This window comes from Sturnira hondurensis, unplaced genomic scaffold (genome assembly GCF_014824575.4).
Source record: "Sturnira hondurensis isolate 20B ecotype Veracruz unplaced genomic scaffold, ASM1482457v3 Scaffold0017254, whole genome shotgun sequence".
NCBI lineage: Eukaryota > Metazoa > Chordata > Mammalia > Chiroptera > Phyllostomidae > Sturnira > Sturnira hondurensis.
Window position 1 is genome coordinate 2,081,793 of NW_028089885.1, and position 67,301 is coordinate 2,149,093.

Below are 67,301 nucleotides of genomic sequence, written 5' to 3' on the forward strand. Positions count from 1 at the left end.
AGCGGGCAGAGCCAATCACGGTGTTTGGGGGCCCATTTGGAGCAATGGTTCTCAATCAGGGGCGATTTGGTGACTCGCTGTTGGGGACAGGGGGCTGCTGTGTATCTAGTGGGTAGAGGTCAGGGACGCTGCCCCACACCCCACAATGTGGGGACAGCCGCTGCGACAAAGAATGTGCCACCCAAAGTGTCAGCAGTGCCAAGGGTGAGAACATGGGCTGTTGGGGCTGGGGCGGGGCTGGGGTCTTAGGTCTGGCTGCACCCAACGCTTTCCCGGCACGCAAGGCAAGACTCAGACAGGACTTGGCCAAGGGCCCCTGGGCCACACCCTTGCCTTTTCCCCAATAAGTGGCCCCCCAGCAGCCACATTTTGGAGCCCCAGCAAGTGATGGGGGTACTGCTTCTATCCAAGGGTGGCCTGGGTGGGCCCAGCTGCCTCTGGGCCGCAGTTTCCCCACTTCTACTGTGGTTGATTGTAAAGGGTTGTAGGAGCCAGTGTGATGCTTTCTGAAGGCCCCTCCCTCACTTCAACCCTGAGTGAGGCTGTGGTCGGCCTCCTCTTTAATCTTGAATTGGAAGATATACAGCTGGGGAGTGGGGTTGGGGGAGGATGGGCCACAGCCTTGGGGGAGAGGCCTGGGGAAGGCTGGAAGGGCCAGGGCAGGGCCACCAGAAGCTCTGAGGGAGGGCTCAGCCCCCATCTGCAGTATCCCCACCTCTTGCTACCCAAGGCTGACTCCCCGGCCTAGGGGCCCAGGTCGTGGCGGAACACTCAGTCTCACAGTCATGGCCATGGCCAGCCTGGGCCACGCACTGATGTCGTGCCAGATGCCAACTCTCAGGAGCAGCCTCCTCAGTAGCCTGCGGCCTCCCCTTCCTTCCTCGGGTCTGCAGCGGCGTACACACAGGCCCCGTCCTGGGACACAGCCTGGACCACGTTCAGGAAAAAGGGCCTGCTGCTCGTGCTCTGGCCCCGGAGCCGGAGCCCCCGCTGCACCTCCTGGAGAGGAAAGAAGGCCGGCTGATTGGTGAGGGCATCTTAGCTCTGTCTTCATAGTGGACGAGGCCCAGGCTGGAACCTGAGAACCCGGACTGAGAAGACAGGACCGGATGGAGTGGGGGCTGAGGATGGGAGTCCGCGGAGTCTACATTTCCCACTCTAAAGGCCCTGAAGGTGCTGGCTGCTGTGGCTCAGTAGATTGAGCACTGGCCTGCAAACAGAAAGGTCACCGGTTCGATTCCCGGTCAGGGCACATGCCTGGGTTGCAGGCCAGGTCCCCAGTGGGGGCTTGTGAGAGGCAACCACACATTGATGTTTCTCTCCCTCTCCTTCTCCTCTCTAATTTATTAAAATTAAATAAATAAAATATTTAAAATAAAAAGGCACCAAAGGAGAAGCATGATGGGGAAGAATCACCCAGTGCGGAAGGCGCGTGAGATGAATGCTCATTTCTGTCCCAACCCAAGGGCACCAGCAGGGCCCGCAGTCCCCGAGACTCCACTCCGCACGGCCCACTGGCCAAGCCCCGGGGCCCTGAGAAACAACGGCTCTCTGGACCTCGGTCCCTGGGACTTTTTGTGAAAGGCCCTTGGAGACTCACAGTCACCACTCGGGGTCTAGGAATCTCTCCATGGAAGGTCCTAGAGTCCAAGGTCCACGGAGGATTGTGTTCCCAGAGTAAGGACAAGGTCAAGGCGAAGAGCCTAAGACAAAGAGCCCTGAGGGAGCACGTGACGTACTTCCTTGGGGAGAACCCTGAACAGGCAGCAAAGGCCTCGGACTCTGAGAGTTTGGGCTTGATGGGTGTAAGCCCTCCGTCTCCTGGCCCGAAGACCAAGCTTCCAGGGCTGACCCACCCCCTTGGGCTCCAGGCCTCTCACTCTGTGGTTAGTGGGGTGTTCTAAGGGCAGGAGCAGCTCCTAAAAGGAAAGGCAGCTTTGAAGATCTTGAACCCTGGCTGGTTGAACTGACCCCGGGCATGAAGCCTGGAGCCCTGAGAAGCTGCCAGTGTTTGAATTAGGGCCTTGCAAAGGGCATCTGCCAGCCCAGAGGGGTTTGGAGAAGGCTTCCCTGGGGGTGCCGGTGGGGTGGAATCAGCCCCCAGACCCGCTCGTGCAGGGGACCGAGAAACAGCGGTGAGGGCAGCCCTGGTGCCTCAGTCCTCTGCAGACTTGCTTGGGAATAATAAATTCTTTTATAAATAAACTTGCGCATAAAAGCTACAGATCATCATGAGGAAGAGTCTGTGAGGCCACTTCCTGGAAAACTAGCTTCTGGAGGGAAAGGCTCAGACAGTGCCAGGGTCAAGGTGCCGAGGTGCTCGGCCTGGGGGAAGCGTGACCACCACCCTGCTCTCTGCCTTGGAGACCAAGAGTCTGGCCTTGTGCCTACCCCACAGTGCCACCCAACTCACAGTGCCACCCACCTCACGGTGCCCAGAACGGATGCGCGCTCGGCTCTGGAGCTGAGACCCGTGGGGGGCTGCGAGCAGCACGCACTGAGATGCCCCGCCTAGAGGTGGCTCGGACCTTGGCCTCACCTGGCTGAATCTGGACTCGTATTCCACCTGACCCTTGTCGTTCACATGCAGGATGGGGGCTGCAATGGCTGCTCCCAGGTCAAAACCAAGCCACAGTTTGTTCACGATGGCCTGGGGGAGAGAAGGAGGACGCAGAGAGGGAGGGCGCAGCAACCACCCCCTTCACCCCTCCCTGCCCACGGGAGAGCAGGACAGCAGGGTTGCCCAGAGAGGGGATGTTCCAGCCAGGAGCCCCCCGACTCACCTGGGCCACAGCAGAGATGATGAGCTCCCCACCAGCCCCTCCGATCACCAGCTTCGACCCCTGTGCTGTGTTGACCAAGATGGAAGGGACCATGGATGATGGGGGCCGCTCACCTGGAACTGGAGCCCAGATGGACGTCACCGGCGGCCAGCGTCCTCCAGGGCCGCCCCTCCATCTCCATCTCCACGCGCCACCTCATGAACCTCGGCCAGGTGACGTGGGGTGGCTGCTCCAGGAGCCTCCGTGCTGCACGCACCCCGCTCCCCAGCGGGGCCCGCACTCACCAGGTGGCGGGGCCACCCCGGAGCCAGGCCGGCGCCTCCAGCAGAGGTCCAGGAGTTCATTGTTGAGGAGGATGCCCGTGCGCGGCGAGTACACCATCGCTCCGAAGCTGTGGAGGGGGACGCGGAGCCCAGGCTCAGGCTGCAGGCTCCCGTTGCCCATGCCTGGTGTGGCGGCCGCGCTCCCCAGCCTTCCGGGAGCCCCTCACTTAGTGGCGGCCCTCCAGCATGCCATGGCTGCCGTTTTCTCCCTGGCACCGCCCCGAAGACCCACCCAGTGCCCCAATCAGGCCATCCTCTGGGTAAAGCCCATCATTTGGTGCGTCCTGGCTCAGGGCCACCCATGGCCGGCCTTGTCAGCAGAGCTATGAGGGGTGTAGATCCCCTTCAACAGAGAGAAAAAAAAAAAACAGCAGGAAAAGCCAGATGCTGCCCCATGGAGACAACCAAGGAGAGGCCAAGGGTTGGGAGACCAGGTGGGGGCCAGGGACGGGAGTGGGAGGGGGTCTCAGGTCTAGGAGGCAAAGGAGTGGGTGGAGCCTGCCAGCCTGTGGGGCACATGCACGCACGGGGTGTTGATGGTGCTGGTGGCAGCCACGGCGCTGCCGTCCTCCCCCAGCACAGACACGTGGGCTGTGCCCGTTCCGTGGCTCTGGGTCCCACCCAGGTTGTAGTGGCTGAGCTGGTGGTCACCCCGGGCGTCGATCTTCTGGCGGATGTGCTGGGCCAGAGCCTCCCCCAGCAGCTCCCAGGAGCTGTTCTGGGGTGGGTGGGTAGTTGGCAAGGTAAACGGGGGGATGGGTGGACCCTCTCCAGTCTGTTCTCCCTTGAGCCCAGAAGACACTCGCCCACCTTCTAGGTCCTCTGAGACTTGGTGCCACCTCCCACGTCTGCCTCTTCCAGTGCCCAGACCCGCAGACCCCTCCCTGCCCTGGGCTGTCCTGTTCTAGAACCAAGCGCATACACAGCCCTCCAACCTCACCCGGCCAGGCTCTTGGGCTCACGGACCCAGTCGCCACTGGACAACCCTCCTTCATGCTGAGCCCTGGGCTGCCCGGGCCTTTTCACCTGGACTTCCGGGTGGCTTCGAGGGTCCCACAGCCGCCACCTCAGCCCTCTGGCAAACTTGAGCGTTTCCACGAGGTGATGGTACAAGTCCACACTCCTCTCAGAACTGGCCACTGACTTGGCAGAAAAGTTAAACCCTGCAGGGGGGGCAGGCACAGGTGGGGGTCACCCTGGGGAGTGGGTTGAGTGTTCGACCCACCCCCCCAAAAAGATTTGTCCATGTCTTAGTCCCTAGAACCTGTGAATACTGACTGCCACATATGGCAAAAGAGTGAATATTACCTTCTACGGCAAAATGTGTGATTAAATTAAGGCTCTTAAGAGGAGCGATTATCCTGGCTATAACTGGGCGGGCTCTAAACGTGATCACGTGCAACCTTCCAAGCTGGACACACAGAGGAGGGGAGGAGGCCCTGTGACCCCAGAGGCAGAGACAGGAGCCATGCAGCCTTGGGCCTGGGGGCCCCGGTCGGCACAGAAGCTGGAAGAAGCAGACAAAGGGGCCTCGGAGCCCCCAGAGCTCCCAGAGGAGACATGGCCTGGCTGGCCCCTGGTTTTGAACTTCTGGCCTCCAGAACTATGTGAGATCACGTGTCTGTCGTTTGAAGCCCCTTGGTTTGGGGTCCTCGGTTGCTGCAGCCCCAGGGAACAAACAGCCTTGGGCAGCCCAGCCCCTGACACTGCCTGGACCCCCCACTACCCTACAGGCTTCCGTAGGCCAGGCCAGACCACAGGATGCGCACACTAGATGGGCAGCTCTCCACCTGTGGAGCCTGCACTACCTGCTACCTGCTACCTGCTGCTGGACCCTGGGCTCACCACCTGTGGGAAGGACTCCCAGTGGGTGGATGACAGCATACCCCGTGGTGGAGACCCGAGGCCAGCCCTAGAACACCCTGTCCTGGACCATTTCCCACGACCCTGTCTTCAGCATCTGAGGAGGGGCTGAGCTGGAAAAGGCAATGGCTGCCCAAGGGCACGGCTGGGCTTGGAGTTCAGGGGCCCAGCAGGGCAGGACTGGGCAGGAAGGCCGGAGCCTCACCTTCTAGCACGTGGAGGACGAGGCTGAGAAGTGCACCCCCTGCAGGCGGAGGCGGGGAGTACAGGGTGTAGTTCCCCAGAGGCATCGCCAGGGCGTCCACCACCTCTGGCTGGAATGCTGCCAGGTCCTGCGTGGTCAGCCTGCCGCCTGGAGTGAGACAGAGAAGCCTCCGTGTACAGATGGGGAGGCAGACGGAGAGTGACAGCCACTGGTCACATAGTGGGCCTCCCCTTGTCCCCTAACAGTCTAGACACAGAGAGGTGAGGGCTCGGCCCTAGAGCCAGGTGGGGGTGGGCGGGCAGGGGTCAGAGCAGGCGGGTGGGGGGAAGGAGGGGAAGGTGGGAGAGGTGAGCTGGGCTCGGGAGACCGTGAGGGTTGCCAGCTCTAGGCCCAGGAGTCGCCCGTGGCCCCCATGTCCACAAATAACTCTCCTCTGTTGGTCCTAAACCTCAAGGACTCTGCTCCTCGAGGGCCGTGACAGCAGGGTCCCTGAGGCTGCCCGTGGCACACAGGCTCTCCACGCCCTGGGAGCAGCCGGCACTGCCTCAAGGCCTAGGGAAGAGCCTGCCCCCAAGAGCCCATGTGCAGAGCCTGGCACTTTCTCCGGCGGGGCAGGGGGCTTTGGGCCCGGTGTGGCTCACCTTGCTCGGCAATGTCCTCCAGCAGCATCTGACCCAGCTTCCCTGAGTAGAAGACCTCTGCGCCTTCCCTGGCCACTGTCTCCAGCGTGTCAGCCAACGCAGGCCAGGGGAAAGGGTCCTGAGGCTGCAGGGGCTGTGACCCATTGAAGAAGAGCTGCCTGGGGGTAGGGGGCAGTGTCGGGGTGGGCCTGGGGCCCGGAGGGTAGCCTGCAGGGCCCTCGCAGGGTCCTTGGGGCCCCACACAGGAGCAGCCTGGTCTGGGGTCCTGAGGGGCTGGGGTGGACATCGAGGGGACAGACTCTAGGACTGCGTGGGGCGGGCCCCTCTCACGTCACTCATCACCCTGCCCAGGGAGGACGCACTCCCCAGTCAGGCCTGTGTCCGCTCAGGCCTGTCCTCCCCACACTCCCAGGAGGCTTTGGCCAGAGGGCTGGCAAGGTAGGCAAGGGGTGGCCAAAGCCAAAGCCAAAGCCATCCTGCCATCCCAGAGAGCATGAGAAGGGCGGCAGAGCTAGAGGGCATCGGTGGAGCCCAAATCCATGGCCTTGGGGGTCCTATCCCTTGGGCACAAACTCCTTCCAGCCTGAGGTCCTCCCCTTAGGTCTTGCCATACGGAGCCAGCAAGGTTGGCCAGCAAAGTACTGGCCGTTGAAGGTCCCCCCAAAACCCTAGAGGGTCAATCTTCTAGGGGCCCAGGTGGAGCTGGGATGGGGGCTGGGCTCCGACAGACTGTGGCCTGAACCCAGGAGCTGAGAAAGGGTCCCTAAACCCTACCCCCCACCCCACCCCAGGGCAGCCGCTCACTTCAGGGAGGATTCCAGCAAGAAATGGCGCAGCAAGCTGTTGTTCAGGAACTGACTGAGGACGGAGGGTGTGCGGTAGTCCCCACGGAGCAGCTGGATGGTGGGCTGGAACAGCTGCGCCCAGGGCAGGCGGCCGTGGCGGCGGTGGGCCTCGGCGTAGCCGCGGAGCTCCCCGGGCACGCCTATCCACAGGGTCCCTGCAGGGCGTGGCGGCATCATGCTCCTGCCCCCACGCTCCCCACGCTCCCCACGCTCAGCCTGCAGTCCCGTGGCCCCAGGCCTGCCCCAGGTTCTCCATCACCCTCACACTGGACCCCAACAGCCTCGCACCCTAGCCGTGGCAGCCCAAGTGGGCTTTCTGGAGCCCACTCCTGACTATGTCCCTCCCCACTGAATGCCCCTGGCTGCCCACTGCCCTCTGTGCAAAGTCCACAGCACAGACTGGCCCCAGGTCTCCCCCAGCCCCACACCCCTCTCCACTGAACCCCTCCAGCCTTTGCCTGGGCTGGTGCCTCTGTTTAGGTCCCCATCCCTACTCAGAGAGCTCCTCCCCCAATACTCCCCAACCCCAGCGGGTCAGGACCTCTGTGGGGGCTCCCCATCCCCCAGCTGCTGTCCCCCAGCGCCCAAGTGTCTCAGCCTGTTCATGAAGCCTGCCGCCCCTCTAGGGGGTGTTCTAGTCAGCTCCAGTGGCCCTTCCCGGGGTCTCACCTGTGCCCAGTGGTTGGGCATGCTTACACTGGTCCAGCATATCCCGGTTATGGCTGGCAGGCACCGTCTCCCTGGCATTGATGACCTCCGCCTTCCCTGGAGTCAGGGCAGGGGGAGAAGGTGGTCGGGGGCACTCCTGTGGCCACCCAGCCTCGGCCCATGCCGTGGTCCTCCTCAGGTGTCCCTCACCCTAGGCTTCCCTCCCCGAATCATGAATTGAGGATCAACTCTCTGAGAATCCTCTACTCAGGACAGGACCTGCCATGAAGGTGAAGCAGGGGTGAGGAGATAGCGGGGGTACCAGGAAGACCCAGGAAGGGGCCTGGGCAGATGGAACAGGTTCAGCCAGATACTTGTGCTTGTGGACAAGCCCATCCTCCCCCTGGGGGTCCCCTATGGATGCACCTGTGGTCGCATTGTAGATGGTGAAGATGACACCCCCGCCCAGGCCCATGCTCTGGGGGTTGACAGCACTGGTGCAGACGAGAGCCGCGATGGCGGCATCCACGGGCGAGCCCTGCTGCTGGAGGACGGCTCTAGAAGGCATGGCACAGGGTGAGCGAGGGGCCTGGCTCCTGCGCCCCCACCTCCCTACCTGGGCTTGCTCAGCTGGCAATCACTGGGGAATGGTGACAGGTAGGTGGCCTGTCTGTTGCGACCAAACCACCAGAGAACGGACCAGGCTGCCCCATCGAGTCCAGCCACTCACAGATCCACAGAACTCTAGATTGCAAACTGCGGCGCCATGTGCACGGCCCCCTGCCATAGATGAGATGCCTCTCTACGTGCAAAGTTCTTCTCTTGCCCCTTATCCCTAGGTCCCCCTGGCAATCCCAGGAGCCCAGCCCGGGCAGCCACCATTACCCATCTCACTGGGGACACACGAACGCCAGCCCCTTTAAGACTGGACTTTTTTTGGGAGTAACTCCCTTTTCCTGGGTGTCTTCTATGCATGAAGGGGAGGGTCCGAACTGCGTGACTTGTGGATTTGCTAAAGGAGGAAAGGCTACCCTGGGGGCGAGTAACGTTTGTTTCCCCAGTTCGGCCCCTGGGGCTTTCCACCCTGTGGACCTTCTGTGTCTGGCCCATCGTCTTTACTCTGCCCTATGGTGCTAAGGTTCAGACCTCTGTCTGCAGGTATGGAAACTTGGATGCCGCTGCCACAGTGTAAGATTTACCCAAATTGAAATGAAGAATGATAGAAGAGCCAGCTCTCCAAGATGGCGGCCTAGGTAGGCACGGCTCGCCGCCTCATCCAATCACTGTTTGGAAATTACAACTAAGCTACAGAACAGCCATCACTCCGAACCAGCGGAAATCCGGTTGCATGGAGATCCTGCCACCACAGAATTAAAGAAGAAAGCACATCCATCCGGACTGGGCTGGGCTGCTCAGTCCAGAGACGCGGCATGGGCTGCTCCCACACCCACACGTGGCCAATAAAATCTGGAGGAATAGCTCAGAAGCAAGGGGTTCCAGGTGCCCACGAGGTCCCCCAGCCCAGGGTTCCAGTGCCAGGAAGATAAGTCCCTGTGGCTTCTGACTGTGAAAACCAATGGAGATTGAGTCAGTGGAAGAAACTTCTGGAGTCCCGGCAGTTCCCCTTAAAGGGCCCATGCATAGACTCACTCCCGCTGAGCTCCAGCCCTGGGGCAGCAGCTTGAAAGGCAGCAGTGGCATACGAGGAGGAGGAACTGAAGTGTCTGGTATCAGGGTGAGTCCCCAAGGCAGAACTGCTGACAGAGGCGATTGCGCCTTCTCTACGCCCTCATGCCCAGAGCACAGCCCGCACCATACCTGAGACTCCGACAACCTGGCTCACAGTGTTGGCCCCGCCCTGATGATTCCCTGAGAACCCGCCCCACCCAGCTTAGGGACCCACCCAAGTGCTAACTGGCTTTTCCATAGAAATGACTTGTCTTGGCACCGGCTCCCACTTGCCGCAGCTGGCCTCGGTTCACAGCCTGGCCCCACTAGGGCACCTCCAAGCCCATCACAAGAAGCAGCCAGCTGCTGACCGCTTTATAGCTTATGCCAAGTGGCCCCAGACAGGACACAAGGAGGTACTAGAGCCGTGCTGAAGAAAGCCCTGCTCTGTAGAGGGATCCCTGCACAGCTGATCCTCCGTGGAGGGCAGAGGTTGGTGGTCAATGGACACAGACAGTCCTGGCAGCCGACTGGCCTGGGTAAATCCCTCTCATTGACCTGCCAACAGCTATCAAGGCTCAATGACAAGAGGAGGGTGTACTCCGCCCACACAATGGGCACAACTCGAGTACTCAGCTTGGGTGTAGGGGAGGCTGTGCCACTGGACCCTACAGGACACCTACTACATTAGGCCACACGACCAAGACAGGGTGTCAAAACAGCTCTACATGACACATAGAAATAAACACAGGGAGGAGACAAAGAAATATGGCCCCAATGAAAGAACAGAAAAAAATTCCAGAAAAAGAACTCTTAGTAGAAGTTAAGCAGTCTTTCAGATGCAGGGTTCAAAATACGGGTTATAACGATGCTCGAGGAACTTAGTGAGGACCTCAGCAGCATGAAAAAGATCCAGTCAGACATAAAGGAGACACTAACTGAAATAAGGAATAATTTACAGAGAAGTATTAACAGTGGAGTGGATGAAGCTGAGAATCATATCGATGATTTGGAACATGAGGAAGCAAAAAACAACCAACCAGAACAACAAGAAGAAAAAAGAATTGAAAAAATGAAGATAGTGTAAGGACCCTCTGGGACAATTTCAAGCATATCAACATTCGCATCATAGGGGCGCCAGAAGGAGAAGAGAAGGAGCAAGAAATTGGAAGTCTTTTTGAAAAACATAATGAAAGTAAACTTCCCTAATTTGGTGAAGGAAATAGACACACAAGTCTAGGAAGCACAGAGAGTCCCAAACAAGATGGATGCAAAGAGGCCCACTCCAAGACACATCATAATCAAAATGCCAAAGGTTAAAGATAAATTGAGAATCTTAAAAGCAGCAAAAGAAAAGTAGGTAGTTACCTACAAGGGAGTTCCCCTAAGACTGTCAGCTGATTTCTCCAAAGAAACTTTGCAGCCAGAAGAGATTGGCAAGGAATATACAAAGTCATGAAAAGCAAAGACCTACAACCAAGATTAGTCTTCTCAGCAATTGAAAGGCAGTTAAAGAGCTTCCCAGACAAGAAAAAACTAAAGGAGTCCATCAACACCAAACCATTATTATACAAAATGTTAAAAGGACTTATTGAAGAAGAAGAAGATCAAAACGATGAACAATAAAATGGCAATAAATACATACCTATCAACCACTGAGTCTAAAAAACAAGCTAAGCAAACAAGCAGAACAGGAGCAAAATTACAGATACGGAGAACAGTTAGATGGCAGCCAGACAGGAGGGGGATTGGAGGAATGGGTGAAGGGGGGAGGGATTGGGAAGCACAAATCGGTGGTGACAGAACAGTCATGGGGATGTAAAGTACATGTAGCAGTGTATGAAGTGGACAAGCCAAGGAACTTACACGCATGACCCATGAACCTGAACAAAGGTATGGGGATTACCCGAGGGAGTGGGGGGTTCTGAATGGAAGGGGGCAAAGGGGTAAAAATGGGGACAATTGCAAATGCATAATCAATAAAATATAATTAAAAAAGAAGAAAGAATGATGTAAGAAACAAATTTACTAAAGGATCTCTACCTGAAGACACTGTCAGAAGAACACAAACTATGTGATTATTTTCTTTGGCTGAAATAAGGCAAAAAAAACAAATGTCATACAATAAAAAAAAAAAGATTGGACTTTTTCAAGTGACCCCAGGATCCTTTCCTGCCATCAGGTCTTGGACTTGGGCTGATGGGCCCCACAACCCCTCCCAGAGCCCAGTGTATATGGGAACGCTCTCTGGCCTCAGTCTCCCCGTCTGTCCATGGGCAACAAGGAGGCAGACCCCTCAGCTTCAAGATGCGGTCGTACTGGCCGGTGTTGGAAATGACCTTATGCCTGCGACACAGCCCTGCCCAGCTCACCCTGGGCTGCCTCTTCCCGTACACCCAGGAATCCTCCCCAGAGCTCCTGGGAAGCCAGCAGTGAAAGACCAGTTACAGGTTGGGAAACCAAAGCTCAGAGAGGGAGTGGACGTGTGTCCCTGTCCTCCACCCTGTGGGACCTCTTACCCAGCACCTCCCTCAGGTTGAGCCCCTTGGCTTGGCCACTCCCTCCTGCATTCACACCCTCCCCTGAGCCACGTGTCCCTGCTCTGGGCCGACACATGGACACACACAGGTGCCACAGGGACCCACATGATCCTGGAAAGAGAGCACACAGCCAGAAGCATGAAACCACTAAGACTGTTATACTCGGGAACAGAAAAACACAATTTCTTTCAATAAGAATAAAACACCATGAAGTCAAAAGACAAACTAAGAAGAATATTTAAAAATTTCCATCGCAGACAAAGACCTCATTTCTCCTGACCTACTGCTCCTTCCCTCGGGAACGTTTTCTGCCTCAGGCTTCCTGGGGACACGCCCCACCAGCTGTGCTCTGGTTCTCCTCCCACTGCCTTGACCTCTCGACGTCAGAGGCCCTGGGCCCAGTCCTCCATCCTAGGGCAGGTATGCTCTCTCCTGGATGAGCTTATCCAGCTCGGGGCTTAAGACGTCACCTCTATGCTGATGATGGTCCCCCAATTTTCTCTCTAGCCCAGTCCCCCTGCCCTAAATTCCAGACACTGTATCACCATTCACGCACCAGACGCCTTTCCTGGGTGGGTAGGAGGCATGTCCCACTTCACGTGACCTCCACGGAACCTGCTGCGTCTCTCCCACCTCTGCCCCCGGATGGCTTCTCTCCTAGGCTTCTCTGCCTCAGAAGAGAACAACGCAGTTATCTCCTTTGCCCGGGCCACAAACCCTGGGGTCATCCTTGACTGGTGACAGCCCCGCCCCCACTTCCTAATCCACCAGCAAAATCCTGCCAGTTAGTTATACCTTCAAAATATACCCGATTCGGACCTTTCTCATCGGCTGCCCAACCGCCACCTGGTCCAAGCCACCAGCCTCCCTCACTGCATGGAATTATTGCAATTGTCTCCCACGCGGAAGCTGCATCCGCCTTGCTCCCTTATCTTCTAAAAAATAATCTGTCAACGTGTAAACCAGACATCGGTAATGGGAGACCAACCTAAGGGAGGATCAGACTTCCCATATACAAGTAAAAGCCAGACATACAGAAAATATCTGCTTATAAAGGCATTGGAGGAAGGGAAGAAATCCAGGCCGAGAGAGAAGTGAGCTCGACATCCAGAAATGCTTTCCTCGTGAGGCGATTGCCAGGCCTGGAAGAGGGGGCTGAGAGGCCCAGTGCTTTTGTCACCCTTGCATGTCTGGGAGCTGGACCTGCTGGCAAACCGCACTTGGAGATGGGGCCTGACTCCAGGAATGACGGTAGACAAGAAGGAGACCAGCCCGTCCAAGCACATCATCTCAAATCACTCACACAAGATTCAGGTGACTCCAGAATATTGGTATTTTAGGCCTCAGATTATTTCTAAAAATGACCTTGAACAAGTTGGATACGTACTTTCCAGTGCTGAATGAAAAGTAGTCAGGCAAACAAGGAAGTCATATGGAACATGAGGCCAAAGGAAACAGAGCCCAAAGGAAAGCACGGACATGAAGAACGAGACCCATAGGATCTCCAGATTAGGAAACGGTCAGACCACGGACTTTAAATAACAACGTTCAAGCCCTGACTGGTGTGGCTCCGTGGGCTGGGCTTTGCTCTGCGAAGAGAAATGTCGCCAGTTTAATTCCCAGTCAGGGCAAATGTCTGGGTTGCGGGCCAGGTCCCTTGGGAGGGGGGTGTGCGAGGCAGCCCACTGATGTCTCTCTTCCTCCCTTTCTCCCTCCCTTCCCCTCCCTCTGAAAATAAATGAATAAAATGTTTATAAAAGATAAATAAATCAATCTGAAAAAATAAAGAAATAACCACATTCAAGGATATAAAAGACAAAATTAAAAATTTCAACAGAGGCCCGAAAATGATCAAATGTGGCCACAGGGGCTCAGTACCAACAGCAGTAACAATAGGTTACACACAGACGCAAGAAAGACTTGTTCACTGCAAATACCACATTCACCTACAGAGAGAAAAGGGATAGAATATTCAGAAAATAGATTAAGAGACATAGGGGGTGAAATGACCCCCCCCCCAAAAAAAAAACCTTCCTGCAAACACTAATCAGGAAAACTTATGTGACGGCACTAATTTTAGGCAAAGCAGACTTTAAGAAGAAAGGTATTATTAGCGATAATGAGGGTTACATTATTATTATAAAAGCTCAATTCAACAGAAAGACCAGACAACCTGAATGAGTGTGCACTGAGCAGGTTTAGAATATATACAGCAAAAAGCGGCAGAATGAAAAGAAGAAATAGGGCAAGACTTGAACGTACTTCCCTCAGGAGCTGATTCGATACACAGAAAGAGTCAGGGAGGCTGAGGAAGATCTGACTGACGGCGCTGCAGTGAACTGACCGTGCGGACACGCAGGGAACGCGTGCTCCAGAGTCGTGTGGGTGAACGCACGTTCTCTTCCAGAGCACATTAAATGTTTACCAAACGGATCATTTGCTGGACCTTGAAGTAAGTCTCAGCCACTTTTGAAGAACTTAAATCAGACAAATTGATTAGAAAATCCCCATACATATGGAAATCAAGAAGAGCACGAATCAGCGACCCATGAAACAAAGGAGACATTACAATGCAAATCAGAAGTTATTTTGAACCGAGTGTAATAAAAATGCCATGCATCAGAAAGTGTGGGCTTTTCAGTGGGGGAAGGGGAAGGAAGGCAAGCGTCCTGGAGAACTCCCGCCCGCCACGGAGAAGGCTGGAAGGCCGATCGACCCGAGCACCTTTGCTCAGATTTACGGACTGCGTTTTGCCGTCTCCAGCTTATGGGTGAGTGTAAGGGTCAAACTACGCGGAAGAGTTCTGGGTCCGGGGAACTCCCCAAATAAGTGAACAAGTGCTTTCTTCCAGCGCAGGGATTTGCACGGAGGAAAAGCCGCTTGGAGTAGAAGTCAAACTGAGCAGGGCAGAAACAACAGGGGCAACTGAAAGAGAAGAGTTCAACTTTTTTTTTTAAGTTGTGCAGGTGATCAGGGAAGACAGGTACCAAAAGGAAGAGGCTATCTTTTAAAAGTTTTATTTATGTTTAGAAAGAGAAGAACGGAAAGAGGGAAACATCGTTCTGCTGCCTCTCCTATGTGCCCCAACTGGGGACTGAACCTGCAAACCGGGTATGTGCCCTGACCTGGAATTAAACCTGTGACCTTTCAATCTGTGGGACGATGCCCAGTCCACTGAGCCACACTGGTCACGGCCAGTGTGTATTTTTTAAATCAAGAAGCTATAAAAGCTATTTTGACTCAGCCTTCATTCTCAAAGTACAGGAAAATTCATCTTGCTTAAACATGAATCATAAAAAGTACTGAAGTCATACTCCATACAAAATTGTTATAGGAAAAAAAAAGATGAGAAAGAGCAGAATACTGTCCTTGGAGACATGCCAGAAAGATAAACCCACAAAGTAAACTGCAACCTAGACTTCCAAAATGTGCTCAACTAAATTTTTAAAAATTGAAAAATCTGTGAAAAAACAGCATACCTCAGAATTGGAAAAACCTGAAGTAAAGTGACTGGAAACTAGTAAGACTGAAAAAACAAAATTACAGAACTCAGAAAAGAATGGAGCATAATAGAAAATATTTTCAGATCTCAGACAAGAAAAAGCTGAAGAAGTTCATCACCATCAAGCCGGCATCACAAGAGATGTTAGAGGGACTTAAGAAGAAGAAGGTAAAATCAGATATATTTGAAAATATTGCCGAGAGAATAACCTCTGACTGACAAAAGCAAACACATAATGAAAGCAGTGGATCAACCAGCTACAAAGCTGGTACAAAGGTGCAAAGGCAAAAGTAGAAAGACCATGCGTCATTACAACAGGAGATGAACGGGGACACACACACGTGCACACATACACAAAAGGTAAATGTGGAGGGGGTGAGTAAAAATGTTAGTGATGATAGGTGTTTGGACTTAAATAACCATTGACATAAAATAGACAGCTATGAACATAGGTTGGTATACATGAAGCACATGGTAACCACAAACCAAAACTCTGTAATAAGAGATATACAAGAAATAAAGAAAAAGGAATCCAAAACATACCACGGCAGGTTATCAACATAGAAGAGGAAAGAGCAGGAGAATAAGAAAGAAACAGGGAAAAATGACGAAAGCAATCAGAAAACAACTAACAAAAAGGCAATAACTACATATTTATCAATAGTTGTGTTAAATGTAAATGGATTAAACCCTCCAATCAAAAGACAAGTGAGTAAATAAGGTGGAGTAAATAAGGGGAGTTTGCAAAGCATGTTCCCCGTTCTGAGCACACAAAACACAGAGTTTATTCTGGTATTACTATTTACTAATCAGTGTGCTATTTCCCATATGAACAGTGTAAAACTACTTTTGCCCCACCCTGTATATATACAGTGGAGCGTTACTCAGCCACAAAAAGAATGAAGTCTTACCGTTGTGACAATGTGGATGGACCTAGAGGGTATCAGGCTACGTGAAACAGATATGGCAAAGAAGGACAAATACCATGTGATTTCACTTTATGTGGAATCCCAAGTACAAAATTAACAAACAAGCCAGACAGAAGCAACCTCATAGATACAGCAAACAAACTGATGGGTGCTAGGCGGGAGGTGGGTTGGGGTGGCTGGGTGAGAAAGGTGAAGGGGGCTAAGAAGTCCCTTTGGGCCCCGGCTGGTGTGGCTCAATGCTGGCCTGAGCCTGAGAACCAAAAGGTCACCGGTTTGATTCCTGGTCAGGGCACATGCCTGTGTTGTGGCCAGGTCCCCAGATGAGGGCATGTGAGAGGCAACCAATCAATGTTTCTCTCGCACACTGATGTTTTCCCCCTTCTCTTTCTCCCTCCTGCTCCCACCGTCTAAAAGTAAAATAAGTAAAATATTTTTTTTAAAAAAGAAGTACAAATTGGCAGTAACAAAAAGGAGATATAAAGTATAGTTTAGGAAATACAGTCAATAACATGGTAATAACCATACATGGTGTCAGGTGGGCACTAGATTTCCCAGGACATCACTTTGTAAGTTACATAAATGTCCAACCACTATGCTGTACACCTGAAACTAATATAATATTGAACATCCACTATAGTTGAGAAATGTTCCTAAATAAGAAAACCTTCTCAGAAATGAAAGCTAAATAAGGATAAACACAGAGTACTTACAGAGATACCTTAAAAGAAAGATAAGTTGGAAAGGGGAAAACACATTTTAATGAAAAAAGATAAAAAGATTTTAAAATACAGATATAGAAGATGGGCAAAGAAAATCAAACATATACTTAATAGGAGTCAGAATAAATAATAGGAACAGCATAAGTAATAAAAACTACAAGAAAACTTTTCTCACTTAAAAAACCGACACTACATTGAAAGCACACTCCACTGCAAGGGAACATCAATTTAGAATAAACAACACAGAGACATATTGTAATAAACTAATTGGAATTTAATACAAAACTGATAACTGTTTGGGCATCTAGGTAGAAAGACTAGGTCTCTTATAAGAGGAAGAAAACCAGATTGTTATCAGACTTTTCAACACCAGTGCTTTATGCCTCAGCCAATGGAGAGTTACAATCACACATTCAAGGAAAAAGAATGTGAACCAAGGATTTTATATCCAGCTAAACTGACCTTTACCTACAAGGCCTATAGACTAGCATAAACATGTGAGAACTTAGTGAATATTTTCCCCCACAAACACTTCCTGAGGCACCTAATAAAAAACAAACTTAAGATGACCAAAATAACTGCAAAGACTTTGGCAGAGGAATTGGACTAAGATATAAATATATATATTCAGGGAACTTCTGCCAAGATGGAGGCGTAGGTAGAAACACTGTGCCTTCTTCTACAACCAAGTTTGAATACAACAAAGGTTTGGAGAACAAAGACACAGCCAAAGAACAGAAAATTGAACTGTACATAAGTCCAACAACAACAAACTGTTCAACCAGACCGTAAGGGGGGTGGAGCCAGCAGCGGAGCCCGGTCGGGCAGGAAAGATCATTTGGTCTGACCCACCCAGGAGCGTAGGCAGCAGCGGTTGGCGGATCACAGGCGTGGGGTGGCAACAGGCGGACCCAGTGAGGGCGAAGGGTGGCTGGTTGACCGCGGTCACACATTCGCATGCAGATAAACCAGCAGAGGAGTGAGCAGGGAGACAGACTGCGCAGGCCCCAGCGGGCGAACCCAGTGAGTGCGCAAGGTGGCAGGCTGACTGCAGTCACACATTCATGTGCAGTGGGACAGACCGTGTGGGCCCAGCAGCGGGAGGCGGCAGAGGGGACCGCCATTGCTTTCCTTTGACCCCGCCCTCACATACAGCGTCACAACCCAGCGACTGAGTTGCCCCGCCCTGGTGAACACCTAGGGCTCCACTCCTCATATGGAACAGGCACGAACAGTCCAAAATATGGCTCAAGAAGAACTCAAAGCCCCAGAGCCAATAACTCTAAGCAACCAAGAAATAGCAAACCTCTCACATGCACAGTTCAAAACACTGGTGATCAGGATGCTCACAGAACTGGTTGATTATAGTCACAAATTAGAGGAACATATGAAGGCTAAACTAATTGAAATGAAGGGAGATGTCCAGGAAACCAATAGCGATGGAAAGGAAACTGGGACTCAAATCAATGGAATGGACCAGAAGGAAGAACGAAACATCCAACCAGAAAGGAATGAAGAAATGAGAATTCAAAAAAATGAGGAGAGTCTTAGTAACCTCCAGGACATCTTTAAATGTTCCAACATCCGGATTATAGGGGTACCAGAAGGGGGAAAGACACAGCCACGAGTGGAAAACTTATTTGAACAAATAATAAAGGAGAACTTCCCTAGTCTGGCAAAGGAAATAGACTTCCAGGAAATCCAGGAAGCCCAGAGAGTCTCAAAGAAGTTGGACCCAAGAAAGAACACACCAAGGCACATCATCATTAGCCAAGATTAAAATGAAGGAGAGAATTCTAGAAGCAGCAAGAAAAAAAGGAGACAATTACTTACAAAGGAGTTCCCATCAGACTGTCATCTGATTTCTCAAAAGAGACCTTCCAGGCAAGAAGGGGCTGGAAAGAAGTATTCCAAGTCATGAAAGGCAAGGACCTACATCCAAGATTGCTCTATCTAGCAAAGCTTTCATTTAGAATGGAAGGGCAGATAAAGTGCTTCTCAGAAAAGATCAAATTCAAGGAGTTCATCATCACCAAGCCCTTATTATATGAAATGTTAAAGGGACTTCTCTAAGAAAAAGAAGATGAAAAATATGAACAGCGAAAGGACAGCAAACTCACAGTTATTAACAACCACACCTAAAACAAAAGCAAACCAAGAGGAAAGCTAGATCAGGAGCAGAACCATAGAAATGAAGATCACATGGAGGGTTAGCAACAGGGGAGTGGGAGGAGGAGAAGAGGAGAGAAGATACAGAAAATAGCATAGACAGTAGGTAGAAAATAGATAGGGGGAGGGCAAGAATAGTAGGGGAAATGTAGAATCTAAAGAACTTGAGACATGTGGTCATAAACTAAAGGGGGGAATGGTGGGGGAGGGGGTGTGCAGGGTGGAGGGGAGTGAAAGGGGAAAAATGGGACCGCTGTAATAGCATAATCAATAAAATATGTATTTTTTAAAAGCAGCAAGAGAAATGGAGACAGTTACCTACAAAGGAGTTGGAGTTTCCATTAGACTATCATCTGATTTCTCCAAAGAAAGCTTGCAGGCAAGCAGGGGCTGGAAGAAGTATTCCAAGTATTCCTCATAAAAGGCAAGGACCTAGAGCCAAGATTGCTCTATCCAGCAAAGCTGTCATTTAGAATGGAAGGGCAGATAAAGTGCTTCTCAGATAAGATCGAGTTAAAGGAGTTCATTATCACCAAGCCCTTGTTATATGAAATGTTAAAAGAATTTATCTAAGAAAAAGATCAAAACTATGATCAGTAAAATGGCAGCAAAGTCACAGCTATCAACAACTGAACCTAAAAAAAAACAAACAAACAAACTAAGCAAACAACTAGAACAGGAACAGAATCACAAAAATGGAGATCACATGGAGGGTTAACAGCCGGGAGGTGGGTAGAATGGGGGAAAAGGTACAGGGAATAAGAAGCATAGATGATAAACACAAAATAGACAGAGGGGGGTTAAGAATAGTGTAGGAAATGGAGAAACCAAAGAACTTATATGTACAACCAATGGACATAAACTAAGGTGGGGAGAGAATGGGGGTGGGAGGGGGTGTGCAGGGCAGAGGGGAATCAAAGGGAGACAATGGGACAACTAATAGCATAATCAATGAAATATATTTTTGTGTTTTTTAAAAATTATTTATTTATCTTTAGAGGAGAAGGGAAGGAGAGAGGAAGAGAAATATCAATGTATGGTTGCCTCTCGTGAGTCCCCTGCTGGGAACTGGCTCGCAACCCAGGCATGTGCCCTGACTGGGAATTGAACCACGACCCTTCGGTTTGCAGGCCTGTGCTCAATCCACTGAGCTACACCAGCCAGGGCAAACATATTTTAAAAAAAGACTAAAAGTGATGGTTATCATGGAAACAGTATGGCAATGCAATGACTATTGTTCTGAAATATAATATATATTATATACATATAATATAATATAATATATATACAAATATATACATTATATATATTACGACTTTAATAATAAAGTACTAACATTTAGCCCTGGCTGGTGTAGCTCAGTGGATTGAGCTCGGCCTTCGAACCACATGATCGCAGTTCAATTCCCAGTCAGGGCACACGCCTGGGTTGCAGGCCAGTTCCCAGCAGGGGACTCACAAGAGGCAACCACACATTGATATTTCTCTCCCTCTCTCCTTCTCTACCCCTCTAAACATAAATAAATAAAATCTTTAAAATATATATATATATATTTTAAAAAGGTGCCCCTTCGAACCCTATGCTGGAAGAGAGGAGGAGCAGGAGGAGGAAGAGGTTCCCAGGTGGTTGTTACTCGTAGCACAGCACTGCACTAGCCGGGGGGTCTCGGGGAGACAGAGTCAGTGGGATTTGCACATGGGGAAAGATTTTCATTTTGAGGAATTGTCTTATGTAATTGAGGAGTTTGGCAAGTTCAAAATCTGTGTGGTAGACCAGCAGGTTAGAAACTCAGGGAGCATTTCTGTTTTCTCTTTTTAATCATGTTTCACTTTCCCATTGCAGCGGATGCACAGCGTTATATTAGTTGCAGGTACGCAACCAGCTCAGGTAACTCACAAGGTGACTGCCCTGACGGGTCCAGTCCCCGTCTGGCACCGCACACGATCACCACAACATTATTAGCTGCATTCCCCGTGCGGTTCTTACCATCCCCGTGACTGCTCCGTGACTGCCAGTTTGTGCTTCTCAACCCCTTCCCCTTTTTGGCCAGACCCCTACCCCCCCCCACCTGGCAACCATCAAAATGTTTCCCTATCTATGAGTCTGTTTCTGTTCTGTTTGTTCATTTATCTTGTTTTTTTAGATTCTACATTTAAGTGAAATCGTGTGGCATTTGTCTCATTCTGCCTGACACTTCACTCAGCACAATCCCCTCCAGGGCCATCCATGTTGTTGCAGAGGCAAGATCGCATTCTTTTTTATGGCTGAGTCATATTCCGCTGTGTGTACCTGCCTCTTGCTTCTCCACGCATCTACTGATGGACACTTAGGTTGCTTCCATATCTTGGTTATTGTAAAGCTGCAACAAATATATGGATGACAAATATATATTCATTGCCATTTTATTATTCATATGTTTTATCTTTTCCCTATAGGGAACTTATCCATGTGGAATGCAAATGTAGCCCAGCCCTATTGGAAAACCCACAGGCACACAGGAGCCAAACCCAGGGATCGGCTCTCCTGTAAACCAGGCCTGCATTGTACTCAGGCTGCTTTGATCCTTGCTTTTGCTAAAACTCCCTCTCCCTGAATTGAAGCTGAAAATGACTACCACCTTTAAAGTAACTTCCTGAAGTCTGTGCTAATTCTCCCAAGGATGGAGTGTAACCAGACCAATTACTCTTATCGTTCCCTTGCAACATCTTGTCCTTGTTAATCTGTAAGAAGTAATCAGAAACATCTTTTCCTTTGTATAATGAATGAGAACCTTCTTGGCGTATGCTACTAGAAAGCAATAAAAGCTTGTCGAGACACGGGTCGAGGCCTCTCCCTTTCAGAGGGTGGCCGTGCCATCCCTTTTTCTCCACAGGACTTCGGTAGCCATGTGAATTTGTTTTGTCTCATCCACAAGGCCACAGACCCTGCTGGCCAGAGTCTGCATCATTTTCCCCCTTTTTCTTAAGGAAGACCCTTCAATGTTTCTTGTAACACTGATTTGGCAGTGATGAACTCCTAAAGGTTTTTCTTGTCTGGGAAGCTCTTTATCCTTCAAATCCAAACGATAGCTTCACTGGACAGAGTAATCTTGGTTGCAGGTCCTTGCTTTTCGTCACTTTGAATATTTTGGGCTAAGAGGCTGGGTAGGCATTAGGGTTCAGGGCATGGGGTGGGGGACTCCGGGGAGGCCCTGCCCCTCAGCAGCCCTGGAGAGCAAGGCAGCAGAGAACAGTGGTCCCAGCCCGGCCCACTCACTTCTCACCAGGCAGGTTGCCCCTGTGCAGGCCCAGTTTCCTCATAAACCAAGTACAGCCATAAACCTACTGGACTCAGGGAGAAGCAGCGAACTCTCCTCCTACAAGGACACAGCAGGAGGACAGCCGTGTCTGCCGTGACCATGGCAGACAGATAGCATGAAGCCTGGGGCTGCCACTGGCCAAGGCCCTAGAGGACACTTACTCAGAGCCTTAGGGCACCCTGTTTGCACATGAGCCTGACACACCAGGACATAAAGCTGGAAGATGACAGGCCAGAGGGGAAGAGACCTCCTGTCACTGGGTGTCTATTGTACCCGCACGAGGATGGGGCTGGGGGAACCTTGGGAACCCTCCCCTAGGGGCTCAGGCTGCAGCACCAGTCCCAGCCTGGAAGGAGAAAGCCTGAAAGGTTGTAAGGAGATCAGTTTGGGGGCCCCTGCTGGTAAGAAGAGAAGTCAGTGGGGAAATGGGGGGAGGAGGGGGAGGGGCTGAGGGCAGCGGGCTGTGGCCCCTGTGAGACACTGTGACAGCGGGGGGGGGGGGGGGGGCCAGCAAGCTCCCAGCCGGACGGGGCTCGGTGACCCCTGGAACCACAGTAGCTGGGACAGCTCCAGGCCCTCTCCCACTTCCAGCTTCTTGAAACAAGAACAGGAAGTGGACAAGTAAACAAACAATGGGGAGAAACGGCATCTGTTTTCCTTGTACAGGGTCACTGGGAGCACCTAGACCCCAAGGCCAGACTCCCACGGGCACGTCACGGAGACCCCAGGCAAGACCCAGATTGGGCCTGCATCTTCGCAGCCGTGGGTTCAGGTGGGCGTGGTGCCTCTGCATGTCCTCATGAGCACGGGGGGTGGGGGGGGCTCACTCCCTTCCCAGCCCCTGGGAAGCCCCTGGGGAGACTAAGCAGCCTGCTCCCCACTTGCCCCCAGCTGCCACTCTCAGCCACTGCCGTCCTGTAAGGAGCCCTGAGGGAGAGGACAGAAAGAGCCCAGAGGACCAGGTCAGGAGTGGGCAGACCAGGGACAGGCAGGCAGACGGAGGGATGGAGGAGTAAATGAAGAGGTGAATGAACGAAACAGGAAGAAAGCATGCAGGCGGGGTGACGCTGGGACAAAGTGGGGACGAACACCATCTGCCCAGTGGTGCCTTGGGCTGGGACTTGGCCATACTCGCCCTTATCCTTGCTCAAGGGGCAGCCCCTTTCAGCTCACAAACCAAGCCTGATCCTGACCATGGCCATGAAGCCGAGATTCCAGGAAGCAGACCCAGCGGGAGGGAGGGGATGCGGGTGGGAGGGGAATCCTGCCCTGTCCAACCCCGAGGGGTCAGCAGAAGCCTCCCCTGGGCTGGGCTTCCTGGAAGAGGGTCACAAACACCAGCTGGGGTCCCTCTCCATTGCCCCACTGGACCTGACCCGCCAAACAGCAAAACATCACTCCGCCCACTGCTGGCCCGGCTCCAGGCCCTGACACTGGAAGGTGAGCCCGTGTGGGTATGGTTCCAGCAGTGGTGGGTTTCCCAGGTCCTGGGCCAGAGTGGGATACGGGCCTGGACAGCACTAAATGCACCCCAGCAGACCAATACTCGTATATGGGGCCCCCACACTCCCTCTCCCACGGCCCTGGAAGAAGATCCAGGCTTGGGGAACTGGTGTGACCAGCACTGGTCCCTGAAATCAGCCTGGGCTAGACCAGTGACACTGTGGCAGTGCCTTCGCTGAGCCTCCTGACCCCTGGAACTAGGAACAGAGTCACACACCCTCTACCCACGCTGTCATTGTTCCTGAACACCCACCCGTCCCGCGCATGTGCCTGCTGCCTGCATCGTGCAAAGGCCCGGAGGCTGCTTCCCTGCTAGAGCCCACACCCACACGGTCCCCACATGCCAGCACATAACAAATGCACCTTCTCCACACTCTCGCCACTGGTCACAGGATCTCTGGGTGGGGGCACAAGCCACTGCCCACCCCATACTCACCGTCCAATGTCCGAGCAGACCTTGGAGTCAGCGGCGACTGCAGCGTGGGCAAAGGCCTGGGGGCCACAGCGGGGGTAGTGGCGAGAGAGGACCACGGCAGGCACGATGATGGCCAGGGCCAGGCCCAGCCCTAGGAGCACCATGCCCATCGTGACCCCGTAGCCCTGAGCCATGGCTCCACAGCCCCGGGAGGAGGCTGGAGAGGGGAGGCCAGGGGGCAGACAGATGCACAGACAGCGGCGTGGCTAAATGAACAGGACAATTCACAGAGGGACTCGCAGGTGATAGGACAGACAAACAGATTGATAGGCAGGCCAGACAGCTAGAGAGAAGACAGCAAGAGAAGGATGGTCAGATAGACAATTGGACAAAGGCAGGATGACAGAAGGACAGACAGACAGGTTAACAGAGGAGCAGTGGGCAACCGAGCGGACAGGTGGGTGTGTGGACGGATGGCTCGTGGCAGCAGGACAACCGTCCCCCTCGTGTGCGTGCTACAGCAGGAGGGCGGGTCGCATGCCTGAACTCCAGTTTTTAGCTCCTGCTCTTAGCCCTGGAATGAGACCAAGAAGGCCACTGCGTTCATGGGGAATTTCTCCTCCTAGAGGAGCAAGTGGTGGTGGTTAACTCTCTCGCTGCCGTCCCCACTGCCTGCCCCAGCAAGCCTTGGTGGTACAACCGCCCTGCCCGCCCGCTCGCCTGCCCGCTGGGGCAGGCTCTCCTGTAGGCTGGTTCCCACGGCTGCTTCGTGGGGTGGTGAGGGCTGCGGGTGCCTGCTCCCACCCTACCTCCACCCCCTGTCCCAGTGACATTGCCCAACCAGAAACCAAAGTGCATTCCTGGACCAGGGCCAGGCCACCCTCCAGGAAGCAGGGACATGGTGGGGAGGGGTGAGAGGGGGAAGGCAGGGTCAGGGGTGGGACATCCCCCTTCCTCTCCCAGCCACCCTGGTCAGACAGAGGCCAGGATGCAGGGACCACAGAACAAATGTCCAGGAAAGAAACTGACATCACAAAGTGGCCTGGCCAGAGGTGCAGCCAAGGAGGACCATCTGGGAAGGGCCCTGAGTGTCTGTGTCCAGACGGGAGGGTCAGGGGACAGTGGGAAAGAAAGAGGGGAAATGGGGTCCCTGGATGGGGAGCCTCCTGGCCAGCCCCCACTTCCGTGTGGACTGAAGCCCACTTTTCTGGCTTCCACCTTCTCCCCCGTACCTGTGGCCGTGGGCCATCCTCTGGGGCCAAAACGAGGGGTAGGGGGTGACCGGCACATTCCCCCAGCCCAGCCTCCAGCCCACACGGAGGGATCCCAGAGACAGGGCTCAGACTCTACAGGCACAAAGCCTGCTGCCTTGTGGACACTTTGGAAGCAGCGGGTGTTCCCGCCTTGGGAAGGAGAGCCAGATGCCCGCGCTGGCCCCTGCGCCCCTGCCCCCAGAAGCCCCACTCGTGCTCACTAGCCGGTGGTGTCTGTTGGGCCAGGCGTCCTCTCCCCTGCCAGCCTCCGCCAGCCCTTCCCAGCACCTCACCTTAGGTGCCGAGATGAGTTAGCAGACCCTGAGGGCAGATGAAAGGCTGGCCCCAGGTGTGGGAGACAGGGTGTTGTGTTCACCCCCCTGCTCCCCCGCGCTGTGTTCCCCAGCCACCCACTGGTTCAAGCCCTGACCCTCGGGAATCTCGGGACCCCTTCCAGTTTTCTTTTCCTGAGAACCGGGCCTCCTGGAGCTGATCACAGCTTGGGTTTCATTCTGGATTTGTGCTTGGAAAGCACCCCAGGGCCTGGCTCTGACCAGCATGCTCTGCCCCACTCTTTTGCCCAATCCCACTCCCCAGACCTCAGCTTCACCTCCTTGTGTCCTCAGAAGGGTGATCTGGACACCTGCCAGGCTGAGGAGGCACCCAGCTTCCTAGGATGGGTGGGAAGCTTCTGCTCACAGGAAAGCCATGGCTATGGTGCCTCCTGGTGGCCAAAACTGGAAGCACTGCTGCCCAGCACAGGGACTGGAATGCCTGGTCCCTGGGGCTGGGGCTCATGGTGAGGAAGAACAGGGTGTGGCATGGGCCTGCTCTGTGCCCACTTCCACCCAAGGGGCTCACTATCCTCCCCACCAGGCAGCTCCATTTTATACAGAATTCTGAGGCCCAGAAAACCAGGAGCCAGCCAGCACCTAGTGCTGTGGCCCCCATTTATTACACTGCTTTGTCTCTCATGGGAGAAGCCCAACCCCCAAAGTCTCAGTCCTTTGTAAGCATCTTGCTGCTCAGCCCTGCCTGCTCCCCACGCTCAGTAGCCGGCAGGCTCCCCGCCTTTCCTGGAGTCTGAGGCGGCCGCCCAGCCGCCAGCCGTGTGGACGATGGCCTGCACCACAGCTATGTAGGTGGACGTGACCTCGGTGTGGTGGTGCCGGGTCTCCAAGGCTGTTGTCACTGCCTGGGGGGAGCACGGGAGGGAGGCTTCAGGGGACCTGAGACACCCTCTGAACCACACCCGTGTGGTCAGGGGCTTCACAGACCCAGATAATACCCAGGAAGAGCAAGTCGGGCAGCTGGGCCTGTTGGGTCTCATTGGAGCCCTTGGCCTGCGGCCAGGGCAGTGGGTGCGAGGGCATCTGCTCCTGGCAGAGGATGCCAGCTGCTACCCCCTCCGTGACGAGACAGGAGGCCCAGAACTCCGTCCCAGGACGCCCAGTGCCCACTCCCCGCCGTGACTCAGCTTCTCCACCCCCCGCCGCACCTGGTCGATGTTCTTCTCCACCGTTGTGGTGTCGGGCAGCAGCTGGTTGTGCAGCCGGGGCTCCTCGACCGTCCGCTTCACGTCGTAGCCAAACCACAAGCTGTTGATGATGGCCTGCGAGGACGGTCAGCAGAACGCTGGGTCAGTGCAGCCCAAGGGGGGGGGGCTGAGGACACGGGCGGGGGCACCTACCAGTGCTGTTGCTGTGGTGATCTGGGTGCCCCCAGAGGCACCCACCACCATACGGACCCGGCCATCCTGGCCCACAATAATTGCTGGACACATGGACGAGAGCGGCTGCTTCCCTGAGGGCAGTGGGCAGTAGGGGACAGACAGACTGGTCAGCTGCCCACCTTGGACACCAGCCCCGTCCCCACCTAATGCCCCCACCCCGAACCTGGCTTAATGAAGTTGGCCGGTGAGGGGGGCACCCCAAACTCGTTGGTGATATTGGGGGAACTGAAGTCATCCATCTCATCGTTGAACAGAATCCCGCTGACCTGTGAGAGCACCTTGGAACCGAAGCTGAAGGCCGGCTGAGTCAGATGGCTGTGTCCTGCCTGAGGCTTGGGCCCCGCCCACCCACCGAAGCCCCGCCTTTCGCCCTGTGGGGTCTGGGGCAAGAGTTCTACCAAGGTGGAAGCTCGGCTTCCCGCCATGAAAGGGGTGGATGGAGCCCCGCCTCTGGGACAGGAGGGCAGCCCGGGCCCACCCAGGCCACCTGGCAGCCCCTACTAGAGGTTGATGGTGCTGGTGGCCGACACGGCACTGCCATCCTCGGCAACCACAGACAGGTGGGCGGTGCCCCCGTCGTCTGGTGTGTAGAACTCAGGCTCATAGTAGGAGACTGGGTGAGTGGTGTCATCGGAGATCCGGTCCTGGAGTCGGGCAGCGAAGAACTCGGAGCTCATGTTTCGGATCACCTGCCGAGACCCCAGAGTTGTCCTGAGGAGGTGGAGGGGTGGGAAGGGGCACCAACTTGTGCAGGCAGCTCTCAGGAACCCCCCGACCATGGCTCTGGGCCCAAGCCTCCTGCACCCTTGACCTCCTGTGGCCCATCTGCTCCTCACCAGCCTCCGGCCCTCTTACTGTCCAGCAACTCCGAATGTCTGTCTGTCTGTCCCCCATGCCTCCCCTCTAGCCACATGCACTTATTCATGGAGCTTGCACTGCGGCCTGGCACTGGGGGATCAGCAGGAAACAGACTAGCAGGTCCCCACCCTCACAGCCAGGAAGGCAGGGATGTGCTGGGAAGAACAAGCCAGGGAAGGGTGGGGTAGGGGTGGAGTGGTCAGGGAGGGCTTCTCGGAGGAGGTGACATCTGGAAAGAGCACAGAATGAGGCCTGGGTGGCAAATGCAAAGGCCCTGAGTCAGGCAGATGGTGAGTTGGGTGAAGAAGACTGGTGGTTGGAGATGCGGGCAGGGGCTGATCCCACAGGTCCTAGCAAGCCTCCTAAAGACTTTAGCTTTTGCTCACCACCACCCAGGACTGGGACAGAGGAGTGAGCATGCCATGGCTGTTCTCCCAGGATCCCTCTGAAGGCCATGGGGGTGAAAGAGTGGAACCCAATAGAGAGGCTGTGACATCAGTTGGAGAGAGATGAGGTGGCTCACCCAGGTGGGAGAGGAGGAAGAACTGAAAATGGCCCCAACGTCTTCAGTCCAGAATGGCCCTTAATGGGGGACGTGAACACAGTGGAAAGGGCAGGTTTAGGGATAGAGGGAGCTCGGTTTTGGACAGGTGCCCACTGGACACCAAGGAGCCTGTCTTGAATGGGTGGTGAACCTCCATGTCAGGATGACGCGCGAGATCCACTGAGGGATCGACATGGAGACAGCAGCTTGGAGCCGTGAGCCTGGATGGGCAGACGGAGTGGAAGGACACACAGAGGAGAGGAGGGGCGGAGAGGAGGGGAGAGGCAGCAAGGACAGCCCCTGGGGGCCCAGCAGAGGAAATGCCTCCAGAAGGGTCCAGCAAGCCCCCCCCAGGTTAACTGACTAATCCAGGGGGAAAGTGTACAGCCTGAATCTACGCTCAAGGAAACAGAATTGAATGCAGGAGGAGGTACATTCTACAAGAAAACTGCCCTGGACTTTAAAAACTTGCAGGGAGCCAAGGGGGCCGCTGTAGGTCAGGAGACCGAGAGCCGGAACTGCCAGAGTGGGCCCCGTGGGCCCGGGGCCTAAACTCACTGGGACCCTTGGCGAAACCCCGACACAGGCGTCTCACGGGGCGGCCGGCCCGATGTGCATGGGAGCGGTCCTCACTCGGGAGACACCCTCTGAAACTGGGTCTCCACAGGGCCACCAAAGGCAGAGGCTGGCAGGAGAGGGCTCCAGGAGCAACGGGGAGCAGGGGAGTAGCGTGGCGGGGGAGGGGCTGGAGTGACATGAGCACACTGGCCTCAGCAGTGAAGGACCAAGGATCGCAAAGGGCAAAACGGGGGCACCAGAGGCAGAGCCGCCTCTCTGGGAGGGTGTGGCTGTGTCAGCAGGTGGGTGAGCAGAAGGCCCACCTTACACAGGGGAAGGTCAGAGCAGGTGGCCATAAGGTGGCTTCTGTCGCCTTGGGATACAAGACGCCACGTCACGGGGCCGTGGTGAGCGATGGGGGCACAAAGTGGTCACCAGGAAACAGAAAAGGCCTGGGAGGCCAGAGGGGTTGCTGGGCAGCTGAGGCCCATCCTGGGCAGCACAGGTCCGTGTGTGGGGTCTGCGGGCCTCCTCCAGAACCAGGGGATCCAAGCAGGTAAGGAGGGCTGTCACAGGGTCACAGTGAGGTCCAGTCTGGGGCTGGGGCAGCTGGTGGTGAGTGGGCCGGGCAGGGCCTGGTGGGGATCTGGGAAGCATTAGCTCCTGGACGTGACAAGTTTGCAGGTGGCCAAGGCCTCTGCCCACCTGGGACACTCGTCCTCTCCCTGGCACTGTCCTTTTCATCCTCTGAGGGCTGCACCAGCCCCGTGCAGGCCTCACCTCAGCACTGGCTGGCCCGGGACCTTCCAGGCTGGGGGCACAGCACTTGGAAGGCCTGGAAGTGGGAGTGTGGGGGAGTGAGGGGCACTGACCACTCATTGTCAAGTCTGTCACACTGTGAGCTCCAGGGACAGAGGCTGGGACTCGGCCTCACCAGTCCGTCCCATCACATAGGGGGCCCACTGCCAGAGTTGGTGAAAACCAACCAGCAGAGCAGGCGTGGGGCTTCGTTAATCTGCACAGAATCCCAGGGGGGCCCTCCTGACACCCCTGCAGCTGGCCCCCACCCACCGAGGGCCAGCCCCTGTCCCTTACCTCAGTCACATTGACGAACTTGGGGTCCCCAAGCAGGGTCCTCTTGGCATAAGCGAACCGGAAAGCTTCCACAATGCGGTGGTAGGTCAGGCCCTTCGCCTCGGGCGTCTCCACGCTCGCCCGGGAGAAGTTGTACCCTGGTAAGGCAGAGCCCAGCGACTGTTGGGGACATCCCAGCTCAGCCGAGAGAGCGGGTGCCTGGAGTGGACTCACCCCTGCCTGAACCACCCGGCCCACCCCCAGAAGCAGAGCACTTAATGACAGGCAGCAGCAGCGCTTGCTCCAAGAGGGCGAGGGACGCTGGGGTTGGGCTCCTACATCCAGCCAGAGGGCTGCCCAGTCTGCTCCGTCACAGGTGATCGTCCGGCATTGGGTGCCTGGGGCGAACCAGACTCCACTGCCCTTGAGACCCACTCCCGGTACACTGCTCCCCACGACGCTCTCTCCTGACACTCCCCCAGCCCTGAGAGTATCCCCTCGGGGCCTGCTCACTCGGCACTGCCCCCTGCCGGGCTGTGGTGGACAGCTCACCCTTGAGGATGTTGAGGATGAGGACCAGCACAGGCCCACTGAGTGGGGCGCTGGGCACGTAGAGCCGGGCATCCCCGAGGCTGATGCTCAGTGGGTGCTCGATCAGCTCAGCGCGGTAGTTGTTCAGGTCCCTGGCCGTCACAATGCCTCCTGCAACCAGACAGCAGCTCCATGGAGGGGAGTGGACATAGGGATCGGCCTGCACTACTGGGGGTCAGGGCTGCCATTTGAGGATGGGGTCGCACCACTGGAGGGAGGTCTGTCCACCCTGCAGGGCCGCTGCCCCTCCACCTCCACACTGGCCCACCCTCCAGGTCCTCAGTCCTCCCAGATGGTGCCGCTGTCCCACGGCCAGGCCCAGACCAGCTGTCCTCAACCTGCTTGTCCTGCTGGCCTTCAGGTTGGCCCCTCTCTCTAGGTTTTAGCCTGTTCCCTCCCTCCAGAAACACCCTTCCTGCCTATAAAGTGCAATCTTATATACAGCTCAGGTGTTGCCTCTTCCAGGAAGACCTCCCAGATCTTCACTTAGTGTTTCCTCAGCCATGGCTCATACCTATGCCTGCATTTAACCCACCCACACACACACTCAGAAAGCCCAGGGTGGGAGGGCTTTCTCTCCTAAACTGTGTCATCTCTCTGAGCTCTGACCTAACCAAGACCTGTGGACTCATGGTTGTCGCTGACTGCAAACACGTCTGTGACTCTCCCCTGCCAGGTGCTCCCTGAAGGCCCAGTGCCCAACCCAGGCAGGACCCAAGGGTCTGAGGACCCCAGACTTCTAGGCCCCATCTCAGGGTTTCCTCTGCAAAGCTCCCCACCCCAGATCCCAGAGATCATCCACTCACCGGCCGCCTGGATGTCCTTGACGATCTGGGCCGTGAGGCTCCCATTGTAGAAAGCCTGGGCGCCCTGGGAGGCCAGAGTCTCGTACGTGTCAGCCAAGCGTGGCATGGTCACTATGTCCCCCTCTCGCAGCACCTTCCCATCCCGGCAGAATACCTCGCTGGGGCAGAGTGGGCTCCCGTGAGGCAGACCGGTGTGGTGGGCTTAACCAGAACACCCCCACAGCCACCCAGCACAGGGAACAAGAACAAAGGACAGTCAGCTCCTGTTCACCGGTGGGTGGCCCTGTCACTTGGGGCTGATCCTCCAGCGTCCAGCCCAGGCTGTTCAGGCCAGAGCCCCAAGCACCAGGCTTGGAATGTGTCCCCTCACACGGTGGGAAGGGTTTCAAGTCTCCAGGAGCCTGCCCCTCCATCAGCACAGGTTCCTGAAAGTGCTCCATCAGCTAGCCCCTCACGGCTTGCAGGGAGCTGGGGACATACCTATCCCACCCGAGCCCCAGGGCGGGCCAGCCTGGTGGACATACCACAGGGTGGACTGCTGCTCAACGACATCCCGCTTTGTCTCCAGGGCTGCCGCCAAGCTCTTCCCTACGGGGAAGCCTTGCCGCGCCAGCTGGATGCTGGGCTGGAAGAGGCGAGCCCAGGGCAGCCGCCCATGGCGCTGGTGTGCCAGCTCGAAGCCACGGATCTCACCAGGGACTGCCACCGACAGCCCCCCTGCGAAGTGAGAGGGACGAAGTTGGTGGTTCCAGAAAAGGGACAGCAGGGCCTCTCAGGCATCGTCCCAGGCACAGTCCCCAGATGGGGCCCGTGAGTCTCAGGAAGCAAATGGGCTTTTGAGGTCATACCTGGATTCAGCAGGCAAGGCTGCAGACCAGCCAGGGGTGTCTGACAGGGTATGGGAGGGCAAAGTGGGAGTGTGTGCTGGTGTTGCTGCCCTGGGTCTGGATGTCTATTTCTGCAGGCGCCACCATGTCTGAAACCCTGTGCCAGTCTCGCGGTGGCACAGTGAGACCATGGGGAGTGGGACCCAGGCCACCTCTCAGCCTGAGCCTCTGAGTCCTCAAGGCCTCTTGTCCCATAAGACTCCAGGGTCCACCAGGACCTGCTGCCAAAGCCCGCAGTGCAAACCCAGGCCAGTCCTGAAGTGAGGGCCCCTTGTCTATTGTCCCAACTGGGGCCTGACCCTGAGTCCCTGCCCCGTCCCCTCTCTGGGCCTCAATGTCCCCATATGACCATGGGGAGTGTTCTGTCTTCCAGCTCTGACCTCCAAGGAGCCCACGATTGCACAGGAGACAGACCCCTCCCCCGGTCCCACTGCCCACCTGGCCCTAAACGGACACTGAAGGTGCAGCCACAGTCCTCACTCCAGGCCCCATCCTGTGTACCCCCTGAGGTTACGGGCTCCTCTGAGCTACACCCAGGCTCTGGTTCCACTTGCACGCCGACAACTCCCGGATTTACTCCCTGGCGTGCCCCCTGAGGGCCAGGTCTGGGGTGCACTAGCCCATTAGAAAAAGGCATCTCACACTTAACATGCCCAACCCCCAAATTCTGATTGTCACCTTGACAGTCTCCACCAGGGTCTCCCTGTCTTTCCAGGTGCAGATGCAGACCCTCGGTCACCAGGACTCTGGCACACACGCTACACCCAACCCATCAGCAACCCCCCCCCACAGGCTTCACCCCCTACCTGTGTTGCACGTCAGCCACCAACTGCCACCCTCATCACTCCCTGATTGGATCCCCAAGACCCCCTGATGGATCACCCACTGGGCAGGTGGCTTGCTTTCGGTCCCTTCCACAGAGCCCAAGGGGTCCCATCAGACACAGGCTGGACCCACCACAACCACCCCACACGCAAACACCCAGAGGACACCACTGACTCCTCAAATAAGAAGCACGGTCACCACAATGACCCACAAGGTCTGATGCAGCTTGGGCTGCTCTGTCTGACCCTGTGTCCTTGTCCTCCCCCCGCCCACCCCCTCACCGCACATCCCGACAGCACCCATGCAGCTTCCCCCACCACACCCCAGTGTCGGGTCTTTGCTCAGATGCTGCCTCCCTGACCAGGCCACCCTCAGCGAATCACACACCCTCCGGCCCTTCCCGCCCCTGCTTTCCCAGCAGCACGGGCACACCCTCCCTGCTCAGCCTCTGTTCTGCAACTGTGAGGACAGCTTGACCAGGCCTGGGACACGAGCTGTTGCTTTTGTGTCGGACGCCAGCCTGAGGAGCAGCCCCCGACACTTTAGGGATGCCCAGTAAGTCCTAGTTAGTCCGTGAGTTCCTAGCATCCCCATGATGCCAGTAGGTCCCTGAGGTTCCAGCAATCTCACACTCTAATTTCTCCTACACATTTGGGGTTTCTCAATGGGCACAAATTCAAAAATTCTGCACGTTGCAGAGGACTCTAAAGGGGCTGTCCATGGCCTGCAGTAGGGCTCAGACGGACTCTGGCCCCCATGCCCTGCCCCTCCTCCTCTTGGACCTCTTTTCCTGCCATCCATCTTGGGGGGCGGGGTGCAGGTGTGACCCCAGAGCAGCGCCCCCTGGTGGCTACTGTCTTTTCCTCAGCTGCTTGGGGAGTTGTGAGGCTGGGCAGTGGGGAGCCAGGAGAAGAGTCTGCTCTTTGCTTATGGCCAGAGTAGAAAAAAGAAACTTCCCCCCATACTTATCCTCACAAATGAACAACTTGGATATCTGTGAAAAGCGTAGGGTTTAGACAGCCCGCTTCACCAGCATGGAGCTGTGCGACCTCAGCTGGTTTGCACGACCTCCCGGGGACTCAGTGCCCCCACCCATAAAATGGGAGCCAACATGGCGTTCCCCTGGCCAAGTGCACAGGGAGGGTTCGGGGCCTCGTCAGTGGGAAGGGCTGAGTGGAGTGCTGGCCCCAGGGCCCCCTGGGATGGCAAGCGGCTGCAACGGTAATTATTCTCCCTATATTGGCGCAGGGCGGCCCTGGAGAGGCCTGAGCAGAAACAGCAGAAGCTCTGCCCCTTCACTCTCCACGGGAGTGGTCCCGACCCTTCAGTGTGAGGATGTGACAGGGCTGGGCATCCGTGGCTGCCAGAGCCGCCCCTGGACCCACAGGGCCATGTTAAACCTTCACGTTCCACACCTTGCCCCTGCCCCTCACCGTTCTGTGACTGCTCCGGGCTGCTAAACATGTCAGAGGAGGCCAGCTCAGGGGCCACCTCCCGGGCGTTGATGACCTCAGCTTTGCCTGGAGGGAGAAGCAGGTGGGCCGTCAGGACCCAGCGGCCACCCGACCGTGCCCCCCCCCAGCCCCAGTCCCATGGGAGGCGGACACCCTGGCACCCCCCTGCTCCCGCAGGCACTCACGTGTGGTGCTGTTGTAGATGGTGAGGAACAGGCCGCCTCCGATGCCCATGCTGTGCGCATTCATGAGCCCCACACACAGCAGGGCCGCAATGGCAGCGTCCACCGCCGAGCCGCCCTCCTGCAGTGCGTCCCTGCCCACGGCATGCCGGGGAGAGTGAGAGCCTGTGGGCCCCAGCCCCCATAGTCCTGCCGCCCAGCCTCCACTGCCCCCCGCCACCCCACCCCCCCGCCCCCGCCATCTGCCCGGGGTCCCACCCACAGGGACTGAAAAGAAGTCTGAAAGAGTCTTCAGGTTTTTTTAATGTAAGTCTAAGACCGGCGGGCTTATATTTCCCTCCTTTTTAAGCAAACAAATGTACATAATCTTTACAACGAAAAATTGTTACATTAGGCCCTGGCTGGTGTAGCTCAATGGATTGAGCGCAGGCCTGGGAACCAAAGGATCGCGGTTCGATTCCCAGTCAGGGGCACATGCCTGGGTTGCAGGCCAGTTCCCAGCAGGGGACTCACGAGAGGCAACCATACATTGATATTTCTCTCCTCTCCTTCCCTTCCCCTCTAAAGATAAATAAATAAAATCTTTAAAAAATTGTTACATTAGTAACATTCATCATTAATAGCACTTTTCCTGTTTAAGTCTTTAAGTGGGAACCGATCTACATGTTTACTATGAGACAGGAGTTGAAAATGGTATCAAATAGCAGAGTTTAGCTGGAGAAACGGACACCCTCAGCACAGAGGAAGGGCCCGGCTGAGCATGGGAGGCCTGTGTCCTGCTCTTGGGGTCAGGGGCCCCTTCTTCCCCGACCAGAGGCTGCCATGAAGGTGCAGAGAGGGTACCCCTTGCCCAGGCAGCCAATTTACAGGTGGGGAAACTGAGTCTCAGAAGGGCAAGGGTCTTACCCAGGCCCACTTCTGGTGGTTGTCCTCTCCGGCTGTCCCCACACCCTGCCCCACTCACCTCCCAATCTCTGAGCAGGGTCTGGCATCTGCGGCCACGGCTGCCCTGGGGTACACGTGGCTGGGTGGCTTGGAGGTGTTGGGCAGCCAGAGGGAGAGGCCGATGATGATGAGCACCAGGACGATAGCTGCCAAGGCCACTGCCACGAAACGCTTCTTCATGGTTCTGTGGGCACGCAGAGGGGGTGGGGAGCAGGGTCAAGGAGCCATGCCAGCCTGGCCTTGGGCACATCCTGACCTCCACCCCCGCAGTGTGCAGCCCAGAGTCAAGGCTCAGAAGTGTCCCTGCATTTCCTCCCTGCCTGCCGCCCAGAACACGTGTGGGTCAGGTCACTCTGCCCGCCCGTACCTTCCCTGCCTCTCCGCAGGGACCACTCCTGGGAGCGCCCAGATTTTACATGAACCTGGTCTGCGGTGCCTTGTCTACTTCCTCCCAGGGACCCAGCCCTCTAGTGCCAATGGGTTGTTCCAGGAGGGACAACTCTGGCCTGCTTTTTCCTATGTCTACACCTCATCTCAGAGCCCAGCACTGCCCAGAGTGGCCTTCCACAGAATATAGGGTTCAGCTCCCATCGCGCCCCTGAAGGGGACACCTGCAGTCCCCTGAGATCACCAGGTTGGCCGCCACAGAGCAGAGGCCTACCCTCCTCAACGGAGGAATGACCGGGGAATGAGGGAAGTCTCTCTCTCTCCCCCCCTGCGGGAGCCTGCGCCACAGAATCTGCTCCAGAGAGATGCCCCAACCGTGTAGGTGACAGGGTAAACCCGAAGCAGGCCCAGCCCTTCCCAGGGAGCGCTGTGAGGCTTCTCTGCCTCCAGATGAGCTCTGAAGTCAGAGAGGAGGCTGTGAGCTGCTCACACACTGGCATGAATTCTCCCAGCATTCCTTCTGCTAGGCAAGGCTGCGTGGGGGTTTGCGTAGAGCGAGGCAGGAAGCGGTGAGGGCACTCCTGTACGGGCCGTCAGTGGTGAGTGTGTCATGTGACCAGGTAGTGGAGCCTGGCTGGGGGTGGGGGCGTGGGGGCGGAATGGGTCTTGGGGCCCGCCTGCTCCCTCTGAGCTTGGACTTGGGCAAGTCACCGACAATCTGTCCCATGGAAATGACAGAGGCACTCTGTTTGGGGTGTTGTGACAATTAAGTGGGTTGGAAAGTGTGAAAAGTGATGTCAGTGCTGGGCTTTGCTGGTGGGGGTGTGCGGGGGGGGGGCACTTGGAGGCCTATAGAGGGCAACTGAGAAGCTGCTCAGCCTCTTCCTCAATTTTTCCCCTGTTGACTTCCTTCCAGGCTGTGCTGAGAGTGACAGCAGTTACCCTTGGGGTCCCCTTGATAGTGGCCGCAGGTGGGGGGCATGACCCCAGCAGGGAAGGAGGGGGAGGGTGTCAGAGGTTCTGGGTCTCCCTCTCCCAGAAGCAGTTCCCTCCAAAGTGCGGGTGCCTGTCAGTGAGCTGGCACCCATCTGGCTCACCCTGCCCTTACTCTGAGGGTCTGAATGCCGGGGCCAGAGGTGGTGACCCTGAGATAGTTTAGAAATGGAGCCCCGACCCCATGTGGGGGGCATCCAGACACCAGCGTGGAAGGGCTTTCTCCTCCCCTGGCTCAGGGGGCGGTCACACAGCAGGCTGCTTACCACCCTACATCCCCAGTGGGATGGATTCCAGCCAGGCCCTCGGCTCCACCTTGACAGAATCTGGGCACCATGGTTTCTGGCTGGATACCATACCACACCCCCTACCCCCGCTGGCATCTCCTGTTCTTCGGTCCTCCTAAAAGCTGGCACTGGGCTCTAAAGTGCCAAGCAGGCCCTGCCCCTCCCTGGTGCCCCCAGGGACAGTCCATGTGCTCCGCCCTTAGCCTCTGAGAGACCTGGCAGCCTCCAGGACACACCCCGAGCCAGGGTGGGGGGGCCTCCTGGTAGAGACAGCTGTGCTGGCAGGTCTGGGGGGGCTCAGGAGCTGACAGGCAGCAGGCAGCATCTGTTGGGGACACAGGACTTTCCCATCCCGTGCGGTGGGGCAGGACTGGGTGGGAAAGGGACCCTCCACTGGCACAGGCCATGCTGGGTACTTTGGGGGCTTGGTCTCCTTTCTCCAGGGATTGGAGTCATTGGCTCAGATGCCCCTCAGGGCCTTTCTCTCTCTCCTCAGGCCCCTGGGTTGAGCAAGCCATGACTTCCAAAGTCCACACTCCAGCCTCCCCTGTCCATCCACCCACCCAAGAGCCCAAGTGGGCTCCCCAAGGGGCAGGGGTGCCCAGAGAGGCTTAGACTTCCAGGGTGTGTGGGGAGGGTGTGAATGGCGCTGACCCGCATCCCCTCCTCCCTGGGCAGGCAGCAGGGAGGCTGGCTCAGCCCCCAACAGGCAGACAAATCCTGCCTTTCGGAAGACACCCTGCTGGGAGACCCAGGCTTCCACTCCCCACTCCCCGCCCCATGTTTTTCTCGAAGACTCCATAAACAATGTCCAAGCCCGAAGGCCCGGTTCCCACATGTCAGTATCAGGAGGGGAAACCAAGGCCAGAGAGAGGACCAGGCACAGCACCTAGCCTCAAACCCCAGCCTGGCTCCTTGCAACCCCGGCAGGCTTACCTGAGGCCCAGGGGAATCTGGAGCCCAGAAAAGCTCCTGTCCCTCAGCAGACAGCTCTGGGTTGGGGCACAGCAGGGGAGAAAGAGGCAGATTTATCTGCCTGGGAAAGTCTCAGCTACATCGAGGCTGCCTTCCCACTCCCAGGGGAGGCGGCTGGGCTGGGAGGCCTGAGGGACCTCAGGAGCCGGAGCCACGCCCCCAGCCCCTGCAGAGTAGTTCAGGGGGCCTTGGAGCTGGGACTGAGATCTGGGGATGGGCTTCTCCAAGGAGGGGCAGAGGCGGGCTAGGGGAGGGTGGGGACTGGAGGAACTCACATGCTCACCTAGTCCCCAAAGGGGCTAGAGGCCAGCCAAGGGGTGCCCTGCACCCCCGTGGGCAGCTGAAGCATTTGAGTAGGGTGGGGCTGTTGGTCCTTTCAGGGAGGTTCAGCCTGGCAGGGAGGAAGGTCAAAGGCTGACATATAGTCAGCAAGGAGGCACGGTGACTTGGCCGGTCACCAGGTGACTAAAGTTCATGAGGACCCGGAAGGTGCTGTGACGTGAGAGCCGTGCCCCTTGGAGTCCCCATGGCGGTGGCAGCAGGTGAGGGTGTAACCCGACGGGAAAGGACAGGTGTGACAGAGGCAGGGGCTCCCTCTTTGGGACTCAGACCCTTCGACCCAGAGCCCCAGGCTGGGTCCCCTGCTGAGAAGCCCCTGTCCCTGTGCAGGGCGTCCCAGTGACGGTTCCCGAGGCAGCACAGTAGGAACGCCACCTGCATCAGACCCGGGAGGCCTCGCCACAACCCACAACCCTCCACCTGATGCCCTGGGACGCTCTCAAAAACACAGCCTGGGGCCTCGGACCAGAACCAGCCCCACCGCCTGCCAGCAACACTGCTGCCTCAGGCTCAAGGAAGTACCTGAACAGCCCGGAAAGGCAGCTCCCCGTGGAGGGCCAGAGCTGGTCCGAAGCCACAGAGTCCCACAGTGCCGGCCTGGCCACCCCACACCTGCCCCCAAGCTGCAGAGTGTCCCTGACCAGCCCACCAAGGAGGTCCTCAGTCAGCATCGGCTCTGGTCTGGCCCAGAGAACCTTGGACACCACTCCCCACTCCCCCAGGCCGTTATCTGCTAAGGGCAAGGACAAGCGTCTGCCACGTCCTGAGTCATGGCTCCCACCCAGCTCTGCTTGGCAGCCCCCAGAGCCCTGTCTCTCACAATGAATCCACAGCCACCCTGCAAGGCTGCACCACCCGATAGGCAGGAGATAATGCAGCTGAGCAGATAGTGCTGCTTGCCCTGGACCGCGCAGCCAAAACAGACCTTGTTTCGTCACCTGACACCCTTGAGCAGGCCAGAGATGCTGAAGCCAAACGGTTTGCCTGGCCATCACCCCAACGCAGACCAGAGTGACTGGGAAAAGGCCCAGGACCTATCCCCAAGGGCTGGACACCGGCCAGGAACATAGGGGATTTGGCCCTGCCTGAGTGGCTGCATTGCAGGGCAGTCAGCTGGGACGGGTCTGCAGTGGAGCCCACGGGGTTCTGCCCCTACCCTGAGCCGGCTCAGCAATTTTCTCCCTGCCTGGGGTGGCACGAGACACAGCGGTAGCAGAAGCAGCAGGAAACGAGGAAGAACCTCTGAGTGGGCGGAGGATGGCCCAGCCCCCACAGGTAACCCCAACAGGGAAACCCTTGGCACAGGGAGCTGCTGGCCATGAGGCACAGTCACCTGTGCCTAGCGGCAGCTGCAGGTGCGAGCGGTGCGGGGGGCGAGAGGGAAGGCGGCTCCTCACAGGCGTTAACAGAAGCGTAACGGAACACAGAAGGTCCTTTCTCACATGTCGAGTACATCACGTGCCGTCCTGGTCAGCCTCCCCTATGTACAGAGTGGGGACCTGGGGACAATGGGTCTGGGGAAGCCGTGTTATCCCAGGCGAGGCCTCAGAGGCCAGGCGGCAGGTCTCCTCCAGACCCTGTGCCTCCTGTCCGAGGCACAAAAAGTGGTGAGCTCCCTGTCCCCGGGAATGTGCAAGTCTTACTCACCCAAAGAAGCTAGCTCTGCCACTAGCAGTCCCCTGCACCCACTGCCCCAAGATGAATCTAGGCTGAGCCAAGCGAGTTCCCAGGACACAGCAGAGAGGAGCAGGAGGAAGAGGAAGATGGGGCAGCCAGCTTGGAGTTTCTCTGTTAATCCCCCAACCCAGACTAATGGCTGTGTCTTCTCAACCCCAGAGCCACAGGGTTGAAATTTGGCCACAGCCCCAAACCCATTCCTACACAGGAAACAGAGGCTTAGGTAGATGTAACTTGCCCCAGGTCAGATGGCCCCCCGGAGCCCAGACCTGGACGTGGGACCCACCCTGCTTGCCCCGCCACAGCCAGCCTGCAGGAGGAGTCACCTACCTTGGGGATGAGAGAGGACCCGGCCCTCAGGGGTTTGCTTGGCCCTGTCCACAGCCCAGGACGGGAAGCTTGTCAGAGCTGGGGTCGCTTTTGCCTGCTGCCCACGCTGGTGGGATAAGGCTGAGAATCAGATGAAGGGATCTTCCCCAGGAGTTGGTCATCACTACCTGCCAGAACCCGGCTGAAATACGCGAGATGGCCGAAAAGGGGCGACCCTGGCACAACCCGCCTGGCCCCAACCCCACCCCAGCCACAAACCACAGCCCCAGAGGAGAAAGCACAGCCCAAGAACACGCCATCTGACCCCTCCCCACAGTGACTCCCTCACTCCGGGCTCCCAGATCCTTCTAGGCCTCAGTTTCTCCGTGATGCACTCCTCCCTCTTAATTCGGAGAAACCACTTCCTGGGTGCTGTGGTTTCTTCAAAGCCTCTTCAAAGGCTCTGGAGAAGTCAAGTGGCCCCACCCAGCCCTCCTCCACCCTCACCTGTGGCAGAGCGGGCCAGAAAGCTTGGATAGGCAGCCTCAAACCCACTCACCAGACAAGCAACAGGCTCCCAGCCCAGACCCTGTCAGACAGACAGCCAAGGGCTCTGCCCACCTGTGGACCCCTCTGCCCCTGCGTCCCAGGGAGCCCTGCCCCTGTCCCCCTGAAGGGCAGCGTGCTCCCATCACGCACAGACTGCAGCCGGGAGCAGAGGAGGAGCTGCTCCAGGGCATGGCCAGCACGTGGCAGAGCTGGGGCTGGAACCCAGGCCTCCAGGTGCTCACGGGAGGCCCCAAGCCCAAGCTCCCCTCACCTTCACTGTCCAGCAGCTCAGAGAGGGTGGGCTATGCTTTGGGGCAGCACAGCACTAGGGTACAGGCAGAGCCCACTCCATCGCAGCTCACCTGGCTCCAGGGCTGGTCCTCCCGCTGCTCTCTAGCACAGGACTGAGTCCCAGGGCCCAGCTGTGACCCAGCTCCTCCCCTCCTCCCCGTGCTGGCCTGGGGTGGGGGAAGGCTTTAAAGGCACAGGAACCTGTCCAGGTGGGAAGAGGGCCGGCTCCTGGTCCTGTCCCTGCGGCTGTGTGACCTGGGACAGCGGCTGGCCTCTCTGAGCCCAGTGGAGTCCCAAACCCTGAACGACAGACCTCAGCTTTGGGCCCAGTGAGTCTGGGTTTCCAGCAAAGGCAGGTCAGACCGAGGGTTTCCTGGGAGGAGGTGAGCTCCTCCCCAACTCGGAACATCCAGAGAGGGGCCACACGGCACTGGGGCACAGCCAGGCAGCCCACACCAGGGGGACTGGGAGTAAAACTCAGTGACTAGGCTCAAACTCACCTGAGAAGCCTGAGATTCTCTCCACAGTCTCAGGGAAGGGGCTGCACCTCTAAGAGTGCCCTCTCCCTGACCTCAGGGCTGCAGGTGGAGTGTCTAGAGACTGTTACTCCAAGGACCCTGGTCACTTGGACTGAAGAGAGTCACATGACCGGGGAGCCTTTCCTTATCCTCCAGCTTTCTGGGGTCAAGCAGGCAGACTGATGGTGGCCACGAGGCAGTCGGGGGACGGATGGGCCACCATTCATCCCCACACCTGCTGCCGCCCACCAACTGACACGGGGCGGGTGCCCCCACAGGGCTGCCTGGCCCAGGGCTGCCTGTGCCTCTGAGGTCCATGCGTGGCCTGCTGCTGGCCAGAATGGCCACCACTAGCACAGCCCTGCCTTAAATTCATTCCTTCTTCACCTATTCCTTCATCCATCTAATCCTGGCCCAACCAGAGTCTTCTCTCAAGGAGCCCCCAGCCAGACTGCGATGGAATAGTATGGTCCGCCAAGAAGGAGGGAGACTCCAGGGCCCCGAGGGAGAGGCAGAGCTCGTGGGGGTCGGGGATCCAGGCCGAGCTGGGGTCGGCATGCCTCTAGGAGCAGTGAGCGTGCGAGGGAGACTCCTGACCTCCGTCGGCCTTTCCCAAGCCTGAAGGTGCCAAGGCTAGAAAGGGAGGTGGCTGAGTGCAGACATTAAAGGCACCTGGAGCCCAGGAAGGCTAGTGAATGTGTCACGGGGCTGGGTAACCCATTAGCCCCAGCTCACTCATTAAGACCCCGGTGGGTGACCATTAGCTCCTCTGTGGCCCTGCAGAGGGCAGGGGCTGTGGAAAGGAGGGAGTGTGGATGGGGGCGTTGGCTGGGGACTAGCCACTGGCAGAGCTGGGCTCTCCGCGTTCTTGTTCTTTGAAGATCTTTCCTGGGCCAAACTGGCCTCCAGCCAGGGGCAGGTGTCCAGGCCACTTGAGGGGGGGGGCGCCACCCCACTATCCAGGTGTCTTTTGCCTTCTAATCACCCCTGCTGGGCTGGCACCAGCAACCTAGAATGCCTCAGGGGCCTTGGCTGGACAGGAGGCTCAGGTGGACACCTGGCCTGTTCCCTGCTCTGAGAAATGGGCCCACAGCGGCCTCCAAGGCCATGCCTGTTCTGTGGGCTTGGATCTGACTCCCCTCTGTGCCTGGGAAAACAAGACACTAGCGGAGGGAGAATGGCACTCCCAGTACAAGGAAACTGCAGCCCGAGAGGACAAGGTATTTGCTCGAAGCAGAGCAGTGACCCATGACAGGGAGAAGGCCCTGAGCCCAGTTCCTCCTGCAGCTTCTGTCCTGCCGCACCCTGCTGCCAGCTGGGCCCTGGGAGCGGCCATGCCCGAGTTCCAGGAAGTGCCGGGTGAACTTCATGCCCCGGGTGGACCCCAGCTGGTAGAGACACAATCTCCCTAAATGCGATCACGAGCCCGACGGGGAGTGGACCAGACAGGCGGCTCTGATCGAGACGCACGCAGGGCCTGCTTCAGCCCCCAGAACCGCTGGGACAGGGTTTCAGAACTTTCCAGAAGCCAGGACACCCGATATTGCCCAGCACGTTTTGTGTCTCCTGGTGTCTGCACGAAGGAGACGTTTGGAAGACCGGCTGGACAAACTGGCTGCAAATCCAAGCATCTTAACTCTGGGGTCACAGAATCTCGGAGGTTTAGCCTCTGACCGCCCACCTCCAGACTTCCTTCCACCTGCCCCGACGGGGAACACACTGTCTCTAAAAAGTGAGGCTGGTTGGTTGGTTGGCAAGTTCTTCCCAGTGTCAGGCCCCCCAATTTGCCTCTTTCTGATGCTTTCTGCAGCTATTTCGAGTCGGCCTGCTTCAGCGGGCCTGTCCGCCACCCTGTGTCTACTCGGCCACTGCCTGTGAGGGCCCTGCAGACCACGTGAAGGGATGGAAGGAAGACTCCAGCTTGAGGGGTGGGGGTTGCCCAGTGGAGGCGGGGAGGTGAGCTCTGGCCAACTGTAGGCACGGTCAGAGTCCCCGTACCCGCAGAGCCTGGCCACCACTCCCAGGAGCCATTTCCGGCACCCACCTTTGATGTGAGGATAGAGGCTGGAGCTTGGCCAGAGATACCGGCTTGTTAACACGTGGGAACGGCCAGTAGCAGGGCCAGGCTGGCACGTGGTGGACCCAGTCCACGTCCCAAACTCAGAGGCAGGACAGCAGCATGACCAAGGGCGTGGGCTCTGAAGTGACTGGGCTCAAACTCACCCCTAGCCACTGATGGCCCAGCGTCTCTTCTTCCTGCCTCAGTTTTCTGGCTGGAGAAGGATCATTGAAAGAGTCGTTGGGGGGCGTGTGTGGTAGGCAGTTAGACAGACAGACGTGAGCAGAACAGGGACGACGAGCAGATCCAGAAGGTCAGCAGGGCGGAAATCCCTGGGTGCTGGCGATGGGCAAAACTCGGGAAACAAGGACCTCACCCCCGGGGGAACCTTCCTCCCCAGCACATTGCTGGTCATTCGGGCCAGATCCCCCGACCTTTCATACGGCTGGCCATGCGGTTTGGACCCTCCCCTGGCCTTCCCTGCCCTGGCACGTCACTAGTCACGCAGCAGGCCCACTCTGAGGAGGGACAAAGAGCTGAAGAGTGGCCACGGGGACTCTCAGGCAGGCCCTCGTATGACTACTCCCCTGGGCATTAAGTCCTAGACATAATATCTAGGCTTCAGCTGTTTTCGCTCCAGGCCCAGAAAAGCAGCAAAACCAGCCAAGTGAGGCCATGCCTGACACCAGGATGAGCTGCAGTGACAAATAGTCACCTACCGCCTCCTCCCCCGCCCCTGCTGCCCTGCCCCGGCACCCAGGAGTAGAGGCCACGACCCTGAGAGGACACACCTGAGGAGCTGATGAATATTCTACTGGGATCCTCCCCGGAGGCCTGCAGATAAACGCCCTGCACTGGAGGCCCCAGCACCAGGCCCTCGCCCTTCCCCACCTTCTTCCCTCAGGCACGGTTTCCTCCCCTCTCCTAAACTCCGAGAGCCCTTCCCTCGGCTCTGTAACTTGTTTCCTGAACCCACTTCTACGGTTCACTTCTAGCTCCGTGACTTTCTAAACACACACTTTCTCTTACAGAGTCTCGACTCTGGATTCTGTCCTAGCCAGAACTCAAGTCCCCAGGGAGCTGAACCGAGGTGCCGTGTGACACCAGCCGTGTGACCCCTGGTGCTGCTTTGCTACCTGCAGAGGCGCTGAGGCAGATGCACAGGAAGTACACGCCACCTCCAAGGCTCTGTCTGACACCCTGGCCTGCAGCCTCCTGCGTCCCTGCCTGACAAGCAGCTCAGGGCTTAGAGGCCAAAAGTGCCCCACTCCTGGCCGCCCGGCCCTTCCTGCCCACAGACCCTGCTGAGGTAGTGTTTATCCCGTAACCCTGTCATCGTCTGTGGTGTCTGGGACCTGCAGGGCTTGGGGGAGGATGTCTGGGTCCCTTCCACACCCAAGACTCCACCCGGGCTCATGGCTTGGGCTCCCTGAGAGCCAAGCAGTCTGGTCTTCATGGCCATGGCCTCCAGGGTCCCGCACCCAGGCCAACTTGTCACCTCACCCCAGCTCCTACCTTCCCTGACCCTGCCTGGGCTAAGTGGATGTGCAGTTTCACTGATGACAAAACCGCCCCACATTTTCCACGCACGCCCTGCTCAGCCTGCCCGGACTTCCAGGAGCCCCGTCCCCACGCCCTTGAAGATGAAAAAGCGGCCCCATACTGACCCTGACAAGCTCAGGGCAGGTCTGCATGGGGGACTTACAAACTCAGAGGCCTAGAGTAACCACACAGAGTGGTCTGAAATGAACTTTCTAACTAGAATCAAGTCATGGTGGATGGGCAGGTCCTAGTCTGGCATCTTTCTCGACAAAGGCCCATCTTCACATTAACTGAGTCTGTCCATCGTTCGTCTTTTTGCATCTAGGATAACACACCTTCAGACTGTCCCAGTGATTTCCTTCTTCCAGACCCTCAGGGCACACTCTCCCACGAAGGCTGGAGACCACAGAGCCCTCATAGCTGTTACGAACTGTTAGCTATCCCGTGCCCACCTGGGTCAAAGAAGTGTGTGTATATTTGTTTTACTTTTTATGCAGCTCCAGAGCTTTTCCCCCGACCCCACAGACCCCAACCCCTGCTTGCCTTTCTCCCGCCTCCTTGATCCATCCCCGGTGAGTTTCATGTAACCTCCTCATGTCCCCCCTTGATTCTGAGGTGCAGAGTAAGTGGTGAAACTGCTGAAGTCCATCCAGACCTTGCTTCCTGGCCATTGTCATCAGCTTGGCTCAAATACAGTCATACAAATTCTTGTAGGTTTGGATATTTCTTACATTGGCCCCCTTTTTGCCCCTGCAAAGCTGGACTCGGGTACTCTCTAGCTAAGTCCTGATCAAATGTCCCATCACCAGGGACTCCAGATGCCTCAGATGGACATGCCCGACCCTGAGCTAAGCCACTAACCTGCCCAGGCCCTCCTGCCCTGGCCACTTTAGCCAGAGTCTAGCCTAGAATGCCCCTACCCCCTCACTCCTCCCATCCGGTGGCCCCCGCCTCTCCACCCACTCAGGGCCATATCTGAGCTCCTCCCCATCTCCCCTCGGCCCACCCCCTCCCACCTGGCAACTCCTTTCCAGGGTCCCCAGCCCTTCCTGCAGCCCCCCAGTTTCCCCACTACAGCTCCAGGGCTCAGCCTGCTTAGCTGAACGTGCCCTTCCCCCACCGAAATCCCTTCCAAGTCCTGCTTTGGTCCAGATACCTCCTTGCCTGACTGGGACTCCACCCCTTCCTCTGTGAGCTGCCCTGCTGGGACTTCACGCCAGCCTTCTTCCTCCACATCCCAGCCTCAGCATCACCTCCAATAGAAGCCCTCCTCCACCTCCAGGTCAGATGCCTTTCTGGGCTCCTGCTGCGTAGAGTAGCTCCCCGCCTCTGTGCGTAGCTGTTCGTGTGACCTGGTGTGTCTGCCTCAGTCTGCGCAGCACCTACAGTGCCCAGCGATCCTCACTGACCGGAGGAGTGATGGATTTGGGATAGAGCCACGGGACAGTCATTGGCAAAAAGAGCAGGCACAGCGACCCAGCACCGCTGTGTGCCAAGCTGGTTCCTTGTTCTGTCGGACCCTACAATGCCTCTGCCGGGTGGACATCTATTTCCCCCACTTACAGATGAGGAAACTGAGGTTGGCAGAGGTTGAATATACTGTCTGCCCTAATTGGTGTCTACCCAGGAGCTCAGAACGTGACTTTATTTAGAAATAGAGCCTTTGCAGATGCCATTACTTAAGGTGACATCATATTGGAATAGGGTGCAGCTCTAAATTCAATGACTGGTATCTCTGAGAAGGCCGTGGGAAAACAGACTCAGAGGGAAGGATGATGGAGGAGAAGTGATCCAGGTGCAACTCGAGGAAAGTCAAGAACTGCCAGCAAAAAACGGGCAGAGGGATCCTTTCCTCGTGCCTTCGGAGAGAGCGTGGCCCTGCCGACGCCTCGATTCTAGACTTCCAGCCTCCAGGACTCTGACAGAGCCAATTTCTATCGTCGTCAGCCACCCAGTTTGTGGTCATTTATTATGACGGCCACAGAAAACTAATAGCGCCACCCATTTGCCTGCCCCACACGTTGCAGATGCAGGGGTTCGCTTCGGACCCCAGTCCTGCCGAAGCCCAACTGCCCGCCCCGCAGAGCTGGATCCCGCAGACGCCGCCTGCGCAGAGCGTCCTTCCTCCTCGTGAGCCCCAGACCACCCTGTGTCCTTCTCGGCAGGGGCTGCCGAGAGACCCAGTGCCATCTGGCTACCTGCCGAAGCATCCTCAACCGCGGGCTCTCCCCCAAGTGGACAGAGAAGCAGCTCAAAGGTCTAGTTCTAGTCACAGGCACAGCCTGTCACCCAACCTGCTGAGTCATCTGGACCTTGGTTTCCTGTCACTCCCTTTGGACTAGCACATGGGTGGCCCAGGGCTTGGGAAGCCAAAGGTGTGGTGGCCCCCCACTTACCTTGTGGTTGCCCCGAGAAGGGTTGGGGTCTGGCTATTTCCCCCTCAACTCTCTGGTTTTCCAGCCTCTGCCTTGGCGGCTGTCCAGCAGTCAGGGCCACCCCAAGAGGCCTGTTATAAACCCCTGAACCTCCACATCAGCTCTGGGTGCCAAGAGGGCAAATCCACAACCTCGTACCCCATGGGGTCACCACGAGCACAGCTCTGCTACCCAGGATGACTCGGGGGAGTGGGGCCAGCAGCCTTTAGTCAGGGACACATGAGGACTAGCTGGGGAGAACGACACCTCCACTCCTGTTGCGGCTCTGGCTCTGGGGGCTCCTGCCCCCGTCAGGTTAGGCCAGAAAGAGTGCCCAGGAGCCCGGCCAACTTAAGCACCTCTAGTAGAAGGCTGAGAGAAACCCATCCAGACCACTCTCCCTCCTTTCCCGGAAAAATGTCTTCTAGGATGCTGCCAGCTGAGGACGCAGAGGGTGGGGTCAGGGGTGAGGGGTAGGCTCCACTGGACTCTAATTTTGGGGCACTCCCCCATGCCACTGCCTGGGTAGCCCCTTTCATGATGTGAGGCTTGTCCCTCCTTCCCCTCACCCCACAGCCCCACCTCAGCCTCCCCACTTTTGAGGTGACAATATCCTGGCCTGGCTCAACCTCTGGAAGGATAAGATCAGGATTTGGGAGTCATCCCAGCTCTGGCTCAGCCCTGAGTGTGTGGGGGAGGGAGGGGCTCATCTTACCAAGCTGCCAGCTCTGGACAGGGCGTCCAAGAGGCCCCTGGGGCTCTGGGGCCGCTCACCACCACGTCAGTTTAGAGACAGCTCTGAGGGAAGGCAGTCTGGGAAGTCATGCAGGTTTGCCAGAGAGGAAACCTGTGGTGCCAAGGTGGACCCAGGACAGCGCTGGCCCTGGAAGCGGGAGTAGAGGCCCCTGAGTCCAGCCAGCAGTTGCCAGAACAGGGGAAAGCCCAGGATAGAGAGGCCCTGGGAACATATCCAATGGGGGTGCCCAAGCAGGCCATACTAGGGGTGGGGGTTCAGTGGGTACTCAGGGGGTGAGGACACTGCCTGTCTCAGGGCTCAGCCCTGGGGGGACCAGCCCCAGGGGACCGCACATCCCAACGCCTGTGTCCCCAAACACAGCCTGGGGCAGGCAGTGCTCCATCTAATGGAAGGAGCCTGGCTCTGCCTACATCTCACCATGTGCCCTTGGACATTCTCCCCTCACCTCCCCGCCACCCTTTCTGCACCTGTGTCCACACACACTAACCTCCCAGGCTAGACATGACCATTTTGCTGTGGCAGTTGGGGGTTGGAGCCTAGTGCCCCAAATGCCTTCTACCCAAGGAATGTGAGAGGCCCAGAGCTGGGAACACTGCTTGAGATGGGCAGGTCCCTAGTTCAAGCCTGGTGCTGGAGGAGCCAGAGCTCCCTCTTCTCACACTGCCCGCCCCTCTTATCAGGCAGGAAAACCCGCAGGCAGAAGCAGGTGTCAGACTGCCTGCCCCGAGTAGAGCCCGGCTTAACCATTAACCAGCATTCCTCATCCCGTTTATCTCCCAGGTATGAGATCAGAGTCCCTGGGCAGGGGGGGCCAGCTCCACCCTAACTGCCCAGCCTGTCCCCAACCAAGCAGGGTGAGGCAGTAAATAGTTGTCATTGTAGGAGGTTTCTGGTCAGGTACTACAATTGCCCTTTCCTGGGGTGATTCCTGAAAGCGTGTCCTGGAGCTGCCTAAAGCTGGCAAACGTTCAGTGGAACCCTCACCCACCCCACCCCCGCTCGAAGTCCAGTGCTCTTTGCACCGCCAAAGCCACTGTTCCACAGTCAGTGCTGGGGCCAGAAGGGTTTAGAGGCGCCAAGCGCCACCTCGTCCTGGCTGCGCTCAGCGACTGCCCCGGGCAGGACAGAGCTCCAGAGCCCAGTCTAGCACGGGCGAGGGACTGTCTTCCAGCAAGATTCCCCCAAACCAAGTGCTTGGGAGCTCTGGGGCCCCAGCAGGAGCCCCCACGCCCCCCCTTCCAGGGCTGTGGCCCGGCAGGGATGCGTAGCCTCGGACCCGGCGTTCCCCCACGCATCTCCGGCCGGGGGCGGGGCCGGAGCGAGCCCAGGGCGGGGGCCGGGGGCGTGGCTCAGAGCGTCTGGCCTCCCGCCCACTGAGCGCCAGCCGCCCGCGGCCATGGGGGCGCGGCTGGGCCGGCGGTGCGGACCCGTAGCTGGCTCGGAGACCCGGGAGGCGGCGGCGGGGTGCGGACCCGCGCCCTATGAGCGCCGGGTGCGCTGGCTCCGCGAGATCCAGTCTACGCTCCGAGAGCAGCAGCCCGAGCGCGCCAGGCAGCTGCTGCGCCTCCTGCGCCAGGCGAGAGAAGGAGAGGGCCCGCCCGAGCTGGAGGCTAGGGAGGGGCCCCGGGGTGTGGGCAGCGGGCCTTGAAAGAGCCGGGAGGCAGGCCTGGCTGCAGACCGAAGGGCGCGCTGGCCTGGCGGGGTCCGAGGGGAGGGTACCACTGGCTGCCCGGGTGGGAGTCTGGTCTGTGCGAGAGAGACGGCGAGGGAGAGAGGGCAGCAGGCTAGAGTGAAGGCCACTGAAGCCGGGAGAACTATGAGTGTGGAGGGGAGGGCAGCTGAGCGGTTGTGCCTCCGGGGTTTGTGGTCAGTTGTGTATGGAGGGTGCTCCAAGCTAGGAGGAGGTAAGAGCCCGGGGTTCAGGCCTTGGCAGGAAAGGTTGCTGGGAGGAGTGGCAAGTGTGGGCATCTTGTATTGAGGGCCAGTGGAAGCCCTCTGCCCTCCCTTCCTCTAGGGTGAGGGGAAGCACTGGACCCTGGGGGGCAGCTCACATCCACTGAGTGCTCACACCCATTGAGTACATACCCCTGGCATTTGCACATCACACCACATCTGGACAGGCCAGGGCTCTGGTCCCACAGACACCAGGTATCTGAGTCCCAGACCCCAAGCCCTGGGTTGCTGTACCCCTGGGTCCTGGTCCCAGCATCTCCACTAGGCAGGCCACTTGCCTCTCTGCACACACCCCTACCACCTGCCTCATCCTGTAAGCTGAAATCAGCCGAGCATGTCCTTGCAGGTGGATGATTACAGATGGGAAGTGAGGCTTGCAGAAAAGTGGTGTGTCAAGGACCACAGAGCAGTTTGGGGACCAGCCAAAGCCACAGCTCAACCTCCATTCTCCCAGCCCTGCTTCTGCTGCTGCTCTCCTCTCTGGGCTCAGCAGCCTGGAAAGATGGGGCAGTCCCTTTAAGAGGAGCTGTCCAGACCAGCAGAAAGCAGGCTGTGGTCTGGGGCCCTGTCTAGGTCAGCCTGGGCTCACCAGCCACCCCTCCCTTTGGGATCCTCCCTAGTTGGCATCTGTGACATGAACCCGAATGGGGTTTAAAATGCAAACAGCAGAGCAGCAGTGAATTAGCCGACTATCCAGAGGCACAGATCTGTATCTGGGATGGCGTCTGGAGCCCCTGGCACCAGCTGGGCATTATAGGTGGGAAACCAGCTGGGCCACACCATCGTGTCCCAGAGGTTGGGGTTCCAGGCCCAATGAGAGGCTGGGCCTGCCCCATGTCCCCCAGGGACTCTGCAGTCACAGCCTTTGGGCATTCCTTCCTGGCCTGTCTTCCTGTGTGAAGTGGGGCTTATACATCCAACATGTCACCCTCTGGGTTGGGTTGGGGGAGCCCACGTGGGTTCCGAAGGGCCCTTCTGGCAGTGTCTGCCCCATCAGCTTCTCAGTATATCCTCTAACTGGACTCTGTAATAGGTGGTTTAATGCCACACAGGGACTGTGTGAGTAATGGGGAGTCAAGGACTGAAAACAGGAAGGCCAGGGGCCCTGACAGTGGGCTCTCTGCAAGGGATGAGAGCTTTGGAGGCTGGATGAGAAGGCTCATGGGCCAGGGAGGGCAGATTCCAGGCTTCAGAGAGTCCTAAGACTGCAGGCTGTGCAGGTGTGTCATAGAGCCACTCAGGGGGCCTGAGGGTGGAACAGGGAGGGGGCCAGGAGGCCATGCACCCCAGGAACTGGCTGTTGGATGAGGTGTGGCCCTCCCTGAGCAGAGGGGAGGAAGAGCTGGGTGGAGAGGGGTGAGGGAGAGTGCAGACTGCTTCCTGGCCCCTGGGAGGATGGGGATGGTGATACCTCTTACGGACCAGAACACAGGTGGGGCCAGGTTCAGGGCAGGAGACAAGAATACACCCAGTCTGAGCTGAGGGAGAGGCCCACACCCACAGGAAGGGCCTGGACCTGTGGGCAAACCCACAGTGGCAGGAGCTCGGGGGGCTCATGGAAATAGGTGAAAGAGGAAAAGGGCCCAAATGGAATACAGGAGGGCAGTGGCCTTTGAGGGTCATCAGAGGAGCCCCCCCCAAAGAATCCCCCAAACAAGCCCAATCCCAGAAAAGGCAAGATGGTACCGCACGGTGTTTCAGCTCCAGGGAACCAGTCTAAGGCTCTGGGTCCTGCTTATCACCTCCCTGAGGCCCCTGCTGCACGGACCCTCTCCCCACCTGAAAGATCCACCTGCCCTTGGACAATCGGCGCAAGTGCAAGTGTCACCTGTGGGGAGACTCCAGCAAACCTAGGCAGAGAGAGGGAGAGGGGCCAATGAACGTGAGGGGCTCTGGCTGCCTGGGAGGAGGTCCAGAGAAGAGGGGCCTGGCTCTTGGTTCACTCAACTCTTCACCACCCACAGGACCTAGGCCTTGAGGGGACCCACCTCACTGACATCCTCTACAGGAATGTGGCCTTCCTCAACCTGGTGGACCCCATCTCCCATGACCTGCTTGTGAACTTGGCCCGGGACCTGCAGTGCCCCAAGACGGTGAGGCTAGTAGGCAAGGACCTCAGGCTGGGCAGTTTGGTGGACAGGGGTCCTGAGAGCCCAGGGCTGGGGGTGAAGAGCTTGGATCCCCATTGGGCTTGCTGTGAGGCTTTAGGCAAGTCACTTCTCCTCTCTGGGACCTGCTGCCAGTTGCAGTGTGTTAGGCTGGCCAGCAACTGGGGCAAGTGTGAGTTGTGCTGGGCAGACCATTGCCCCAGTGACAGCACTGTGCAATGGGCCCTGAGACCCAGGCAGGAGGTTGTGTGGGGACACAGAATGTTCTGACAAATGTCCTGGTGGACCCAGACTCCCAGCCTCAGTTCCTGGGCCAGGAGAGAGCCGTCCTCCCCCACCTGCACATCCCCATTTTCACAGGGATCCCTTTAGGGACAAGTACTCACTGCTTCCCACAAGCAAGTCCCTTCTCATATTGAGTGGCGTCTGCCTTCAGCAGCCTCCACCCTCTTACCCTGTCTGCTCGGAACCCCACCTGCAGACACCCCACCGTGAGCACGGCAAGTGCTATGCTCCTGACACAGCCTGCGGCCAGCTCCCAGCTCCCAGCCCCCACCCCTTCATCTCAGTGAGCCCATGTGAAACCAGGGTGCCTCCTGTGGGCCCTGCCAGCTCTGGGACCCCCACACCTATGAGCGGTTGTCTCCAAGGATCTGACATGGCCCAGAGCCGTCACAGTGCCTGCTGGGGACAGTGTGCACACTGTAAACAGGGGCTAGATAAAGAACATACGGGTAGCGGAGCATGCTCGGTGCCAGCGTGGGGGAAGCAGGGTACCCCTGCTTTCTGCCTGAATGAGGCCTCCCTGGGGCCCCACTGAGGACAGGAGAGAGCCAGGTGCTGGGGCTGCGACATGCTCACCCCCCAGTCTTGGCAGCGCAGACCCAGGCCCCACAGGTGTGGTCCAGATTGGAGAGTGAGAGGAAGAAGAGCATGCTGACCTGACTCGCTCCTATTCTCTGGGGTGGCAGCGGTGGGGCGAGGCTCCCTGGGGGGCCTGGTCCTGCCTCCCCGGTGGCAAGTCCCGGGGGAGCACCGAGGGTGGGCAGCGAGCAGGCCGATAGCCTGAGATGCTGGCCCTGGGCCTGAGGACAGAGAACAAGGGCCCATTGTCTGGTCTTCCTCCCGCTGGGCACTGTGGGCCTCAGACCTGTCTGTCCAGCTCCCAGTGGGCAGCCTCTCCTGGCTCTGAGCCAGGCCATGGCCAGGTGGGGGGTGGGCAGGGGAGACCAGTGGGCAGCTCAGTGATCCATTATGAATGACTGCCCTACTGCACACTTGGACCCCCAGGGCACAGAGGGTGGGGGGTGGGGGCTTGACCTCCGCCTGACAGCACTGTCCCCCAACAGGACCACGAGCTCTGGAAGTCCTCAGACAAAATTTGCCGGCAGCTCATCTACCACCTCACCCCTCACTCCAAGCGTCAGAGAGAGCCCAGTCTGCCCCCAAAGAAGACCCAGAGCTGGTAAGGGGAGTCAAGCCACAGCCTTGTCTCACACCGCTGAGGGTTCCTTCCCAGGCTGAGGGGGACTGGCAGGGCCAGCCCTAGGGGAGTACCCAGGTTTCTCTCAGAAAGAGGCTGGTGCCTGAAACCCTACCCCGTGGGCCCCTCACCCTCACCCTCATCTGCATCAAGGCCTCAGCCCTGGAGGCCAGCCTGGCTGATGCCAGCGGACCCCCCACCCCAAGCTGCACTGTCTGCCTCTTGCCATCCACTCAGAGGCTTCAGTCTCTCGCCTGTCATGGGGCCTGACCCCCCTGGACAAAGGTGACCTTTGCAGGTGTCAGGCTGTGAGGGAGACAGATTCTGGGTTATGATTCCCATTTTACTGGGAAGGGAAATGAGGCTGGAGAGGCGAAGTGGCTGGCCCAAGGCCACCCTGCCCTGATTTTCCCGCATCCCTTTGGGAATCCTGTGCCGGGCTGCCTGAAGCTCAGGCGTCCACAGCTGCCCCAATAGCCCGCTCTTCCCTGCGACCCTCCTGTCACCCACTCCAGCACAGCCCACAGCCACACACGGCCCAGGAACTGGCCACGGGCACTGAGACCCAGAGGCCCAGGGCCCCAACCCCACCTTGGGCCTGGCAGCTCATGCTGAGCCTGCAGCGCACAGCATCGGCTGGTGGGGGTTCCAGGTGTGGTCCTATAGTGCCCTCGGCCCCCGTCAGGCCTGCCTGCCTGGTGGGCCATGCTCAGTGACAGGAGAGGCTGCTAGGAGGTTCCAGGGTCAGGGGGGAACTCCCCAGTCTCTAAACTTCCTTTCCAGCTTAGAATACAGAAAGCCCCCCCTCCTCACTACCTTGGGCCTGTCCGCTCTCTAGCCCCAAGGCCAGAGACTCACTTCATACCCTGTCACCCTCATCTCTCCCTAAGGAGTGTCTATCCTGACCCTCAAAGCATCGATCTTAGAGGAGGCTTGCGAAAAAACCACGTGGGCTCAGGAGTGGGAACACTGGGGTTGGGAGGCCCGGCTCCCCACTTGGTGGTGTGTGAGGGCAGAAGAGACTCGTCACCTCTCTGAGCACCCACGTGCTCCTGTGTGGAGCACAGTGATCACCCCTGCCCCTCCGGGTCGGCATAAACATGAGTGAGCCAAGGTGGCAGTTGTGGCGCTGCAGGGACACGGGTTTTTATAGCAGTGCACAGAGCCTTACCAGGTATGGGTTTGACTCTCACAGCAGCCAGGTACCCTCTCCCCACAGGGGATCAGGCTCAGAGAGGGTCTGAGCTTCGCCCACAGCCACTCACTTGGAGCCGCAGTTTGGTCCCAGCTCGGCCGGGCTGCAGGGCCTGGGCTTCCCCACCACCCTGGGCTGCCCCAGTGGGTTGCTGTCTTTGGCCAGTGGGGCCTGCCGGGGCCATGGGCCCTTGCTCAGCCCACTCCCTTTGCATCCTCCCACAGCCTCGAGAGCAGCCTCCAGAAGACTCTGCCGGCGGGGGAGACCGTGAACCTCTCAGGGGTCCCGTTGTCCACGCGGGACGTGGAACACATTAAACGCTACCTGGGCGGCCAGGGAGCCGGGCTCACCGTGCTGGACCTGAGCTTCACGGGCCTGAGCGACCAGCTGTTGCACCTGCTGCTGCCCAGCCTCTGGGCGCTGCCCCGCCTCTCCCAGCTCCTGCTCAACGGCAACCGGCTGACACGGGCCGCGGCCCACGAGCTCACCGAGGCCGTCAAGGACAGCACCAAGTTCCCTGCACTGGCCTGGGTGGACCTGGGCAACAACGAGGACGTGGCCTCCCTGCCCCAGCCCCTGCTGGTCGGCCTGCGCCGGCGGCTGAGTCAGCGCACCTCGCTCCCCACCATCTACGAGGGTCTGGACCTGGAGTCTGAGGGCAGTGCGGCCGGGGCCACCACTGCCACCTCCACCTGGGGCTCCGCAGCTGCTGGGCCAGGGTCTGAGATTCAGGCCTGCTGCACCAGGTGACCCGACGCCCATCCTGGCTCCTGCTACCTGACTGAGAATGCTCCCAAGCACATGGGGTGGGGGCGACAGGGGCCCTAGACGCCCCCCAGGTCCCCAGAGATCCAGTGCTCAGCCTGGGATTAAGGGGATGGACGAAGAATGAGCTCATCAGAGGCTGGAGGATCCGCCCAGACTGGGGTCTGGCCTTTCCTCGGCAGGCAGGGTCCAGCGCCTGCTGCGCAGACCTCACAATAAAGGGTGATGCTCCCTCTGCCTCAGCCTTTCTGCATCGTGGACACTGAGCACCAGGCCAGCCCTGCTGCTGGGTGGGGACCAGGGGGAGACAAGTGTTCACAGACCCTGCCTGTCCGAAAGGGAGGGACCAAGCTCACCCTGATCTGCCTTCAGGTGCTCCCTGGGCAGAGACCAAGGTGTAGGGGGCAGGTCCACCTGTGGGCTGGGCGATTAGAGGAGCCCTCCAGGGACCTGGCCCTCACATCTGGGCAGGGCCTGGTCAGGCTGGGGAGGGGCACGCTGGAAGCCCAGGGAGGGGCAATGCTCAGAATGGGGCCCACAGCAAGCTCATGCCTTGGACCGGGTTGCTGACCTCCCGACCAGGGCCCCTTGGGCTGGACACGGCATTGCTGACAGGAGGCCAGGCTCATCTCCCCCAAGCACAGCACTGCCCAGCACCCTGTTCCCGCACCCAGACCTCCTGTACTTGATGAGTGGGCAACTCCTTGGGGCTAGGGAGCTCATCAACCAGAGATGGAGAGCTTGTATGTCCCCTCCAAGCCCTGGGGGTCCTTGCTCACAGTCTTCTCCTGTGGGGAGCCCAAGGGAGCTCGCGTGGAGTAGAGTGGGCCCAGCCAGCAGCAGGGGACTCTGGGGCCCAGCAGTCCTCCGGCTGCCCCAGAGGTAGCTTGCTCCAGCAGAGGGCTGTCTCCCTCACTGCCAGGCTCTAGACCAAAATCCCAGTGCCGTGGCCGCCCCACAGCTCTGCATGGAGCGCTGGGGCTCAGCCCAACTGGATATCAGGCAGGGCAGACACAGAAAAGGGATTTAGAGATGTCTGGGGGGAAACTGAGACCTGGAGTGAGGAGGCTCCTGTGTGGAGCCAGGAGGTCAGGTCTGGAGGAGGAGGGACCCAGCAGCAGAGGGAGGCCCCACGAACCAAGGAGAAGGCAGCAGTCCGGGGCTGTGTACCTCATCCCAGCAGCTCTGACCAGGGGACTACGTTGGCAGGGACCACAGCGTGTCCTCAGGCCAGCCGGATGGATAGCAGCCTCTTGGGCCAGAGGGAGACGGCCAAGGAGGGTGAGGGTGGGATGGTGCTGGTCCCAGGACCAGGCAGCAGGCAGTGAGGAGGAGGAGCCCCCCTTCTAGGCTGCCTGCCCCACCTCAAGTCAGGCCCCACTGGTTCGCACCTTCCCAGGACCCCTGACCGGGAGGTGATGGGAAGGGTGTGAGGGGCCCCCTGTGGGCCCAGCTCTGCTCCTGACTTGCTGTGAGACCTGGCCAGGCCTTCTCATCCCAGGGCCTTGGGTCTGTCCTTTCTCTCTGTGGTCTGGCACCCTCCCAGGCCGCCTTGGCTACTGGCTCGGGAGTCACAGAAGCATCTCCCCGTGCCTCCACCCTGGACCTTGGGGCTGGGGCTCCCCTGAGAAGCAAAGCAGGGCAGGAGGTGCAAGGGGCCAGTGGAGAGGGGATAATGGGGAAGCTGGCCTTGGGCCTGGCCGGCTGATAAGCCTGTTGTCACTCGCAGGCGGCCCTCTTCGCCTATGACTCCTTGCTGGAGAAATGCCACTCTGCCTCCGGCCCACCGGCCCTCTGGACCTGCAGCTCTCCTCACTCCCTGCCCACCACTGGCCCGGGTTCAACCCACCAACCTTGAATGTCACCTCTCGGAGAGATTCCCACCAGGACGATGTGAGGACCTGAGCCGGGTGTTGCCAGGCGAGCTCTGGGAGAATCCAGGCAGCAGCAGCTGGTCTCAATCTCCCCGCCTCTTGGACGGAGACGTTTGAAGCAGCAGCAGAGCCAGAGCATGAAACAGCTCAGGAGAAGAGGGCTGGCCTTGTTGCCAGGCAGGTATCCACAGCCCCTCCGAGGGCCACTCACATTAGGGCCTCCCAACCACCAGTGAGGCTGCGACTCTCTAGGAGTTGGGGGGTTTCTGTGACTCACGCAGCCTGGTGGGCAGAGCACCCACCAGGCTGGCTCCAGCCCAAGTTCCAAGGAAGGAGGCAGCAGGTGGGCCTCTCTCAGGCTAGTCCCGATCCAGTCTGTCTTGGAGGCAGACAGGCCACCAGCTGGTGGTCTGGTTCTCTCCAGGCCTCTCCCCTCATCTTGGAACTAGGTAAACCAAGCCTCCTTTCATCCTGCTGGATGGAGTTCTGGTGACATAAGGTTTGGAAAGTACCTGCTGCGTGGGGGGCACAGGGCTCATCAGTGCCGGGAGGGCCTCCCCCAAGGATCTCTGGGTTGGAGTGGCAGGAGCCAAACCTCTGAGACCAGGCAAGACTGAAGTCATTTACTGAACAAGTACTTCCATTGTCTTTCTCTGGGACAGGTACTGTTTGGATGACTTTATACTCCTTTAACACTCTTTGCACTTGAAGGAGGTGGGTGCTGTTATCACCTGCATTTTGTAGATGGGTAAACTGAGACAGGGAGAGGTTAATTGACTTGTCCAAGGTCAAAGTCTAGGAACTGGAGGAGCCTGGATGTGAGCTGGGCTGCCTGGCTTCAGTCTGCCGTGCTATCTCTGCACGATGCGCCCTCTCGCACAGCCGTCCCCGGGGCCCAGGATTTGCTGGAACTTCTGAGCCTGTCTCTTCCCAGGAGACCACCTCAGTGGTGTCCTGTGGCAGAGCTCAGACCTCCAGCTGTGCTGCCCCTGGAATAAGACAGTCAGGACCTCCCTGGGCCTCAGTTTCCTTGCGTGCAAAATAGGTGGGGAGATGAGCAGTGAGATGCAGGCTCTGCCCTCTTCCGGGACTGAAAGGGACCGCCGAGGAGTGTGTTTGGAGTGCCCAGGGGTGCAGGATCCACGCTCACTTCCGGTGTCTGCCTGGGCCAGCTACAGGTGCCTTCACCTCTCCAGGCCTCCGTCTCCTCGAGCCTAACCCTGCCTTGCCAAGATGTCAAGAGGACCTGAAAGAAACTTGTAGAAAAGTGACCTGTTCCACATTAAAGTGGACATACCGAGGCTACAAGTTTAGTGTGCAATGTAACACATTTTGACTCGTGTAGACATCTGTGAAGCCACCACCACCACAATCGAAATGGCAAACATTTCTATCACACAGAACTTCCTTCTCGTGCACCTTGGTAAGGCCTCGCTCCTCCCCTACCGCCTCATCCGAGAGCGACCCCTGACCTGCTTGCTGTCTGTCGCTACAGACTAGTTTGCATTTTCTAGAGTTTAGATACATGGTATCATACAGGCACACTCTCTCCTTTCACTCAGCATCATTCTGAGATTCCCACCGGTGCTGCATGTACCAACAGTTCCTCTGTCGTGGCTGAGTAGTATTTGATCGGATGGATGTGCTGCCACTTACCCACTCACCTGTTGGTGGGCATTTGAGTTTTGTTCTTAACTACTGCAAATAAAGTTGCTATGAACATTCACACACAAGTTTTTGCGTGAACATAGGATTCCTTTTCTCTTGGGTAGTGGTATTTTAATATGTTTTTTTTCCTTGTCATGTCCTTGCCTGTTTTTGGTATCAGGGTAATGCTGGTCTCATAGAATGAGCGGAGATGTATCGTCCTCTCTTCAATTTCGAGAGGAAGTTTGTGTAGAACTGACATGATTTCTTCCTTAAATATTTGGTAGAATTCCTCAGAAAAGGTATGTGGGCCTGAAGTTTTGTGTGAAGATTTTCAACGACAATTCCAATTTCTTTAATAGATATAGGGCTAGTCAGGTTAGGTGATTTCTTCTAAAGTGAAAGTTGGTATTTGGGGGTCTTTTAAAGAATTTGTCCATTTCATCTAAGTTTTTGAATTTACTGGCATAAAGTCGTTCAAAATATTTCCTTTGCATACCTGTGGAGTCAGTAGTAATCATCTCTCTCCTGATACTAATAATTGTGTCTTTTTTTTCTTTCCTGATCAGTCTGGCTAGAGGTTTGTCAATATTATTGATTTGTTAAAGAATTACCTTTGGTTTCACTAATTCTCCTCTGTTGCTTTCTATTTTCTATTTTATTGATTTCTGGTTTGGTCCTTACTTCCTTTCTCCTGCTTCTGACTTCACTGGCTCTCCTTTCTAGCTTCTTAAATGAACCTTCTGGTGTGGTATTACTATAGTTGAGATATTGATCTGTGATCTTTTACTTCCTAGTACATATATATGTTTCATGTTATAAATTACCTCCTCTAAGTTTTGTGTTGGCGGCACCCACGAATTTTGATACATTGCGTTTCCCCTTTCAAGCTGCTTCAAAACACTAATTTCTCTTTTGGTTTCTTTTCTGATCCATGGGTTACTTAAAAGTGTTATTTTGTTTCCAAGTACTTAAGAGATTTTTCCAGGAATCTTTCTGCTAATGATTTCTAATTTAATGTTACTGTGGCTAGATAACATGGTTAACATGGCCTTTGAACCCTGGTGGATGTTCTGGGAGTGCTTGAGAAAAATGTGCATTGCTATTTTGGGGCAATTAGTAAAAGTCAGGTTGACCCTACTGCAGTGCTCAAGTTCACCATATCCTTGCTGATCCGCTGCCTACTTGCTCTTTCAGCTATTGAGAGGGGAACTGAAATTTCTGATTGTATTTGCAATTAGGTATTGCTTATTGCCGTTCTATCCATTTTTGCCTTCATGTGTTTTGCTATTTTACTATTAGGTGCATACATGTTTAGATTTTCATAGCTCCTTGATTAACTGATGCTGTCACTCTAAGATGACCTTCATCATCCCTGACGTCCTTGCTCTGAAACCCACTTGCCCGATATGAGTAGAGCTCCTCCAACTTTCTTTTGATTAGTGTAGGCAGTGGTATTATCATGTTTCATCCTTTTACTTTTAACTTGTTTATGTCTTTACATTTAAAGTGTGTTTCTTACAGGGAGCATGTAGTTGGGTCTTGCTTTTTTAAATCCAACCTGACCACCTCTGCTTTTTAATCAGAGCGTTTCTACTGTTTGCATTTAGTACGATCACTGATGTGATGAGGCTCCAGCCTGACACCTTGTTCTTTTCGTCCCATTTACCCGATCTGCTCTGCCACCCTCTTCGTCTTCTTCTGCCTTCTTCGTGAATGTTCACGACTCCATCATAAATCTCCTTTGTTGGGTAACTTTTATTGAGGTAGAATTCAAATAATATGAAATATAAATTTCGCCACTTTAAAGTGCACAATTCACTGACTTTCAGTACATTTTCTGTGCTGTGTGCCATTGTCCCTGTCTAGTTGAGAGAACATTCTCTCACCACAGGAAGAAACCCCACGGCTGTCACGCAGGCCCTGGCCGCTCTCCCCTTCCCCAGCCTCTGGCAACCACGAATCTGCTTTGTCTCTATGAACCTGCCTGTTCTGGCCAGTTCATGTCAATGGAACCCTTCAATATGTGGCCCTTCGGCATGTTTTCAAAATTCACCTATGTTGTAGTGCGTATCAGCCGTTCATTCCTTTTTGCAGCTAAATAATATTCCATTATATGGATCACTTTTGTTTCTCCATTCATCACGTAATGGACATTTGAGCATTGGCTTAACTCTTTTGTTATTTTCATGTTGTTTTGGGATTTAATTATGTATTTTTAAATGATTACAGTCAACTTCCAAGTAACATACCACTTCTGGTATAAGAACTTTACAATAGCAGACTTCCCTTTCTCTCCTCTTGGCCTTTATGCTAATATTGTCATGCACTTCACTTTTACATGTGTTATAACCCCCAGAATAAGATCTTCACTCTATTATGTAGATTTGGATTTACTTCTGGTATAATTTTCCTTTTGCTAGAAAAAAAGTCTTTTAACATTTTTTAAATTTTGTGTAACAGGTCTTCTGGTGATGAATTTTTCCAGTCTGTGTATGTCTGAAAACATCTTTATTTTGCCTTCAAAAATACCTTTGAAATATATTTTTCCAGGTATAAAATTCTAGACAGATTTTTAAATTAATAATTTAAATATGTTGCTTCATTACGTTTGTGCTTGCACTGTTCTCAATGACACGCCTTGCTTACCTGTTCCTTTGATTATAACAGGTTTTTCCCACTAACCGCTGCTTTTTCCCCCCTTCACCAGTGGTTTTGAGTTATATCTTTTTTAAAAAAGATCTTATTATTTTTAGAGAGGGGAAGGGAAGGAGAAAGAGAGGGAACATCAACGTGTGGTTGCCTCTCACAGGCCCCCTACTGGGGACCTTGCCTGCAACCCAGGCATGTGCCCTGACTGGGAATCAAACTGGTGACCCTCTGGTTCCCAGGCTGACACTCAGTCCACCGAGCTACACTAGCCAGGGCAAGTTTCACATTATGTCTTGGTGTCATTTTATCCATGCTTCTCCTTGGAGTTCATTTAGTTTCTTGGATCTGTGGGTTTATAGTTTTTATCAAGTTTATAAAGTTTTTGGCCATTATTTCTTCAAACAGTTTTTCTGTCCTCCTCATTGTTTCTTTTTGAGGACCCATATTAGGCCACTTGAAGTTGTCCCATAGCTCTTTTCTTTTTCAGATTCTCTTTTCTGTGTGTTTCACTTTAGGTAGTTTCTGTAACCATGCCTTAACATTCAATAACCTTTTCTTTCGCAATGTTTACTCTGCTGTTAACCCCATCCAGCTGTAAAAGCTGAAGTTCTTCCTTCTCTGCTTTTCTTCTTCCTCCTCTCCTTCCTTTTTAAATCTTCCATCTCGGTACTTGACTTTTTGAATACAGAACACAGTTAAAGTGTTTCGTCCTTCTCTGTGCCGATTTCGAAACTGTTTTCACTGTTCTCCGTATGGGCTGTGCTTTCTTACCTTTTTGCAGCCTGGTGGTCTTTGACTGGATGCCAGACATTGTGTAAGGCGCTGGATACTTTTATATTCTTACAGATCTCCCTCAGCTTTGTTCTAGGATACAGCTAATTGGCTTGCAAAGTTTGTTCCTTTCCCGTCTTGTTTTTAGGAGTTGCTAGGCAAGTCCAGAGCATTGTTCAGTCTAGGGCTAGTTATTCCTCATTTATGAGGCCAGAGTTCCCTGAATACTTGTAGTACCATTTAATTTAATTTTTTTTTATTTCATTTTATTTTTATGATGCTTTCACATTTGGGTCCTTATTAAACCTGGAGAGGCAGCCTCTCCCAGAGTTAGTTAATTCCCAGATGACAGGGAACCACTCGCACACACGAGCGTGATTTCCATGTGCAAATTAACCCGCCCAAAGTCTGCCCCTACCCCCTTTCTCTGGCTCTCAGACACCAAGCCAGCACTTCCCCTGCCCTAAACCCACCTGGGTGATGCACTGGAAAACTAGAGACTACCCCCATAGCCCAGACCCCTCTGAATTTATTCAAATATCCAATTCTAAACTTGCTCAAAATTGCCTACCTTGCCTCACCCATCCCTTCCCTGTGGAAACAGTAAAAGCTCTGGGCCGCGCTCTCCCCTCCCTCCTGCCTCCCCCGGTGCAGCCCCGCAGGGCCCCAACAGTCTACCCAGTACCCTGTGGGTTTAGTTTTTGTCTGGCTGGGAAGGGGGACTATTCCCAGCTCAGTTTGATCTCAGGCACTCTTACATAGTCTTTGATGGTTCTCTCCACCTTTGTTTAGTTTCTGGGGCCAAAAAAAAAAAGGAGGGGGGTTGCATAGAAAGTAACTTCATGATGTGATCTGATCACAAAATCCTAAAGGGGCAGGTCATGGTGGAGGTCATACCCCAGGGTTATAACTCCTTTAGTAAAAGGCTTATCTTTGCCTTAAGCAAGCCCCGTCCATTGTTTCTGTGACCTAGGTTAACACATCTCTGTAATGCTTTTTCAAACCCCTTGCAGTACTTGAACACCCTTTCTGGGACCTTTCAAAGCTTGAGTCCACAGAACCCTAACTCACCCGTAATCTGATTCCTGCCTTGCTTTCTCCCACCTCCATTTCAAAGACACAGAGGAAACTGCAAGTGTTACTTTCCAGAGCACTGGAGACTGTGCTCCCGTGCGTATGTCCTCAGCTTGGCTCAAATAAACTCTCAGAACAAAAATCCTCCCTCTACGGGTTTGAACGTTTTTTATGTGGACGTTCCCGTGCACTTGTGCTGGTCAGTATTCTGACTCTTCAGGAGGGACCCTCCGCAGATCTCCTGGTGGTCTGTGCAGCCTTCTTGTCTCTGGTCTTCTGCCCTAGGAACCCCAGCTGCCTGGGCCCTGCTGAACTCTCAGCTCTGGTCAGCCCCAGCAGGCCGCAGGGTCCCCGAGTTCCCCCTCCCGGTGCTGCGGCCTGGAAACTATTGCAAGGGAGCGAGCCCGCCTTCTCTCCCCCATCCTTGGGGATTACTCTTTCAGTGTCTTGAGTTTTGTGGTTTTGTTACGAGGGTAAATCTGGGTAAGTAACTCCATGTTGGCCAGAAGCAGAAATATCCTATATGCTTTATTAAAAAAAAGTGTATGGAATACCCAGTAGGTGAATGTAGAAGCTGATACATCAGTGAATCAACCGAATCTAAACCTTCCGCTGAGAGACCAAAGGTCAGAGGTCTGGGGAAAAGCGGTGGAGTGGGAAGCCAGGCCAGCATCTCTCTCCAATTTTGGTCTAGTCACCTTCTTAGAAGCTCATCCTTTGTTCAAGATCTTCTTTATCTTGTCAAGTTGTTTTCCATTTTAGAGTAAAAGATTTAAAAAAAAACATTTTTTTCTAGAAAAGAGAACTTGCTTAAATATTCAGACTGCCATATGACCTTGACACTGTCCCTCCACAATCTTGGGAAAAGTTGGAACCTTATCCGTTCGTGGGGGCTAGAAGGCTTGTGGAATCCGAGGCCCTCCCAGACACCTGGGAGACGATGTGAATCTGGATGTGCCAGAGCCCGAGACTCCCCCGGCCTCTCCCCGTACTGAGCTCCCGATCAAGGTGAACCTTCCTGACAGAAGATGGGAAGTTTTCTCCAGGGAATCTGACCAGCCCAAGAGGAAGCCCTGAAGGTGTGGGCATGGGGGTTTTACCCACAAAAGTTCAATCAGATCACCTTACAAACACATATTCTTTTTAATCCCCTAATCTTAAATAGTTATCCTACCAATGATAGCAGGCTGCTAAGAAAAGTCTAACCAGGAAAAAGCATAAAATAAAAGGCGGGGGTGGGGTGGGGGGGTGGGGGTGTATTAGGCAGGAAGATGAAAGGCTCCGCAAGCATTAGACATGCCCCACCCCTAGGGACACGCCCATTCCGCCTCCCCTCCAGGCACGCATGCCCTGAACTCCAAAGGTTCCCGTGAGACCTGCACCCAGGGGAGCAATGGGCAGTGGCAGCTCTTCCCCGGTGGGACCCCTGACTCATCTCCAAGGGCCCCTCTCTCACTTTCCAGCTGGCAAAGCAGCCCTGCCCAGGCTGTCCTGCTGCTCCTGTCCTAAGCCCCTTACTATCCCCAGCTTTAATAAACATACCCTGAAAAGTAAAATAAACAAAAAACAAAGCATGTCAATGTCCCCAGAGATAAGATGTTGCAACCCTGGCACAGGGTACTACTAAAAAAGAACAAAAGGGAACATTCAGAGAATTAGCTTGGGGGAATAAATCTTCCATAAAAAGAGCTCAGATGACAAGAAAACGAGGAGCACAGGTGCAGAAGGGTTAAGAAAAACAGGTAAGTCCCAGAGACGCAACATCCGAGTTAACAGAGAATCCCGGGTGAAAAATTGAAAAACCAAAGGAAGAAAATCACTTAAAAAATAATTCAAGATGCCCTGACTGGTGCAGCCCAGGCAATGTCCTGCAAAGCCAAAAGGTCACGGGTTCAATGCCCGGTCAGGGCACGTGCCTGGGTTGTGGGTTTAATCCCCGGTCAGGGTACATATGAGGGAACCAACGGATGTTTCTCTCTCACCTTGATGTTTCTCTCCTTCTCCCTCCCTTCCACTTTCTCTAAAAATTAAATAAAAAATTTTAAAAGTTCATGAAAGCTTCCCCAAAATAAAAGATGAGAGCCCATTCTGAAAGGGTTCAGGGGCCTGGCATAGGGCATGAAAACAGACCTCCGCCAAGGCATGTCATCGTGGAATTTCAGAACGCTGGCAACAGAAGTGAAAAAGTCACATACTAGGAGTCAGGACTTGGAAGGGCTTCAGACTTAAAGCAGCGTCGAATGCCAGATGAAAAAGTAACAATGCCTTCAGAATTCTAAAGGAAAACCCCATCCTAGCATTGCAGAACCAATCAAATGCAGTGTGAGACATTTCAGACATGTAGTCTATAAAAACCACTTCCAATGCACCTCTTATACGGCAAGGCTCTACCAGAATGAGGTGATAAATCAAGAGGTTACAAAGAAAACAGGAAATCCAGAGAAGTGTGGGGAGGGCCCTCAATGACAGCAACACATTAGGCCCCAGGGAGCGCCAGCCCAGACTGGTATAGGTCAAGAAACTGATGAGCCCCAAGTGGTGTGGCTCAGTGGACTGAGTGCCAGCCTGTGAACCAAAGGTCACTGGTTCGATTCCCAGTCAGGGCACATGCCTGGGTTGTAGGCCAGGTTCCCGGTAGGGAGCACACATGAGGCAGCCACACATTGGTGTTTCTCTCCCTCTCTTTGTCCCTCCCTCCCCCTAAAAATAAAAAATAAAATCTTTTAAATAAATAAAACCTTTAAAATTGATGAAACATGTGGTGTGTTAACATCTTACATAAGTCTGGGATTGAATTAGTGGTGAGGGGGCAGAATTAAGCAAAAATAATTCTAGGGAAAAGGAAGTTTTGCAGTTAAGTCCACTACATGACTCAGTTGTGATTTAAACACCGGCCATAACATGTAAACACTGAATACAACC

The 67,301-nt window shown here is 56.0% G+C and overlaps 3 protein-coding genes across 3 annotated transcripts; 1 reads left to right on the forward strand and 2 right to left on the reverse strand.

Annotated features, from left to right (window-relative positions):
• Positions 1-497: 497 nt before the first annotated feature.
• On the reverse strand, positions 498-24,926 carry GGT5 (gamma-glutamyltransferase 5). Its single transcript, XM_037067454.1, has 12 exons — positions 24,073-24,926; positions 7,735-7,865; positions 7,330-7,425; positions 6,620-6,815; positions 5,816-5,973; positions 5,175-5,321; positions 4,133-4,269; positions 3,634-3,824; positions 3,068-3,174; positions 2,784-2,902; positions 2,540-2,650; positions 498-999 (listed from the first exon to the last, which is right to left on the reverse strand). The coding sequence occupies exons 1-12, from the start codon at positions 24,243-24,245 to the stop codon at positions 853-855; spliced, it is 1,713 nt and encodes a 570-aa protein (XP_036923349.1). The 5' UTR covers positions 24,246-24,926; the 3' UTR covers positions 498-852.
• A 1,278-nt stretch (positions 24,927-26,204) lies between these two features.
• Positions 26,205-42,025, reverse strand: GGT1 (gamma-glutamyltransferase 1). Its single transcript, XM_037067455.1, has 14 exons — positions 41,639-42,025; positions 40,749-40,854; positions 35,780-35,944; positions 34,819-34,949; positions 34,613-34,699; positions 31,992-32,184; positions 31,468-31,625; positions 30,623-30,772; positions 30,092-30,228; positions 27,538-27,725; positions 27,200-27,327; positions 26,995-27,107; positions 26,803-26,916; positions 26,205-26,499 (listed from the first exon to the last, which is right to left on the reverse strand). The coding sequence occupies exons 3-14, from the start codon at positions 35,938-35,940 to the stop codon at positions 26,353-26,355; spliced, it is 1,707 nt and encodes a 568-aa protein (XP_036923350.1). The 5' UTR covers positions 35,941-35,944; positions 40,749-40,854; positions 41,639-42,025; the 3' UTR covers positions 26,205-26,352.
• An 8,149-nt stretch (positions 42,026-50,174) lies between these two features.
• LRRC75B (leucine rich repeat containing 75B) lies at positions 50,175-56,603 on the forward strand. Its single transcript, XM_037067456.1, has 4 exons — positions 50,175-50,433; positions 52,775-52,903; positions 54,268-54,383; positions 55,821-56,603. The coding sequence occupies exons 1-4, from the start codon at positions 50,254-50,256 to the stop codon at positions 56,344-56,346; spliced, it is 951 nt and encodes a 316-aa protein (XP_036923351.1). The 5' UTR covers positions 50,175-50,253; the 3' UTR covers positions 56,347-56,603.
• The last annotated feature ends 10,698 nt before the right edge of the window (positions 56,604-67,301 follow it).

Excerpts from the sequence above, each read along its gene's own strand:
- GGT5 (XM_037067454.1), bottom strand. The coding sequence starts at position 24,245 with ATGGCTCAGGGCTACGGGGTCACGATGGGCATGGTGCTCCTAGGGCTG. Across the intron at positions 7,866-24,072 it reads GTCTGCTCGGACATTGGACG|AGCCGTCCTCCAGCAGCAGG; the intron begins GTGAGTATGGGG and ends CATGCCTTCTAG. Across the intron at positions 3,175-3,633 it reads ACCAGCACCATCAACACCCC|CTTCGGAGCGATGGTGTACT; the intron begins GTGCGTGCATGT and ends CCCCCTCCACAG.
- LRRC75B (XM_037067456.1), top strand. The coding sequence starts at position 50,254 with ATGGGGGCGCGGCTGGGCCGGCGGTGCGGACCCGTAGCTGGCTCGGAG. Across the intron at positions 52,904-54,267 it reads ACCTGCAGTGCCCCAAGACG|GACCACGAGCTCTGGAAGTC; the intron begins GTGAGGCTAGTA and ends GTCCCCCAACAG. Across the intron at positions 54,384-55,820 it reads CCAAAGAAGACCCAGAGCTG|CCTCGAGAGCAGCCTCCAGA; the intron begins GTAAGGGGAGTC and ends ATCCTCCCACAG.
- GGT1 (XM_037067455.1), bottom strand. The coding sequence starts at position 35,940 with ATGAAGAAGCGTTTCGTGGCAGTGGCCTTGGCAGCTATCGTCCTGGTG. Across the intron at positions 32,185-34,612 it reads CCCGGAGCAGTCACAGAACG|GGGGGCTGTCGGTGGCAGTC; the intron begins GTGAGGGGCAGG and ends CTCACTTCGCAG. Across the intron at positions 31,626-31,991 it reads GAGCAGCAGTCCACCCTGTG|CGAGGTATTCTGCCGGGATG; the intron begins GTATGTCCACCA and ends ACTCTGCCCCAG.